Genomic DNA, 57,615 nt, shown 5'->3' with positions numbered 1-57,615 from the left:
CTTATTTAACCCTTTCAGTATTGACGGTACTTTAAAGTAATACCGACTTTTTAACCCCCGTAACATCCCTTACATACGTTGTCGAGTATTGGTATTTTTTGAAGTATAAAGGCTGTATAACTACTTTACGATTATCAGATGACAGCACAAATGCGGGACAACCAGTTTTTTAAATATGTTAATTGGCAGCATTCAGTTAAATTTTTCGCTTCCGTAAAAGTGTTAAAGCCGTGAGAGAAAAACACTACTACACCAAACAATCCCTAACGAATGTATAAAACACTAACTATGGCTTTCTTTGTGGTAAAATAAATATAAATTCGTTATAATGTATTATTCAACACGTTTGAATTTGTATTTTTATCTTTATTGTAAACGCATATAGAGCTGACAAACCTTTCAAGCACCAGGGTAACTAAATCGTTGTGTAATAAATAAATATTTTGAAAAAAAAAATTATTATTTTGTTTTTATAGGCATTAATTAGAACTAAGATTCCCACTAAAGTTTTCATGATGGTGATTATTTCATTTTTTCATAATGTGGTACTGAAAGAGTTAAAGTACGTTCATTGGCCATTATTTTTTAGGAAGTTATATATTTAAATAACCCTGTTTATGAGAAAGAAAAAGGGTTAACGTATCGTAGATTTTAAGATGCAAAAATTGTTCGCAATATGTAAAATGTAAAAATAGTAGATTGTTCTATCGCCATATTTTCCAATGTATTCCTGAAAATTTCAATATTTACTTAGAAATCAGAAGATGAAAACCTACAGGATATAGAGAGAGAAACACTGCAAGATTGTTTCTTCAACACGCAGAAACTTTTATTAACATTCAAATAGCAATTACACACGCGATATTACATCAAGAACTTGCATGCTACAAGTTTATTTGTGTTTTTATTTTTTCTACGAATCTATGAGTCACGGAATCTTTAATGCACATAAATTATTTGGAACGTTTCTTTAAAACGTCGATCAAAACTCAAGTGATTTCTCATGGTAGTATTCAATCTAAACCTAACAGCCAGTAGTGGAAAAATGAAATGAAAAATTTGAGTGATTCATCAAAAGGAATCTTTTTATGAGCTTAATTACACAGGATGTTGCCTTGACGTGGTGACAAACTCAGAGGAGTGATATTAGGCACCAAGAGAAAAAAAATTGTCATAGAACATGGTATCTCAAACCACGTTTAGTCGGTGAAAATCGCAAAAATACTTATGAAGGGTGTGACGTCGAGTGGGACAAAAAAATCCAGTAATAAGTAGAAAAAACATTTATTTGACAGCATGATTACAACACAGTCTGTGGTGTCAACAACTCCTGTAATCATTTCTCTTCGTCTACTTTCTGACATTGAACTGTGCTGCACAGGCTGTATTGTAATCATGCCGTCAAGTAAATGTGACTGTACTTATTTATTTTACTTTTTTGTACTTATTTTGTACTCATTGTTGTACATTATTTTGTACACCACAGGCTGTGTTGTAATCATTCTGTCAAATAAATGTTTTTTCTACTTATTATTGGCCTTTCGTCCATTTTAAACAAGAAAAATAGTATACCACATCTCGCCTTGAGATAATTCCCCAATAAATATATTTTAAACTGTTTTTCTCTTTAGGGGTCTCATACCTTCTAACATGGTGTAAAACTAGTTAGAAGTTTTCTAACTCTAATAGAAATATCATTAAAAATACTATTTAACCATTAATTTATTTTCAAATTTTTTACGCATATTTTTGATTGTATATGCTATTCTATGCCAGTATAAAGTTTTACATATCTTTAACGCTTCATGTTCTGCCAAAAAAAAAAAAATGCGTTAAAAACAGCTTGTGCACATGATAAAATAGCATGACATCAATGTAAGTAATTGAATGTGAGACCCCTTAAATAAAAAAATAAAATAAAATCCATACAAAATGACACTAAAGAAACAGAGATGAAATTTCTTGCTCAGTTGGGTGGTTAAAGGCGATTTGTTAAAAATATTAGTGTCAAAATTAACCGCTTTCCTTGCGAGGACGATTTAACTCATTTGAAAAAATTGTATATATTCCGTACTTCCCAAACAATAGAGTGAAGTTGCGATAAAAGAGACTTTTCCATTCACCTGAGTAATCGTTTCTCCCTCCCCCTCCCCATTTTCGTTTCGATTGAAAAATAGTAAGAAAATGTTTTTTGTCAAGTGTTCAGAAAAGAGATAAAGGAAGGACGCTGGATGCTAAAAGAAAGAAAGAAAGAGGAGGCGTTAGTCGATAACAAAAGCACAATCAAATTCAATCATCTGTTTACCCTCTTTAATTCGTCAAAATAAAGATTCAGGTTTTGAAGACTTTTTGCTGTTACTTTTTCCAACTACATACCATCGTTAAAGTTTGTTGCCGAAGATCTGCAAGTTAAAGGATTAAGTATTCATGAAACATTTGGTGAACGATATCAAAGAGTCCTTTCAACATTTCTTAAATGAAGCTGTAGGATATATGATAGAGATCTGACAAAAATGATGCGATACTTATCTATTGCTAGCCATTTTTTCAACCTCATACATCCGTGACAGTTATTCTATATTAAGGCAAAGAAATATATAACAGAAAAAAAAAAATTAGGGTAGGCTGTGTCGTAGACACGGCCGCAAGTTTGGACGTGAATGCGTTCTTCGTGCCTACCTTTTCGTGGTAGGTACTTACATGTAATGAAATTGATATCATCGGATTTGTCTTTGGGATAGCTAACAGAGACGATATCATTCTTTTATAAATTTTCAAATTTCAGTAATTATTTATCATTTAATAATTAATTATTTCACTAAGGGCAATAACATGCCTATCAAGTGTATTATGTCAGCAGCTTTTTAGCCATTTTGAACCCCCCCCCCCGTCAGCAAAATTGCGTCAGCTCTGCCCCCTACGTCCTAACGTATATCGGGATCAGAGTCGTACACGCACCCCCACCCAGGCAATCAATTTTTTTGTGCAAAAAATATTTTGAAATAGTTATATAATATCGGAAGAAAATACCTTTATATATATATTCGGAGACGAAGGCCCACTCGTGTACCCTTGATGACTGCACGACACAAAGCTTTACGCCTCGCCTGGGCCCGACAACACCGACATTGGGCTGTTGAGGACTGGAAACACGTTGCCTGGTCTGACGAGCCTCGGTTCCAATTGCTTCGAGCTGATGGACGTGTACGGGTATGGAGACAACCTCATGAATCCATGGACCCTACATGTCAACAGGGGACTGTTCAAGCTGGTGGAGGCTCTGTGATGGTATGGGGCGTGTGCAGTTGGCGTGATATGGGACCCCTGATACGTCTAGATACGACTCGGACAGGTGACAGGTACGTAAGCATCCTGTCTGATCACCTGCACCCATTCATGTCCATTGTGCATTCCGACGGACTTGGACAATTTCAACAGGACAATGCGACACCCCACCCGTCCAGAATTGCTACAAAGTGGCTCCAGGAACACTCTTCTGACTTTAGACACTTCCGCTGGCCACCTAAATCCCCAGACATGAACATTATTGAACATATCTGGGATGTCTTGCAACGTGCTGTTCAGAAGAGATCTCCACCCCCTCTTACTCCTACGGATTTATGGACAGCCCTGCAGGATTCATGGTGTCAATTACCTCCAGCACTACTTCAGACATTAGTCGAGTCCATGCCACGTCGTGTTGCGGCACTTCTGCGTGCTCGCGGGGGCCCTACACGATATTAGGCAGGTTGTACCAGTTTTTTTGGCTCTTCAGTGTATATATATATATATAATTTAATGCTAGTTAATTTCAATGTTATTTGAATGCTAAGAACTCAAAATTTTTTCTAAGAAATCCATTGCGACCCACCCTTTTAGCCATATATGCTAAACCGGACCAAATGCGGCCGTCGGGATTATCTGCTGTGCCCCCCCCCAAACCTCAATTTGTAAAAATGAGCTAAGCGGCACATTTACTGATCGCTTAAGTGTGGCCCGTAACATATCTCCAGAGCATTTAAGCGGCCTGTCGCACATTTTCGGATCAATCAACTAGGCCCGTGGCACATTCACATGTCACTTAACTGACTCGCGGCACAGTTCCAGAACACTTAAGCGGTCTGCGACACATTTAGAGATCCTTTGAATAACATGTGGTGCAGTTTTAGAGCATTTAAGTGGAATCCCAGTGCAGTTTTACATCACTCACGTTACCCGCGGCATATTCTCAGATAACGTGATCCGAAGCTTAATTACGGATCACTTGAGCGGCCCGCGACACAATTCCAAAGCACTTGAAGGATCCGCGGAACATTTAGAAATCATTAAAGCGGCTCCGTGGAGGACTTAACAATAGGGAGAACGTTAGTTCAAGTGCTCACACACTAGCGAAAGGTTTTTCTCGTTTTCGATACATCTCGAGTAAGATGCCATTAAGAATATTTCAAATTTTTATAAAAGGTAGTTGATCACGTAAGCATCATTCAAATCCCCCCTCTCCACTCCACCCCCATCATCAAAAGTCAGCAAACCCGAAACTCCTCCCCTTCCCCATCGATACCGACGTAATACTTGAATGAACCCTTTTACTCCATTTGAAGGACATTTTTATTTACTTATGGAATGAAAACGATTCCATTCTGCAAGGACAAATGAAAACAAAAGTAAATCCCTTTAAATAATAACCAGTGAACTATAGAGACAGAGACAGAGTTGATTTTTAACTCATTGGTGTGTAGCCAACCTTTCTAATACCAAAAACAGAAATTTTAAGCGTGTCACTCATTTTTCTTGTCATTGTTCTCATTTAGTGCAGTTAATTCAGGCGTGTCACGTACTTTGAAGAAATCTCCTATAGTTTCAAAGAGTTTAATTAAATTTGAGAAATTTTAACCTTTTTTTTTTCTGTTTTTCCCCTCCGATAGTTATTTTTTATAGAGCTCTTATTTTTTGAAACTTTTCACATCGTCACTCATTCATTCTATGTCATTGGTTCTCAAACTTTTGTCACTCTCTACTTTGTACAAACTCTCTTTACAAACTTTTGCCTTCTCTACTCTGGCTCTCTTGCCTTAGTCAACGTCTATCCGTGGCTTTCCAAAATAGCCTAACCGAGAATTTCTCAAAGCACTAAGCAGGCACACATCAATATCGGCAGCTAACCGCAACTGCCCTAGGAGCCACGACGCATGCTTTGCGAACCCCTGTTCTATGGCCCCCTTTCACACACACCGGTTTTGTCCGGATAAGAAAAATACCGACCGTTTTCATTCTGTGGGTGGAGAGCAGTAAACTGAAGAAAGAATAGGGCCCTTTTACAAAGTACGGAGGACGGATTTTTTCCGTCCGGTGGGCGGTGGCGCTTCTGCAGGGCGGCCCAACAACTAACCAGGGCTCGATTTCGGCATGGGTAACATGGGCATTTGACCAGGGCCACAAATTTATATATATATGTGTGTATAAATAATCTTGTACATGTTTTACTCAAGCTGAAACAATGACTTGCGGAATACTTAACAAGATAATCTTCGGGCTAGACATGTCATACTAACAGCAGTTGCTGACACATTCCTTCACACATTCCTTAATATTATGCAATGGAAACTTTATGCATCTCGTCTTGCAAACACTTTTTCAGACAAACTGAAATAATATTCATCCTTGATTCAGGTTGGAGACACAAGCCACAAATGTTAAACAACGCTACAGGTTTAGAAGAGACGTTTCTAAATGTTCTAAATTATTCATATATGCTTTGCGAGAGAAAGGGAACAAGAAAAAATTATACTCTACGTTCAGTTCAAAACCCGTTGAGCACGTTTCGTTTATTTATTCATTTGTTTGCAGTTTAAACAAGTCTTTCCCGAAAGCAAGGCACGTTGCTGGGATATATGCTTCATTACTATTGAATATCTAAGCTTTGAAAATTAGGTGTAAAGTAGTAAGGGCCCGATTTCCGCATGGACAACGTGGGCATTTGACCGAGGCCCCAAATTTATAATATAGTATATATTCTATTCAAATTTTTTTAATTTTAATTGGTAAAGTTTTAGAAAATCAAAAATTTTTCCCTAAATCACATCATTATGTTTTCCAAGTGCCCATCATTAGCAAACCCTGTTAACTATTAATTTTAATATTATACCAATCAGTAATAGACTTAACACAGCACGTACAATGCACCTTCTGTAATATTAACTCCAGAACAAAAATATATGTTTCAATGTGTCACTGTCTTTTGTTCGATTCCTCAATTTCACATCTTTTTGACCATAAAATGATTTATGAAATGATGACAAGAAAGTTTGCATGTAGGTCAACGTTAAATGCTCAAACCTCCATGAAGATTCTGTATATTTGCAATGGAAACTTTATGCATCTCGTCTTGCAAACACTTTTTCAGACAAACTGAAATAATATTCATCCTTGATTCAGGTTGGAGACACAAGCCACAAATGTTAAACAACGCTACAGGTTTAGAAGAGACGTTTCTAAATGTTGAAACAGTCAGCATTGAATCATTATTGACAACATAATCAATGTCTAACTGCTCTAGAGAAAGATCATTCTTAAAAAAGTATTAAATAATCAGTTCGCTCAAGTATTTTACAAGGAGAAACTGCCATCTTTATTGTGCATTGAAGCTGAGATAAAACTAAAAAATTAGATTTCGATGACATTATCAATGATTTTGCTCATATGAAAGTGGGAAAAAAGCATTTATATTGTAAGATATTTGATGGAGAACTTTACATATTACATTTCTCATATAAAATATTGCATATCCTTTTTTTATGTGTTTACAAACATGTACTGTATTGTCTGTATTTTCTGCCGTACCAAACTTCTTTGACCAAAGTCGAAGGGGAACCCCCAATATCTCTTTTGCCTAGTGCCCCTGATGGGGCGCACCGACAAAGTCGGGCCCTGCGAGTAACAAAAGACAACGACCGGAGAGTAAACCAGGACGGCATCTTTCCGTCCGGACGAAAACGGTGTATGTTAAAGGGGCTATATGGGTTTGAAAATTGTCAAACAAGAGAAACACAGAAAGGATTTACAGTAAACTGGATGTTATGTAGAGATGAGAACTTTTCGAAAGAAAAATTCCCCGAAGAAGCAAGTGAATTTTTCTTTCCAAAAATCATCATCTCTACATAACATCGTTTTCTGTAAAACATGTATAAACAGTTGTAGGTAGAGGCACATTTACGGAAGGGGAGCATAGGCTGAATAGCTTTTTTTTTTTCAAACCGATCACAACTCAGGTCTATCACCATAGGCAATTTACTACCTAGTGAGTTGTGCCGGAAGTGTAAGTGTGTGTACCTAACAGTCTGAGTGCGTACCTAGTGTTGTGTATGATTTTTCAGTGCTGCCATCTATATCTCAGAAGTGAAGTGAGTAAAGTGTAATGACTCAATATTTGTACTGTTTGTAGGACTGTTGCTCTCTGTGGCGAGACTTTTTAACGGGGAGATCGGCCCACATTTGCGCCTTGAAGTTGGGAACCATAGAAAACCAACTTCAGCCGAACACCACTGTGGGGCTCGAACCCGGGTCCCCGTGATGCGAGTCCTTCACTTTGACCACTCGACCACCACAGCGGCAAAAAACTGAATGGCTGGTGGGAATAGGTGGAGATAGAATCGAAAGGGGGCACGATGATGATGATGTCAATTCATATATATATGCATGACATTAGATCAGTTGGCTCTTCTGTCATTGACACTGCGAAAGGGGAGAAGCATTGTCCCCATACCGGCCCCCGTATCTCTACCCGGGGGGTGTGGTAAGCGTGATATAGCCCAGGGTATCAAGTTCGGATGGCTGGTGAATTTGGAAAATTGATGGTGAAGAAAGTTAGACTAGAACGAGATGAGGACGCCAAAACTTTAAATTCGCATCAGGTTGTAGGCTTCATTTGAAGTTTAAATGATATCATTTTAAATAAAATTATAATATGATATCATTTTAAATAAAATTATAATATGATATCATTTTAAATAAAATTATAATATGATATCATTTTAAATAAAATTATAATATGATATCATTTTAAATAAAATTATAATATGATATCATTTTAAATAAAATTTAAAATAGATAGATAGATAATTGATAGACCCAAAGGAGACATGTCAACCTTTCCCCATGCGAGGAGCCATGGTCTTACCAGCGCCATGAGCCCTCGGGAAACGTTTTTCGAAAAATCCGTCATAGAAACGTTGAAAGCCAGAAAACGCTTTAAATGGGAAATCTCAATGAGTAGGCCTATTAGTAGTTGGGACCATAATAAGTCATACTAAGAGGGAAAACGTTTTAATTTGGAACGTTGTAAGCGGGATCCACTGTATTAGATATTATTTTGTTTTACGTTTGTTTCGTTGTATAAGGCAGTGTTTCTCAAAGTGTGCGTCGCAGCTCTTAGGAGCGTCGTGGTGACAGTACTGTCTTAACGCATGAGCCCACCTGGGCACGGCCCGGGGGCCTCGTGAAAATGAGATCTGGTTCAAATTCTCGAGAGCAAGAAGCATGTTAGTTGGTGGACAGTCATTTCTAGCCAGGTGTGGGGGGCCTCAGAAAGATCACTTTGCCATTTGGCTCATGATGGCCCGTCGTGATGAGCTGGAGATATTGATTTGCGTGCCTCTATTTATGCTTTGAAGTAGTTCTTATAAGTATTCTTATAAGGAAAATATTTACTACACTATTCGGGAGAGCCGCAGATGAACCATGAATTGGGCAAGGGAACCGCGATTGACAAAAGTTTGAGAACCATCGCATTAAGGCGACACCAGCTAGATTAAGGGGAGGCTCTTTATCCACAGTCCCTATTCATGTGCTCATGCGTTCATTATGACGGTTCTGCTTTCTGAACATCCTTGGAAAGGTGTGGGGTTTTTATTTTATTTTTTTTGGATGGATCCGAATTCCAAGATTTTTAGCGGGCATCCTAAATTGAATTTCGGTGGCTGTAAAGAGAAAAAAATGAATAAATCACAAGGACTTAATCCCTATCACATCGTTATCGTAACATTGAAGAGGACCGCAAAACTCTTCTCGTACTTGGCTATTAAATGACCAAGTCTGACCCTGGTCGTGTGTCAAGTGGTGTAGGCTATATGATAGCGCAAATGCACGGTTTGCTGGACCACGGACCTGGTTTAGTTTCTCACCGGAGAACAGACGACTTTTCTTCCCGATGAGTTCACTTCAGCATAATAATCAGAAAATATATATTATCTTTATCTATTAGGCTGAGAAAAAGCCGTCTATCTCTTTCTCTACCGCCCACCTAGAGGGGAGGCATTTGCTGAAGGGAGGCTACTAATCTCTCTACTTCAGCTCCTCACGCCACAGTGCGTGAAATAAGAACATATCTAATGATAATAATAAGAACATATCTAATGATAATAATAAGAACATATCTAATGATAATAATAAGAACATATCTAATAAACATATCTCCAGTGGTGTACATGGTAGCGCACTTGCCCCCATGGCCCCCGCATTCTAGAGCAAGGCTCCTAGGCCGAGATATTTTGCAGGCTCCCGGACCAGACTTTTACGGACCCCTTTATGATGAATTTATAGCGTGAAAAAACAAAAAATTATGAGGATCATCTCGTGGGCCCTGTCAGCCCTACCTTTGTGGGGGCCATGCTTGCCCCGTTTACAAGACGAACTGGATTCGATTCTCGGCGGAAACTAGATGACTTTTCTTTCCGAGTTCACCTCTGCATAATATCCAAATAATGTCTATTTCCTTGAAAAACGCATCTTTCACCCTGACGGAGTCCCTTTCGCGAGACGAATGTTTCCGAAATGTATATTTTACTATTTGCGGAATGTGGAATGCAAGGAGTGTTGTGCCGAGTCTTGCCCTCAGGGCGATAACAGCAGCTTACAAAAGGCCTTGGCAGGCTGAAAGATTTTATTATTTTCTTAGTTGAACCTCGACACTTTCTTTTTACTTAATAAAAAAATTAATTGATATGCATTTTTTTCATTACTATTACCAAAACGCGTGGCGCGGTGCGACCGCACCTGTAGCACACCCCCCTCCCCTCCAAAGGGCGGCTCTTGCATAACACGACAAAACAATGTTAATCTTTCACGACTACTTAAAAGCTACACCATATTTTATTCTCAGTCATAAAACATCAGATGGCAGCACAACATCTATTGACATATAGTGTTTATTTTTTGCACTAAACAGCTGTGTAGGAGTTATTAGTTATAGCCGTAACGACCTGTTGCTGTGTTTTGATCATAAGTTTCGTTCCGAGAGGAGTTATGCTAAGTCGGACACAAATTGCCTATTGAAAACTTATGAAGTTGAGGAGAATGTTAATTTATTTAAAAATCTGGTCATAACTTATAAAATTCAATGATTTCTACTGAAAGCACCGAGATCATAGCTGTTGTATGTAAGTAACTGAGACTAGTTCCGATATAGCAATACTTATACATATTTATTCTAATTAGCTGGTGTCAGCAAAATAAGAATTATTGTGTTGAAACTACATAGGAATTTCAAAGAAATAAATTGGGAAATATGCTAATCAAGTTCAATACATTTAAAAGACTGTAAAAATAAAATATAGGTTTGCATATTTTTTGGGGGCTTTTAAATGTTTTTCCCTCAACGTGTTTGTGTTATTAATTAAATGAAATTTAATTTAATGAACTTATTTATTAATTTCATAAATATCAAATTTTGCTACATTCAACAAAATTTATTTGGTGTTTCAGAACTGAATCCATTGGCAAGATGTTACTTATTTTAATTGCTCTATGAAATTAAATTGCTCTTCATATTTTAAATTCTCTTTCTGCGTTCATCACTGATGTGAATAAATGTTGGTGTTCTAACTAAACTGGCAAAAAAAAAGGCTAAAGCTCATCATAAAGCTTAGTATCTTTACACAATAAATAATACTGATAGTGTAGGTAAAAGAATAATAACGTTGTTTAATGTTAAAAGTAAATAGATATTTCTTTTTCTCTGTATTCTATTGGGTGAAATCTCATGATATCATATGTATGTATATGTTCAAGAATAACTGAGAATGAGTTCTTATTTTTATTTTATTTTTCATTCCTTCCTTGTACTGTTGTAATAATCTTAATGGAAAATACTAATGTTAAGCATGAAAGTAAGTTAAAGTAATGACAAACATATTTTGAACCTCATAAAGATCTTCATAAAATGTAGAGTTTTAATACTTTTGAGCGATCTTCATGTACTTTTATCAAGATTGATTTTTTTAAATGAATTTTAACCTGCTGCAAAATTTTATTAATCTAAATTTCTTTAATGGTCTTGATTGATTGATTAATTTTTTTTTTGCTCATAGCTGAACATAGGCCTCGGAAAAAAAGGAAATGGAGAGATTTACTTGGGTTTTGGTAAGTCTGTGTTTGCAATGATTTGAAACAATTAAAATTATTTGTATACAGCAGTGTTCTTCAACCGCTAGTCGGTGAAATATTCCACCCAATTCATGTAGCAGCTACATAATTTTAGATTTAATGAACATTATTTGTTTCTTTATGTTTCTTTATTGCCTTAGCCGTCTGCAAATTATTTTTCTCATTTACTGTATTTTTTGCCAACATTTAAATTATTTCTCCTATTTACTGTAACTATTTTTTGCCAATCTACAAATTGTTTTTTTTTTCCTTTATTTTTTGATGTTCTGCAAATTACTTTTCCCATTTACTGTGATGTGTAATGGAAATGTAGTCAAAAAATAGTTTTTTCTGCCATTGTGCTCTATGAATGAGTACATGGGAAGTGTGTGACACATATTCATAGTTGTTTACAGAGCATCTGTTGTGACGACGTCATGTCACATAGTGTAGTTGGGACATCAATGGCAGGACTTGATAGGTCAAAAAAAAATTTTTAGGCACCAGTCAAATTTCTTAGGAGCCAAAACAGATTTTAATCTCAAGAAAAACGGTCCTAAATAATGTTTTTCCAATTTTTTCCGGGATGTTATATTTTTCCTGTGTTTAAAGACACACTGTCATGAAATCGGGAAACCAGTCATAGACTTCAATTTAGCAATGACAAACAGAAAATTTTAGGTACCAATACAGGTTTTCTAGTCGCCATGGCGACCTGGTACATAGGATTTATCAATCCCTGGTCAATGGTCAGCACTGCTGAACTGTCGGTCTGGACGCATTGCAAAGGTTCAACAGACTGTTAAAGAATCTATTAAGTTGCAAGGCACAGAGTTTCAGCCAGAAGGTGTCTTCGAATTGCACGATAGGCCTACTACAAATCTATCAATGATGATAGCGACTAAGTCAAAAAGCAGCCGTAACATTGCAATGTGTTCTGAAATTTTATGTTTCTATTTGCTATAAAACTTGTCTCTAAAAAACAAAGATGAATCTTGCTTTCAGAATGTCCAGTGTTTTTATCAAGAAAGATTCATTTGAAAATTATTGAATATTTAAAAACTATGTTGGTTTAAATACAAATACAAATACCACGCCACAACAGGCAAACTGCTCAACGAGGTGGCTGACTTAAGAACATCATGGATCCCAGAGCCATTTTTTGGAGGCCCTACCTACTACTGCTACACCCCCCCCCCCCCGCGGAACACCCCCAACATATCGGTACATGCGGGAATGTGCCTGTACGTGTAGTGCAACCTGACGTAAAGTTTGTTTCTGTGTAATGCTTGTTATGTGTAGTGCTGCCATCTGCCACCAGTTTTTCTAACCATGAGTGAAGTGCTATGATTGAATGATTTATCGTTGTAGGACTGTTACTCTCTGTGGCGAGACTTTTTAACGGGGAGATCGGCTCGCATTTGCGCCTTGAAGTTGGGAACCACAGAAAACCAACTTCAGCCGACCACCACTGTGGGGTTCGAACCCGGATCCTCGCATCGCGAGTCCGTCACTATAATTCTTATTTTTATATTCTAGTTTCTTATATTTATTTTCCAATTTGTAAAACCCAAGGAATTTTTTTTGTTTTTTTTTTTTGCAGCACATACAAAAAATTTATGAGCAATTAACATCCCTTGATGCTTATCAAATGTTACATATAATATCTAGTGTGCTAATTGCACACTCAGGGGCGTCGGAAGTGTTTCGAACCTGTGGGTGCCGGTCTTGAGATTCATGTAGGAAATTTCGATTTTTGAATCAATTCTGTGGGTGCTCGGACCCCTTCTACAAACTTCCGTGGGTGCTCAAGCACCCACAGCACCCCCGGCTCCGACGCCACTGAGCACACTAGATATTGGTGTGTATTGAATGTTGGGGCCAGTCGCACAGATATACAGGACTAGTGTTGCTGAGGGTATCGTCCCAAGGGATTGGAAACTTGCTAATGTTGTTCCGATATTTAAGAAGGGTAGTAGAGAAGCTGTGTCCAATTATCGTCCAGTGAGTTTGACGAGCTCCCTCTCGAAAATTTTGGAGATTATCATCAAAAGGCAGTTTGTGAAGTGGATAGACGTGAATAATATATTGGCGGATAATCAGCATAGGTTCAGGAAGGGGAAGTCATGTGTAACTAACCTCCTTTGCTTCTATGATCACGTGACGAAGGCTTTGGGTAATGGCAAGAATGTAGATGTTGTTTTGATCAGGCATTCGATTGGGTCCAACATGGTAAACACTTGAAGTGTTTATACGAGATTGGGATAGGAGGCAACTTGCTGAATTGGATGGAATTGTGGTTAAGAGATAGGTCGCAACGAGTAATGGTAAACGGGAAATTCTCTGGTTGGACAGGTGTCATAAGTGGAGTTCCTCAATTAAGTGTCCTTGGCCCCATACTTTTTCACTTTTTATCGATAAACTCGATCAGGGTATCGATGGGATTGCTAGCAAATTCGCAGATGACGTGAAGCTAATGGAGGGTAATCGGAAATCAAAGCGATAGGGAGTTGCTCCAGAGCAACTTAAACAGGATGCAGCATGGGCAAATGAATGGAGCATGACATTTAGCATTGACAAGTGCATGGTTGCTCACTTTGGTTCGAACAACCCACGGCTCTCTTACGAGTTGAATGGTGTCGCTATTCCGGATGCAACTAGATTAACCGATTTGGGAATTCTCACTGACGAGCGGCTTAGGTTTTCTGAACATTGTTCAGCGGCGGTCAAAAAAGCAAATAGAATGCTTGGTTTGATTTTCAAAAAGGTCTCTTCGTGTTCCCCTAAAGTCATTCTTTCGCTTTTTTGAGACTTAGTTCGCCCTGGACTGGAGTATGCTGTAAGGTTTTGGAGACCATACCTACAGAGGGACATAGACTTGGTTGAAGGGGTACAGAGAAGAGCTATGCGTGTCCTTATTGGCACACAGGGATTGAGTTATGAAGAGAGACTTCATTTTTTAAATATGTTTACATTGGATGAGCGCAGGTATCGGGGAGATATGATCGAAGTGTTCAAAAAATTTTCAACGGGATGGATAGGATGGACCATGAACTTTTAGTACACCGCCAATTGACTGCTTTTACAAGGGGACACCAGTATCGATTGGTAAGGGACAATGCAAGGTTATGGTGTCGCAGGGAATTTTTCTGTAAGGGGCCGTTCAAGTATTACGTAAGCAAATTTTTAGCCATTTTTGACCCCCTCCCCTTGTCAGCAAAATTTCGTCATCAGCTCTGCCCCTCTGAATCCTAACTTATATTTTCATAAAGGGTGGTTGATGACGTAAGCATTATCCAAACCCCCCCCTCCCCCCTTGTCATCAAAAGTCAGCAAATCGGAAACCCCCCCCCCCCCCTCGATGGTGACGTAATACTTGAACGCCCCTAATAGGGTTGTTAATAAATGGAATAGCTTACCCCCGGAGGTAGTAAATTGTAACACAATTGACACATTTAAAAAGAAATATGATAAACATGTTGGGGTAAATCGAGAAGCTATCCATACTTAGAATAAGACAACCATAATATTCTTTATGGGCATTGTATCATGTGTATATATTGTTTATAATTTTTGTGATTGTGTTTTTAATTGGGTTGCTGTATTTTTGAAATATATGACATTCATATTTGTTATGGGCATCTTTTTCTCAGCCACCTCGTTGGGTATTTTGCCTGTTGTGGCGTACTATTTGTATTTGTATTTTTCAATCAGTTTCAGAAATTCACTCAATTGCAAATTCAACTTTCTGACTAAAAATTTGGAATAATCACCACTGTCTATTGTTTTTTTCTTTCCAGGATATTAGGGCTCTGTAATAATTATGCATATGTGATAATGCTCAGTGGAGCATTCGACTTACTACGAAGTCCTGTGAGTGTATTATTATTTTTGTTAATATGTAGTCAAAGTAATTAAAATCATTTTATGAAATGAATTTACATCACTTAAATATTTTTTATTCTAACATAAAAACTATGATTGTCACATTATTTTACATGTGCTGCATTAATTATAATATTAATTGATTTTATAGGCTCAGACTAATCAAACAGAGACAGAAAATAACTGTACTTCCAAGTGCAATGATATCTCTACTGGTGTAAGTCTCTTTCTTTTTGGTACTTATTTCTTGGTAAATACAGCTAACGTTCATTTTTATGAACTTGAACAATTAAATTGGTTAATAAAATCAAAAGTTTGTTATGGGAAAAGCATTTTGAGAGATGGCATATTATTTGGGACCAGGGGCGGTCTTAGGGCAGTGAGCCCGGTGCAATTGCACCGGTCGCAGAAACATGAGAAGGGAGAAAAATGGGAAAATTATTTCTACCCGCTCTAGGAGGAGCACAAAATCCAAGGTAAAAGGGCAGAAAAAAATTTGACATGATATCTTATGGCATAAAATATCGCTGTTCGTTTGAACGCATCAAAACGAAAAGATTGAAACAAAAGTTTTTTTAATTAGGGGAAGTCAGGGACATAAAAATAGGTCCCACTCGGGTAGAGATTTTGTCTCGAGCCGCTCCTAAGTGCAACATGTGTGTGTGTGTGTGGACTTGAAAATTGTAACAAACTGTACATACACAACTGAACATATTTTCGGAGTTTCGTGGATCTTGTTCCAGATACCCGGTGAGTAACGGTAAAGCTTTCTATGAGGCTCCTAGACAGTATCTCTGGTAAGGTGTGACCACAATGGGACTTTAAAAGGACATCTTTTTGCTTTCAAGAAGCTAATGGGGGAACGTATGTTGGACGTTCAATTTGATTTTTTTAAACAGTTTTGTAAACCATATTCCACAATCACGGACTTCCCCCCACCCCCCCAATTCTGTTTTTTAAACTAAAAAAAGTGAGGTTCAAAATATATATTGCTTTATTCCATTGGGATCGTTGTCCCTAAAATATGCTTCATGGCATTGTTTTACACCTTGGTAAGGTACTAGGTGGAAGAGCAATGATACGTCTCACCAAATGGATTTATTAATTAGTGTGCCAGTTTATTTAAACATGTAATTTTTCCACTATGTTATATATTATTTGGGAATACGAATCATTGTGTGAACTTAATCAATCTAGCTGCCTGTAACTGTAAGGTAAGCTTATATATTATGATTTGAGGCACAGTGGGATTTTGAGGCACACGAGATTGGAAAGATATTGGATACAAAACATATTTGAAAACATTTGGATTGGCACCGCGAAACAAGAAAAAAAGAAGTTCAGGAGCTAAAGTAATTTTTATGACCATGTTTTAGGAAATGGGAAGATAAAATCTGAAAGAGAGAAATGCAAGATTTTCCAGAAGCAGATTGAGTGGTCTTTTGTTGTCATTAAAAGGAGATGTAGAAAGAACAGTTGGAAGTTATGATTAGCTGAGCAAATTCGAAATAATAGAACCATAGATCGAACTCCTTTTTCAGAACAGTTCGCTCTGCATAAGTGGAGAAGTCGACAGTAAGAGTTTTCTTTCTTTCAAAAGTGGAGGAGGTTGATAATCATCGATTTAGAACCAATACTATAGGAAGCTGGACACAGCTATGTCTGTCGAGTCAGAAGATAGGAATGTAACACGATTATTTTCCCGTTTTTTATGACTTTTCATGCGGGGTTGGACCATTGATTGCTGTTCAAATCTAAAAAAACAATAGTGTATATACGTATCGTGAGAGACTGTTGACACTTCAAAATCTTGAGTCGGGATGGGGATAGCATTTTCAAGGGGATATTTTGGTGGCAGCCCTGCTTTGGAGTGGTTGGTCAACCAATCAAGGATGCAGGAAGGCTCATAATCACAAATCAATGTCGAGATTGGTCGACAAGATATGCCAACTGACTTTCAAGGGCCAGAAAGCTCAATATAAATTCGATCGTAATGAAAACCTGGTGATCTTAGTAAAATTTTTGATTCTGATTTTTGTTATATTAGTTTTCTATAAGTTGTAAGACTTTTAATCATCTTAAAGAAAGTCGTTTTGAAGGTAAGTCATTTCTTTGTTTTCCCCAGTCTTCGACGTTAATCTTGAATAAGAATTAAACAAAACCTATCGAATTTTGCTGCTTATAATCCACAGATACAAACTTTGCTAGTGTGAGGAAAAAAGGCACCATGCAGTGGTATATAACCCACATGAGAAAATTTCATTTATCAATATAAAATCGCTCTCAAGGAAGAGGAGAGGGTTGTTTAACACGGTTTTGTACAGAAAATGTCAATTTTGGTACTGGCATCTACCCATCTATAAATATTTAAAAAATATGTTTTTGTAAATAAATTTTTAACTTTTTTTTTCTGAGAGAAAAAAAAGTTGTAAATAAGATGTGCAGTGGTTTATCCACACTCTAAAGCCGCTTCAAAGTTAAAACTCTGCATGCAGTTTTGATCCACACTAAGAAATTCATTTCCAACGTTTTGGTTTTATTTCAACGTAATTTTTTTTTAACGTATAATCCGCAGGGTATAAGCAGCAGAATAGGGTAGGTTAATTGGGACTTCCATGGAAATATAGAAATAAAGTAGTATCTCACATATCTGAAATAAAGACGGGGGGCAGCGGCAAATCCATTTCGAATAAGAGAAATTTCGGATATGTATTTATGTATATTTGAAATGAGGTTTTTTGAAGCTGATGAAATATAAGAAATGTTACGGTAAATGCGTTAAATTGGTAAAGTATATCAGTAATGCATAATCACCAATCGTCTCGGTAAGTTCGATAAATTTCTCAAGATTTATCACTTTTACCTGCAATTATACATAATCCTTTTAGACCCTGTATGCACAAACGTGCGGGTTGCTACTTTTTACTTTAGATATTTTTTTAACCTCAGGGATGTTCAGCCCAAACTTCAAGAATTGCGTGTTATCGTTGATATTAAAGCCGAAGTCCCTGAGGTTAAAAAAATCTAGAGATAAAAATAACCCCTTCTCAGTGCCATTTTAACGCATGGGGTCACCCGGGCGCGGCGCGGGATCCTCAAAAGTAGAGGGGCCTCACGAAAATGAGATCTAGTTAAAATTTTCTGGAATTTACTAGGCGGGGCCTCCAAAAAACCACTTGGCCAGGGGGCCCATGATGCTCTTAAGATGGCCCTGTTCCTTCCTCAGGTCCGTAGCGTGCTTTCTCGGGGTCAGACTTTTCTTGAAATGGTTATGCTCAGAAAAAGGAGTTACAAGTGTCGCCCCCCCTCCCATTCCGCTTGGGTCACAGTTGCTTCGGAATAGTTACGGGCCTGCCCAAGTTGCAGAGCCCAGTGCTTTGGCTGGTGTTTGCCTGCTCCTTCCGTTTCTTAGTACTGGGTCTGAAAGGGATAATTTTAAATGAAGTTCATGAGTTTCATAAATATGAAAGTAATCATACGAAAATATCACTTTCATTTAACCACTTTTATTGTCAGTTTAACCCTTACGTGAAACTATACTTATTTACCATAAAATTCAGTTAAAATAAGTATGAAGAAGATAGATCCTTGGTGATGAGAACCCTGCATAAATGTGTGACGTTTTTTTAATGTTTTTAAATCTCTGAATTAAGTCAAACAAGTTGGGTTTTTATGCTTGTTTACAAGTTAAATGGTGGTAACCCCATTTTAGGAAGAAAGCTTTTCAGACTTCTTCGTCCCTTAATATAAAACCAAGAGGGGGGGGGCGATGGGGATGATCATCACACACAGAGTCTGATAATATGGTAAAATGAATCTGTCCCATATTTTATGAGCAAAATTGCCTCCTCCGACACATCACTCTGTATCCGCATCTAGGGGGCGCTGACTACTGTTTTTGCACCGGGCGCAACTAGGTCTAAGACCAGCCCTGTTTGGGATGAGAGGGCTAGTAAATGTGGTTTATAAAATTAAGCGCTGACTTTATTTGTTTTTTAATTAATATGCTTATTCTACACCCCCTGCAATTTTGACAATTTGATTTTTCTTTATTTCTATTAGGCAATACTCCTAGCTGATATTTTGCCTTCTCTCAGTATAAAAATTATTGCCCCTTTCATTTCAATTGGATTTAAGTAAGTTACCCGTGTATTAAATTTATGTGAAAGCTTATTTGCCAATATAGACTTGTACAAAACTAAAAATTTCATAATAGATATGTAAATGAGTATCTTTAAGAAACAGTTTGTTGCATACCCAGAGTAATAGTTTTTCATTTTTAAATTAATCAGAAACCATTGGTTTTTGTCATAAATTATAGTTTTTCCATTTTGCATAATTGTTTTTACATAGCATACAAGAAAAGCCAAGTCCACTAATTTTTTGTTTTGTTTTTGAAATTGTAATATACTACATTTTGTCATTGTAGTCAGTTTTTTTATTATTATTATATAACATAATAATTTTATCCGGCCCCTGTGGTGGTCAAGTGGTCATTGTGATGGACTCGCGTCGCGAGGTCCCTGGTTTGAACCCCACCGTCACCACAGTTAGCTGAAGTTGGTTTTCTGTGGTACCCAACTTCAAGGCGCGAATGCGAACCGATCTCCCCTTTAAAAAGTCTCGCCACAGAGAACAACAGACCTACAAACAGCACAAATTCAATCATAACACATCACTCACTTCACTTCTGAAATATAGATGGCAGCACTGAAAAATCAAACACTACACTACATACGTATTCAGACTGTTAGGTACACACACAGTTACACTTCTGGCACAATTCACTAGGTAGTAAATCGCCCATAGATGGTGATATACCTGAGTTGTGCTCGGTTTGAAAGAAAAAAGAAAAATAATTTTATCCAATGACTTGTTTTGCTCAGTTTGACTTTAAAGGTCCTTGTACCATTAAAAGCCAAAATCCTATACAATCCTTTTTGTTTTTTAATTTTCACGTATTAATGCAATTTTCAGCAGGTGAGGTTAATCGTGGAGTTCTTAATTCAAACAAAAGATAGTTCAGCTTGTGGTTGAAACTGAACTGTCAGAAAAGTGGTGAATATTCAGTCCTGAATGTATCGTAACTTTTTCCCTTATACACACGAAGTGCATAATATCTTGTATAGGCCGATGTGTTTTGTGATGTAATGATAAGTAAATACAATAATTAGCAACCTTGCAAGCATATCAACTTTCAGTGCAAGATATTTGGATCTGAATTTAAGTTTATTTGTTCCTAACAATTAAAAACACATTTCAAATGGCATGCCTTGGTTTGATTATTTATTAACACATTCGCTGCCCATCTCTCCCCAGCCCATGATATGGTGTTATCTCTGAAGAGCCAATCACACGCTGGTGCAGGAAAACTTTTATGCATCAGGATTCTATCTTGAACAAATATCTTAGTTGTTCAATTTAACATCATAAATGTGTTATGGCCACACATATACACTATTTCTAGCATGCATCAATTTACTAGAAATTCTGTAAAGAAATTTTTATGAGGTGTGTATACAATTTAATAGTAGTATGGACTTGAATATGACAACTATTCTTATTTCTAAAGAAGTCCACCAAAAGTATATTCTTTTTTGTCCCTAAAACATTTGTACCATTATTTTTATTTGAGATCTTTTGTAATAATTCTTACCTTTACACATAGCTTATATGAGTGTGTGATGTGCATTAGGCCTATCATTTAAAATTCCTTAAGCATTTTTCTCTTTTTCAGTTACCGTGTCTTCATTGCCATAACATTGTCTGCATCCAGTTTCATTATTACTTCTCTCTCAGTTACCCATTGGATGACATTTCTTGGTCAGTGCCAAGTAAAAAATTATTCCTCCTTTTTTTTCCTTCCAATTCAAATATTTTTACCTTTGTCTTGGCAAATACAAAATGTTTTTATGTTTTCATGTTTTTTAGGTGTTATATGTGCAGCTTTATCCAGTGGACTTGGAGAAGTAACATTCTTATCATTATCTTCTCATTTTCACAAGTAAGTTCTTTTCATGAGAAAGCATTTTAATGAAATAAATAAATTTGTGTATATTACAATCTTTAAACGGCCATTGCATAAAATTTCTCTTTTGTGACATGGTGCCCTTTACCTCCAGCAAACAGATATATATATATTTGTGTAATTTTTGTATATTTGTACACTTTCTACATTGCTTATTTTTGCTTATTTCATTCATCATTTTATTATGGTTTGACCTAATTTCTTAGTTCTGTGTTGTGTCTTTTAGGGATGTTGTTTCAGCATGGTCATCTGGAACCGGTAAGAATATTTTTATGTGTTCCATATGAAGAATTTCTTTCAAGATTTTTTTTTTTTGCAAATTAATCATTATTAATTTTTTATTATTATTTTGAATGGGTATATAGGCTCTATAGCGTACTAGCTGTCTACAACCCTGGTCTATTGCCATGGAGATAATTTTCTGTTATTTCACCTCCTGGAAGTGAAATTAGAAACCTTTGTCAGAATTATTGTGGAACTGTAATTATCTAACTGTTTGCATTCATAAATTTATAGCGCATATTATGCCACATATATATTCACACATTAATTTCAGATGATTTCACATACGTCAATGTAAACAGCTACACACACACACAAGTATATTACAGGGTCATGCCTTACATTCAGAGTAGAAAGATTATATAGGTGACAAATTTTAGGAATAGGAGAAGGACAGCAAAATATGTATATCCACAGGCAGCAACACTATAAATCTGCCTCTGGCTACACAACTCAGTTGATGGTATCAAATAAGCCCAACAATCTAACATGCTGAAAGAATATTACATGCCTATACCATTCAATAACAAAAACACAGGGGTACAACAGAAACGGTGGTGTGACCGCAGAAAAAATTGGTACCGCAGGGAGTCCCCATCGAGGGGTTAGCGCACCAACCTCTCGATGAGTATAAAAACAAGCCTGCCGTTAAGAACCGAAAATAAATTATAGGTCCCAGTCTAATTAGCCCTCGTGTGCAGAAAATGATCGTGGTGCGACAAAAATGATCAATAACAAAATGAGACCGCTTAAATTTATTACTGACAAACACAAGAACCCATCCTGGATTAATGGGAAGTGCAGGTTCCTCATTGAATATAAGGGCCAATTTATGAAGAGAGTCAATATAAAAAAGACAGAGTTCCATCTGTACAGCTCCAGAATAAATATTAACTACTGCATCTACTGATTGATGTTCCATATAAATCACAATCATCATGCAAATATCGAGGTATTTTCTTGTTTGTATGTATTATATCTGTAAATAAGTTTTTATAATACTTTCAGCCATGGCCGGATTAACCCATATGAAGGCCCAAAGCAGTCATGATTTTGTTACCCCCACCCCCTTTACTGCATGGCCTTGGTCCTCATGACAATTATTTAAAATTTGACAATGTTTAAAATTTTTGAGTAGTCATTATCAGTTCGATTGTCATTTTTCGTATGTGAAATGATAAGCAGGTATTTTTTTTAGGGGGGTTCAGAAAAATAATTTTTCCCTTGGCCTATGATGCTACGGGTCAGTAAGTGCCATAGAAGCCTTATGACAATTTGATCTGGTTGAAATTTTGGAGAGAGAGGGAGAGTAAGTGTGCAAATTGGTAGAGGGTGGGTCTCACAAAAATTTGTTTTTCCCGGTGGGGGCCTATAATGCTTCTGAGATGGCTCTGGGCTTAGTTTATGGAAATTGAGTGAAATCTCAATCCAAAAAAAACTGAGCATTAACGTAAGTTCTTGTTCACAATTAAATTAGTTTCTCTGCTTTTGTGTCATCCTTAATAATGCAACTAGAAACAACGATTTACTTAGTCACTTGGGGGTCTATATCTATTTTAGCACCCCTTCCCCATAATTTTTAACAGAAATAGAGTAAGCCCAGTGCTCGGAGCACCACACCCCACACCCTCCCTTGATTATGGGGCCCTAGCCAACCTTTTGATAAAGATTTTCAACTTTACAATTAAGTACTCTTAAAATTTTGGGTTTTTCTACCGGTTGATTGATGCTGGGGGAAAAATGTGTATTAAAAAATATATACACTCATCATTTTACGTGGTGCCCCTTTCCTCCTGATGCCCTAAGCACGTACTTATTTTGCTTAATAGCTAATCCGGCCCTGTTTTCAGCCATGAGTGATAGCACAGCAATGTTCCTTCTACAAAATCAAAACATGGTTGCCTGGTTGTTAATGTAAGTAAAAACCTCATAGAAGAACCACCATTCTACAGAGTCAATTTTGTTTCCAATATTTATTTGCAACTGAATTTTACAAACCTCCAATTTACAAATACTGTAGTTACTCCTATTTATAAATAATCATTTGCTCTTCTTTTTTTTTCTAGGTGGTGCTGGTGTAGTTGGTGCTTTGTCCTATGCTGCCCTTGCTGCATGGTTACCTCTTAGTTCAGCATTGCAATTAATGTTGATCTTTCCATTAATAATGGCTGGAACGTAAGGGCTTTTCTGGCTGAAGCATTGTTATTGTGCTTTATAATACTCATATAAATAAATAAATAGTTTATTAAGACAGAAAGAAAAAAATACATTATTCTACTCAAGGGATCGCTTAATCCGTCCAGAGTATACAAACAAATTTTTCTGTGCTGGCAAACACTTTCATGTACTAACAAGTACTAAACAAAATACAAGTATACAAATATTGCAGAGGCCTTGGTGTGACAACACTGTATACTGGGGGCAGAGAAATACTTTCCTATTGTAGTAAAATATTAATATAATTTATAATTAGTTTTTTGAAAGCTCTTAATCCATTTTCATATTTTATTTCATTTGGCAGGTTATTAAAATATAATGGAGCCAAATATATGAATAGCTTTTGGGTTAATGTTTTTTTTAGGTTGTATAATATTATATTGAAAACCTCGATGGAGACGTGTTTGTCATGGGCATTGCTTGATTTCAAACCAAGTAGGATTTTTATAAATAAACATTATACTTCGGTATATATAGTTTTTCAATATTAAATCTATAGTCTGATTTATAATTATAGACAGATTGTGTAGGGTCACGAGAGGAAATAATATTTATAGTTTTTTTCAGAGCACTTATTAAAACATTTAAATTGGGCTCATAATCACCTCCCCAAACACATATAGCATACTGAATAAGTGAGTAAAATCAAGCAAAATAAAATGTATGAATAAATTGAGGAGATATAATATTTTTTAAGCAATATAAACGAACATTCATGTATTTTATTTTGTTACTTAGTACAGTTCCATGAGAGTTCCATTTCAAATTTTTGTTTATAGTGACTCCTAAATATTTAAACTCTTCAGTTTCTGAGACAAATGGACAAAAACATTGGTCATCAGAACATCCCAACTCATGGTATCGAATTATAAGTGTTTCAATATTTCTATTATATAATTGAAAATTTATATATTTAGTTTTGTTGAGATTCAAGGTTAACTTATTATGCCTCAACCAAGTGTTAATTTTTGTTCAATAATCTTCAGTATCAGATTTCAGCATGGTATACGTTTGTTCTGACAAAACGATAGCTGTGTCATCGGCATAGCTAATCAAATCACCATGTAGATCCAGATTATTGATATCATTAACAAAGATTAGAAATAAAATTGGTCCATGAACAGATCCCTGTGGGATGCCATTTTTAATAATCCTGTATGTACCTATTGTGTCATTTATTTTAACTTCTGCATTCTATCTGACAGATAAGTTTTAAACCAGTGATAAGCATTGCATCTTAGACCTGAACAATATAACTTATGCATAAGAATTGGATGATTGACACTATCAAAGGCTTTTTTTAAGTCTAAAAACATAACAATGGTTCTATTTCTGTCATTAATACTTTCATATACTTTTTCTGAAAATTTCAAAATTGCCATCTCAGTATTCTTATTTTCAAGAAAAACGAACTGATTTTTCGAAAAAAAATTTAATTGATGTAGAAAATTTATAATTTTGTGTTTCATTATTTTTTCCAAAATTTTCAAAAAAACAGGCAAAATAGAGATTGGACGATAGTTTTTCAAATCATTGACATTACCTGATTTATGAATGGGTATGACAAGAGCACATTTTAATTTATCAATAAAAACTCCACTGAGAATTGAAGAGTTTATAATGTGGGTTATAAACTTTGAATGGTATTTACTGACAATTTTTAGCATTTTTGGCGTGATTTCATCATAACCAGCCGCTTTATTATTTTCAAGTTTGTTTATTATAAATTCTTTACATTCCTTTCCTCTATCTCAGTAACGACTAGAATTATACTGGTTTGGTACTAAAAGCTATATTTCATCTATTAATTTAGAATCTTCAGTTATTGTAGAATTAATGAAAAATTCATTCATTTCATTCACTAATGTTTTAGAATCAGTATTTACTGGAAGTACTATTTTATTTATTTTTTGATTTATGATATCATTAGTAACTTTCCATTGTTTCTTGATGTTGTTACCACATTTTATAAATTTATAATGGTAAAAAGCATCCTTTGCAACTTTTAGTTTCTTTTTTAACTATTTGTTATAGCTTCTGTAATTATTTTCCTTATCACAATCTGAAGGATTTCGTTTAAAAACTTTATGAAGTCTTTCTTTAGTATCGACCATGCATTTCAATTCATATGTAATCCATTCACTTTTCAAATTATTTCCTGTTTTGCATTTAGACTGTTTTGTCCAGAAATTACAATGCCTGAACACAATTTCAAGAAATTTGTCATATAATACATTTGCATCAGTCTCATTGAAAATGTTTTCATCAAATTCATAATTTTTTACACATATTTCAAACTTTTCATAATCCACATTTTGACAAACCCGATTACTATTATTTTGATTGTTATTTAAAACTTGTGTATCAATTCCAAGATTACATTTAATAACCGGTAAATGATCCGTCATCTGTAATTTTGATACTGCTGTTTCATATCGATAATTTAGCTTTGCGTTTCGAATGAAAATGTGATCTAAACACGCTAACTTTCTTGTTGGTGTATTTATGTATGACAAAAAACCAAATTCAGACATGAGACTCATGTACTCATCACTGTCAGTGTCCGACTTCAATATATACATATTAATGTTTCCAATATAGATAATATTTTTATACCTTAAATTGCTGATAATTTATCTGAACTCATTGATATAATCCATTCGAGAAAAATCATGGGATCTGTAAATTAAAAGTATGCATAGATCTAACATTTCACTATACAAATATAAGCCTTCAGCTGTATTCATATTCAAGGCAGTACTTAAAAATGAATATTTGTTATTTACGTATGCAATAACGCCTCTGATCTATTTCTATTTTGACATTCAAAAAAGCTATTATAACCAGAAATATTGTACAGATCAGTTTCATGATCTTTGATCCAAATTTCAGACAGTAATACAACATCAAATGGAACTACTAACCTTTCTAAATGCAATAATAAATTGTTAAAATTTTCACGGGCGCTTCTAATATTTACGTGCAGTATATTGAAAGTTTCAGGACTGTTTGAAAAACTCACTAAATCATCGAATGTTTCAAGGCAAGGTGAATTGATAATTACATTATTTATTCCTGGGAATTGTGCTGTTGATTAATTTTATCCAAGTCATTCATGTTACGCTTATGATAAAGTTTTTCACCCTGCCTTTTCCTTGGTAAGACCTTGCCGTCTCTCACCCACGCAAAGTCAAAATCGTTATCCTTCTTGAACTTCTGAATGTGATAAAAAAGGTCTTTGAGTAAGATAAGAGAGTCTTAGTAAGATGTTCATTTATGAATAGCTTTGAATCACCATAATGTTCATCGATTTCACTTGTATTTAGTCATCCTTTCTTGCTTCGGCTAACTTCTGTCCATTCATCTCGCACCGCGGAGTCTCTAAATCGGACAATAATTTTCCTAATCTTATTTTTGTTTACCAAATTTACCCTGTATAGCTTCATTATATCCTTCGGTTTATACATGTGTAAAGTTTTACCGATTTCAGTCATTATTTTCATCACATCCTTCCCCCTTTTCCTCCGGCATTCCTTGTATCTCTACGTTGCTTGATTTCGATCATAACTCTATTTTATCCAGTTCATCGTAAATGTTCTTGATTTTTTCTTTCAAAACATTATTTTCACTTCACAACTTTTCATTAGATCTCTTCAAAAAATTGCCTGTAATTCTTTCTTTACCTCCGATAGTTCAGCTTTCATGTCCTTGAGTGTTTCATCATTGAGCTCGGTTGATTTTCTCAATTCCATCATTTTGGATTTCAACACACTGCATTCTTCAGATAATTTTTTTTCCATCTGTTTAGTCATAATTCGATATTCTTCACGAATAATATCATGTATTTTTTCAAGCCCCAATTTTCCCCGTTTTTCGATCTTTGCTGATATTATGCAGTCAGTACACTGCCATTTCTGTTTCATTTCAGCAAACATTTTTTTTAAATTTGAGTCTGTGGTTCCAACACATTTCTGACAGATAAGTGATTCACAACTAGAACATGAAAATACCTCCTTCCCTTCCAGTACTTTGCCTTCACAAATTAAACATGTATCCACCATTGTTATGATTGATCAAAACAGATATACAGTAAAACCTCGTTAAGTTGTCAGCCTGATAAGTCGTCACTCCGGTTAAGTCGTCATTTTTCTTCAGACCTTTCTAGCCACAATGTTATTAAACCCTCGTTTACTCGTCGCTAATTTCGGTTAAGTCGTCACTATGAAAATGTTTGAGAAAGAGGAACAGACTATTTTTATGGCTCCCATTAAAAAAAGAGCTTGTTAACAGCATTGCCATGTGCTTAAAAGTCACCATAAAATCCTATACAGGGGTCTGTCCAGCCGGAATTTGGGTCCGGAAAACGGACCCTTCACAAAATTCTGGGGCTAAAAAACGGACCCTTCACAAAATTCCGGGGCTAAAAAACGGACCCTTCACAAAATTCCGGGGCTAAAAAAAAGGATGTTTCACAAAATTTGGAGGATAATAAACGGATCCATCACAAAATTCCAGAAAACGAACCCTTCATGAAAATTACGTCGTAAAAAACGAACTTTTGCGACTGCTGTGCGACAAAATTCTTATCAGTTATGACCCTAGTTGTAATAGAAAGCCATTGATCTTTTTTTTTAAGCATGTATTGTTGGCCCAACAACACCACCCCCTCCCCCATAGATGAGTAATCTTATCTATAGAAGTTGTTGGTTGGATACCGGAAAACATGACCTTGAAAAGGCGATCGGAGAAAGAGCGTGACCTTGAGAGGGCTTTCCTTGTTTCTAGTCTTCTGGTTAGGACATCCCGCTGGTTGACCACGGATTGACCGCGTCCGATATTTTATCGCGCAACCTATGCCATTATACAAACGCTTTAGCCCCGCACTTCTCCTCAAATGTTCTTTGAATCACAACAACAATCATCAACAATTGTAGAATTGGATTTTTTGTGCACGTTTTTTTTCCTGTATTGCGCTTTCATTTTTGAAAATTTAATATGAAGCGTGGTCGACCACCAACAGGTGGAAATTCAAGGAATAGTGATTACTACATTAAAAAAATACGGCCAACTGACGTTAGGGGATGCAGCTCCATAACATCGTTTTTTAAACGAGGATCTGAAAACGTCACCAAAAAGACGTCAGATACAGATAATTCCAATTGTGCTAACCCGGAAAAAATTACTGAAACATTGCTTCCTTCATCGGTTTCGAACCACGCTGTCGAAACCCTGGAAACGGCGCGATACATTACCGATTTATCGGAGGCGCCTAAAGACATTACCGATTTATCAGAAGCGCTGAAAGACATTTCGGATTCTTCGAAAGACATTGCCGATTCGTCGGAAGCGGCGGAAGACAATTCCGTTTCTTCGAAAGACATTACCGATTCGTCGAAAGCGGTGGAAGACATTGCTGATTTATCGGAAGCGCTGAAAGATGCTACGAATTCGTCGGTAGAGCCGGATTTTAAGAAAATTTCATCTACAGAAGCTAGAAAAATGGGTCTAAAAGTACCGAATTTGTTGAACATCGCACGTTTTGAGAAGCTTCACAGTTGGCTATGTTACAGCATTTCTGCATCTGGCTTTCTTTGCAAAATATGTTCTACATTTTTTGATAAGGGACCCTGGATTGACCAAGGGGGTGCAATTTGATGATCACCCAACACGATGTGTCAACAAGCATATATATAGCCAGAAACACAAACAAGCTGTGAGTGCATCAAAAACTAGGAAAATGATAATAAAAATGAAATAAAATAGGAAAATGAGGTTGCTGTTTAATTAGTATTACTTTCACTGCTATTTTGAACGTTTTCACAAAAATAAGGTACATTTTCACAAAAATAAGGTACATTTTCACAAAAATAAGGTACATTTTCACAAAAACAGGACCCTGTGCAAAAAGTCTGGACAGACCCCTGCTATATACCCAAACAGAACAGTTTAAGTAACGAAAGTTACGCTGGGGAAGTTCATTTGCTGACTAAGGTTTTTGGAACGTTAGGGACTGTTCAAACTAGATCTCATTTCTGCCTGGGCTCCAGTGGAGAAACTGGACAAACCACGAGACACCCAAGCTCTGTCAGAAGAAGCAACGTGGGCAGGGCATCTCCGGCAAAACCAAAATTTACTGATGTGTCAAAGATTACATATAGTGCAATGAAATCAAAAATTATGTAAATCAAAGAATCCAATTAATCAAGTTAAAGTCAAAGTGCAACAGGCACGGATAATAAATAATCATAGAAAGCATGGGCTCTACTAATTTAGGGCTTCAAATTTAAACAAAATATCTTTATTGAAAAAAATCAGACATTCTTTCAAAGGTCTTCTGTTTACTTTTCCCTGCAAAGGGTCTCCCCCCCACGTCAAAAATGTTAGGGATTACCCTGTAGTTGTATTATGAACTACTGATGAAGAATTCAAACACATGTACATGTAACATTAATGTGCAATATAGAGCTATGTTAAGAAAAGCTACCTATTCTAACAGTTGCTCTGTTAGTCTAAATTAAAAATTACTAGTATAAATGCAAGTGTACCAGTACATTTTACCACAATAAGTAATGAGAGATAAAAAAAAAGGTAAAAAGTGCTATTATTTTTCTTTTGCAATCTATAAATTTTATTAATATTGTTATTTTGATTCATACTTTAATAAATGTCATTACTTTCAATTTATACGATTTTCATAACATCGCACATTAAAACTGATGGAACTCCGCTTAAGTCGTCACTTCGCTTAACCCGTCATAATTTTTCGATAACTTGAGGTGACGACTTATCGAGGTTTTACTGTATTAACATAAATATCAAGTACTTGGTGGACGTCAATCGCAAAGAGATCACATATATCTATGGATTAATTTTACTTCGACATACTTAGAAATAAATACTTTTCTATCACACAAACAACTTAAATATTTTTAAAAAATGATTAATAAATAAATAGGAAATTGAATAAATTTCTGGAGCATAGCAACATGTGTGCGTCCTCCCTGCTGTCGTGTTGCCACCGTCGAGTCATATCATTTAAATATGACTACAGTTTCTTATGTTATGTTATTTCTATCCATTGGCATACACAAAAGGGGGGTTTGGGGTTCTAACCCCCCTTGAGCCAAGATTATAGTGTTATTTTGCAGGGAAAAAGTAAACCCCCCCCCCTCAGAAGGAAAAAAATACCTGAAACCCCCCCCCCTCGAGAAAATTCTGCATACGCCTATGTTTCTATCTATGTATTAAATTTAACTTTAAGTTGCTACAAAATGGAAATAAATGTTCATCAGTTTTTCTTTGTGTTATGCCACATTATATTTTCTCTGGTAACTTGTGAAAGCCATTGTGAGAGTTTGATGCAGTGTGTGAACACAGAAACTAGCATTTATGTAGTTTATGAAAAAAAAATTTCTGCGCAGTTATTAATTTATTTTTCCCACCATAATTTTCATTATTATTGTCACTTATTTTTCTTATGATTTTTAAAAAGATATATGCCACTTTGAAATTTATTCATATTATAAAACATGTGTGAAATATCTTTTCTCCATGCTTACTTAATACTGAAAGCTATCTAATGACACAAAAAAAAATCTATGAAAATCATATGATTCAGTATTCTTATCTAAAAGTTAGTCATGTTAAAAAAAACTTGAATAATATCTCAAAACATTAACCAAGCTTCTTATTTTATCATTTTATTGTAACATTTGTTTCATCTGTAGATTTTGGCTGCTAATTGAACTTCCAGATTATATTAGGCCAAAGTGTAATTGTAAAGTACATGAGCAATCAATGGTAGCAGATTCTGTAGATTTGTCAAATGTATATGTTGAAAAGAAAAAAGTTTATTCCATGAGGCAGAAAATAAACCTTATAAAGGTATTTACCACATTTGTATTATCTAATATAGTTCCTCTTCCCCCATTTAGCTTCCATAAACAGATTACTTATATGTAATTTTTGTATTTTTCTGGCCTACAACACATCAAAGAAAGAGACTTTCTGAATATTAATTCATTCAGGTCAGCAAGAGATTTCGTGGACTGCAAGAGGACCTTAGTTCAATTCCCGGTGGAGACAAAGAACTTCTCCCCCCCCCCCCCCAAGTTCATCTCAACACTGATACCTAGAAAGTCTTTGTCTTTGATGTAGTTTGTTTCTTCTGATAAAAAAGATGCTGGTACAATGAGTAGATGTAATTAAAGCAACTTCCTCATTTAAACTATGCTCCAATAGTATTAGAGATTGATGTTTTGATTTCTTCATAAACAAATTTTTTTAATAACGTTTGTTATCCCCTTCATTGATTTGGGTTATATATAAAGTTCTTATTTCACCCTTTTTATTTCATTCTTAGCCACTGTTGAAGTACATGATCCCATTAGGTTTGGTTTATTTTGCTGAATATTTTATCAATCAAGGTTTGGTAAGTTCTTGTTATATTTTTAATTATTTTCTTCTGAAATAGAAGAAAAATCTATTCAATATAAGACAAAAAATTGAATTTTACATTTAGTTAATTATGGGCATTGTTATAACAGACAGCCGAGAAGAAACCTCTAATTTCTTCTTCTGTTCATGAATAATAATTTAAGCAGTCCCATTTTGTTAACAGGATATATTTACTTTCAAATGACTTCTATATATTTGAATGTCTATGCATGTTAATAAGCATGTTCTTATTTGTGAAAAAACTGCCAAATGTTATACAGTACATGTGCACAATACAGTAAAAAAAGACATACTCGTATCCAAACTTGTGGTCTTGTTTTCAACATGGCCCATCTCACTTTATCTTTTGTTTATAATTTCATTTTCTAATTATGAGCTGAGCTTTCCCTACACGCTTCATAAAGGAAGACTCAAAATCATCAATTCTCGGAAATAGATTTTTCTGTTTATATTGATGATTTCCATTTATTTTTCTAACCTGTTTCAAGTTTCTAATTTTTGACACTGCCAAAATTGCTTCGGAATGCTCCAATATGACAAATTTGAAATGACACCTTGAGAAAAAGATAGCTTGTTGTGATTCAAATAAGCACACAAAAACATTTTTTTTTCAGTTGATATTTGTAAAACGTGGCTGTGGAATGTAAGTAGTTTTAGCATTATGTCTAGGAAGCTTTTTTATTCATTCCAAGAAAAGCTGGCCTTGAAGGGATCATAATTTTAACTTCAATTCGACCAAAATTAAACAAAAAGTAAAAACTCCAGTGTTGTTGGATTATTGAGAGGAAATTTACAATCACCCTTTTAAAAAAAGAATTGGTAAGTGACAATAAATCTATGCCAGCAATTCCAAGACCATGGCTTTGATACATTTTAAAGGATAACCTTTGAAATTACCTATCCAGTCAATTGCACTCACCATCACCACAGTGGTGGTCAACTGAAGTTGGTTTTCTTGGGTTCCCAACTTCAAGGTAGAAATTTGAGCCAATCTTCCTGTTAAAAAGTCTTGCCACAGGAGAACAACAGGCCTACAACGGTATATTATTCAATCATTACACTTCACACATAGTTAGAAAAATGTATAGCAGATGGCAGCACTACACATAACAAACATTACACAGAAACAAACTTCATGGAAGGTTCACTACATGTACACACACATTTCAACATGTACCAATTCGTCAGAAGTTCCACAGAGGAATATGGATGAGGTACACGTTTGGTTTAGTAATAGTAGTCAATTGCACTATTGTAGCAGCTCTCAACCAATAATACCCTAAGAATGACTGCCAAACAATTAATCACAGTAAATGACTGAGTAGTACACAAAAGCGAAAACAAACAAGAACTCACCTTTATTTATACCTTAGCATCTATCTGACTACTATCATTCTATCCATTGAGCAACCTGTGGAAAAGTCTCAGGCTAGTCCTGACAAAGATTCAGGTCAGTGAGATCACATGGTCAATTTCCAACTATTTCTTTTTGTCACAGACCGCATCCATTGTGCATTGAAATTTATGTAAGAGTTATAAATGTTTTATTGGCCATTTTCATTGTTTATTAGTTCTAAATACCTAGTAATTCACATCCCTATCACTAATTTTTATATAATTTTGCCCCCAAAATATCTTGTGGCACCCATGGCCAATTTAGGGCACCATAGTGTGCTGCAAGATTCAGTTTAGGTGCCACTTTTCTGTAGCCATTGGCCAACACCGCTTTCACCCCACTGCCCTCTTTATAAGTTTCTTTTCAATCAGGCCTGTGTGTAAATCTTTCAAATCATTTTCAACTTCTGTATCTCGACCGATTATGTTCATTGCTTAGTAAATTTTTCATTATAAATACATATTTATAATTTCCACCCCTTTCAGTGAAGCAGCAAAATTAATGGCGATGGATTTAATTGTATCCATGCATATTGCAGCACCCAGATTCCTTTACAGTGAAACCTATGCATAATGATACTGTCTATAATGATAAACTTGCCTCTAATGATATTTTCTTTAGTCCAGGCGAAATTCATATTTATTCAATGTGTTTTGAACCTGCCTACAATTATAATCACTTTTTAGATACACCTGTCTATAAAGATAATTTTTCCTCTTTAGAATACTGGTAGTATATTGTATTGGTAGTATAGTAACAAGATAAACAGTTATATTATATATATGTAACTTTTATTTTCTACAGAAATGTTCTCTGATGCAACCCTGACCTCAAATCCCTCTCGAATGTATATATATCAGTGTGTGGGTATACGGAAAACCCCTGTATCCCCTCCATTTTTATCTTGGAAAATGACACCCCCATGGTCAAGAATGTGAGATAAAAAAAGATTGCAGCTCATGTGGGAGTGATAAGAAATGATTGCAGGGGAATCAGGGGTAAGGGGCTATAGAGCGATTGGAATGTGTACAGGTGATTGTTGTCAAACGAGTTGTAGCAGGGGAATCAAAGGGGGTTGTTTCTGTCTCTGGGTGGGCACTGTCAGACCCAAAGCTGGTTGAATGATAAAGCATTCTCACTTCTATGGAGAAACGTACCACAAACTTGTGCACCAAAGCAGTAGGGGTTAGAACTACAATTGTCAGCATATTTTTGTGGCTACCCCCATTACTTTTTTTTTACTCTTCTCAGTCACATGGGTGTGCTTGTGGGTGCTTTTTTGTCATCATTTCATCTTAAATTTTATCGGATTCTTAATGAGTTAAATTAATTTTTTTTATATTTGTACATAATTTTTTCAAGTTTATTTTATGTTGATGTGTCAAAGCCTTGAATCTATGATGGCGCAGTGTAAAACATTGGCCTTTAAAGAAAAGCTAAAAATAATTTCAGTAATTAATCAAGGAGTAAAGCAAGTTGATGCTGCTAAGAAGTATGGGATTTCTCAGTTGACAGCAGCTGTTTTTTGTTTTTTTCTTGAAAAGAAAAGATAAAACACATAACATTAAACTTAATAAAACATTTGTTTAGGATGTTATTTGAAAAATTTTGTGAGTTAAATCCAAAGCCCTTCTAATCAAGACTTGTTAGAAGGTTTGCTATACTTGTATGTGCCAAGTTGTCAGTTTCTTTGAACTGAGCATGGAGTTCTGTTTTTTTAAGAAATGGTCATTGGGGGGAAAACCCTCACCATACAAAATAAAAATTTGTTTTGTTACAATGTTTATCGTACCTTGCACATCTGCTGTTTATCATATATTGTTTCCTCCTTTTAATTAGATGGAGCTTCTATATTTCCCAAGTGCATGTTCATGGTTATCTCATAAGGATCAGTATAGATGGTAGGCATTTGATTCTGATGTTTTTACGAAACTTTTTTTTTGCATTATGCAATAATGCAGATAAATATTCCAGTAAGCATTTAAGATTTTAAACATGATGTCAATAAAATAATGTGAAAAAATTCTCTGTTTCTAGACATTTTCTCCCCTTTTTAAAGAAATCTCATTATCTCACTTATTACATTGATTTCATCACAAATAAAAGATAAATCATGATATTATATGGAAAACATTATCCACAATGCATTCAATGATATCAGGTTTTCAAAATATGATTTATATTTGAGTTTCAAAATTTTCAAGTTGAAAAAAAAAAAAATTTCCTTCGTTTTGAAAATTGCCCACCACTATGCACAAATAATAAGTATTTTGACATGCTGTGCTTTTTCATTCTTCTTCGAGATAATTTGGAAAAATTTAATCAAAAACTGCAGATAATTTTTTTTAATTTATAGATGATTGAATAGAGTTGTTAAACTATATATAAGTACGTATGTAAATTTTATTTAAATACTGCAAAAGCAAGATTAAACGAAACCTTACTAACTTGACATCTGCTTAATTCTACTGTAATTACATAGACTTCTCTTTAGCCCCACCTCGTCTTTTAATGACATAAAAGTGATCTTAGCCAATGAGCCTAACCCCATGTTAAAATCCTATTTATAGGATGGAATAACACTTGCTCGGAACACACACAGGAACTAATGCTTCCTCATACTTGCACAGTTCTCATAATAGTACGTAAAAACACAGATCATTGACATGAACTAAAAAGAAGTAACATTGTGTTGTGTGATGCAAAATGCATTCAGCATCAAAATTCATGAACAGCAAAAACAAGCTCCATTTCGTGAGCTTTATCCCGCATGCTTTGGAAAGATGTCTGTGTAACATATATCTTCTCAGATAAGAAAAAGTTTAACTTGGATTGTCCAGATGGTTGAAACTATTATAGCATGATTTGAGATCTGAACCTCCTCCTATCTTTAGTATGAGGAGCATCTTTCACGGTATACATAGGTTTTCTATTCAATGACTATCAGTATTGCTTTTCTAAACAAAGACAGCAGTCCTCACTCTACTTCAGTGGAATATCTGTGGGAAATCTTAGCACAATGGATAACAGTTTTCATGTGGCTCAGAATTGAAAGTTCAAATCTAATGAAATTGATCCGAAATCGACCCAAGAACATTTACATAAGTTAACTGACAGTATGCTTGATAGAATTTAAAAAAATTATTTGTAAAAACTGGTCAACTATTCAATCACAATACTGTACTGTTGCCAAAAAGTGCTTTATACTTTTAAGCAAGCATTTTTTTAAAAAACTAGTTAAAAATTTTGTTATGCATGTCAACTTTTTGCACAGACATAATTATGTTAGTTAGGTCTATAATTGTGTGCTAAAACTTCTGTGACTGCTGCTTTTGTTTATATATTATTCGAAAAATACTTTATACATGTGTATGTACTTATGATATGCCCTATATTTAAATTTCATAGATGTTACAATATCGTAAAACTACCACAATCTACTACCACTACAAGAAGATAAATTAATAAATTTGCACAGAAGTGAAAATGTTAAAGTATTTTTTATTGAAAAGTGTTTTTGATACAAATAAAAATACAAAGGCCACAACCAGAAGTTGATTAAGGTTGGTTGAGGCCTCAAACACAAAAGAAAATATTGGGCCCTTAAATTGGAAAAAAAAGTGTAAAGTTGGATTTTTTGGGGATGTTCTGAAGTTTAGGCCCAGGGCATGTGCCTGGTGCACCCGCCGTTAAATCTGCCTCTGGCCACAACCAACAAAATGCCTAACAAGGTGGCTGAGATAAGATGCCCATAAAAATATGGATGTTGAATGTTTATCTAAACTATATCAAAAATACAGCAACCCAATAAGAACAAAAAAAAACAAAAACAAACAATAATCATAATAAAATATAAATATACCACCCATAAAAAAGTTATGATTGTTTCATCTAAGTATAGCTTCTCGATTTATCCCAATATGTTTATTGTATTTCTTTTTAAATGTGTCAATCATGTTAGAATTCATGACCCTCTTATGTGAGCTATTCCATTTATTCACAACCATTATTAGAAAAAAAATCCCATTGAAGTATTGAACTATATCTTATATAAGCTATATAGGTTTCTGTTAGACATTTAAAATCATGGTTGCTGGAAAGAACCAAATTTTTTAAAGATGATAATTTAGTTTTAAGGCCTCGTACATTTTGGTAATGAACAGATATCTTCCCTAGTAAATTATTATCATTTGATCTCTGTTCTAAGTCTAAATTAGTGTCCATATCACTTTGACTTTGCGATTTGAGATACATGTAGTCTCTCATTAAAGGGAGAAGTGATGGAACCTTCAGGCCAGAGCTCACCATTCACTAAAATGTTAACGTCATCATCATTATCTTCAATATGGAAGGAGGCATATGATTTATATTTTGTTTTCATCTTGTTGCATGTGTAATTGTTAAGGTTATTAAAATCCATGAATTGAACAATATCCTCGGTTGCAATATCAGGACTTGATCTGGATAAAAACACAGAATCTCTTAGGACAATTAACCACTCCTTTAAAAATCGAACTTTTACTGTTACCATTTAAAATTTTCTTGTGAGCTCGAGGTGTATTCTTAACATCAGAAACTACATTAGGCTGAGTTGAATTGTTTCGATGAAATTTCATGCCATCAGCTTGTCTATTTTGTAGAGTGTGACTAGAGTTAGTATAACCAGGTACAGAAAGAGGTTATATCTTGAAACAATACTGACGCCACTTTCTCTGAAAAAGTCTTAGAGAGAGTCAGACCAGAGGAAGATCCACCAGTTACTTCAGTATTGGATGACAATTTAGCAACCTCCATTTGAACTGTTGGAATGATTTGAATGCCTCACAATTTGACAGTAATCCCAGTGCTGTCTTAATACACAAGACCATCGGGGAGCCTCATGATAATAAGATCTGGTTACAGTTTTAGAGCATAAATACTGGTGGGCAGATGTTTCTAGACACGAGAGGCTCAGAGAAATCCTCTTGCCCTGGGAAAAGATTATGATGCTCTCAGGATGGCTCTGACTAATTCATCACCAAATTAATGTTGAATTGCTGGACAATATTTTCCCTAAAAAGTATTTTTAGAATTTCATACATGTTCAGTCCCAAAAAAGTCAAGCAACAAATTTTAAGACTGACAAATTGCAAGACGTCACAGTACACTTTCTACGGCCACAGCAAGTAATTTTTTCATTGGGAGACTAAACTGGTAGTATGCAGGCCCGTCATTTATGAGGGTCAGCTTTAGAAAATTCACTAGAAATGGTATATATATACATTGAGTACATGTTCCCCCCCCCCCTGAAAAAGTTGAAATGATGGCTCTGGTAGTATGGTAAACTTAAATATCATAACTTAACGTAAATATCATAAACTTAATATACCATGCATGTCTCAATGTACATGACTTAGAAATTTACAAATGGCATACTTCAGACTTTTTGAGTTACAAACCAAAGTATTTGGTGCTCTTGGTGAATCACAGATTCAACTTAGACACATTTGGCTAAAATATTTTAACCAAACCCTTCCTGCTCTCTACCTGTCTTGGTTATAGAAATATGTGTTTTCAAGGTGTATATGCTGTATAAAATTCAATTATGTACTATATGTGTCCATAGCAGTGGTCTCGGCCTAAAATTCTCTGAATGGCCATAGGCAAAAATATCAAATGAAAGAAAGACCACACAAGAAATCAATTTAATTAGAAAAACATGCTTGCTCTTGGAGGAGAGGGGGCAGAGACATGAAACATTGTCAAGGGAAACTGCAGTGGGAAAAGAATGAAATCACTGATTTATATAATACGCATTGCAGTGTCCTATATATTGTGCAAATTATATATGTGTATTCATGTATAAAATTTGAAAGCATGCAATCTTTAAAATATGTACTACAGCCACAGAAAATACTAAAATTAGGGGAAAATTGTGAGGAGATTATAATATACTGCAGGGAATTCAAATTGGTGATTCATGAGAGCATTTTATTTGGCCATGCTGCCGTAATTGAAAACTCAATTTTTAATTATTACTTTTTTAAGTTTCAAACATAAATTTTGAATTTTACATAATGTTTATACCCGTTTCCATAAAGAATCAACAATTAAAGGGTCCCTTACATAGTATTTTTTTCCTATTCTTGTTTTGGTTCACAAAATGCATCCAGTATCTGATATAGGCTAATTCTAGGTTGACTGGTCCTTTTATTCATTTGATTTTGCATGTCATTCATGACATACCATATTTAGAAAATACTCAGAAAATCTGTAAACCATTTTGTGGAGGATAGTTAGTTTGAATACATAAGTGGAAAACTCATGAAATGGTGGATTCTCATCAAATTAGCATGATTCCAATGTATGAAACCGCTTTGACTTTAAGTACAATGCTCAAAAAGGAAGCTATTTGTAATTTGGGGAGTGACAGATATCATTCATTTTTTGCATTTTGGGGACAAATGAATGAATTAAGGTGATGAATGAATGAATTATTAATTAATGAAGCCCTTATTCAGTTCCCACCCCCTTCAGGTAGTGTGTTTATTTTCATCTTAGTAGAACCTCATCTGTGCTGAAAGTTATTCATGAAAAATATAATTAGTTCTCAAATTAGTTTCGGTATTTGTTGCATTGTGCAAGACGTGGTATTCTATTTTTGGTCAATCAAGCATAATTATTTGTTTATTTATAGGTACCAAGTGGATTATCAAGTTGGTGTACTTATTTCCAGATCTTCTGTCAATTTATTACCAATCAAAAAACTGTGGATCTTACCTATTCTGCAGGTTTGTAATTTTTGCTTGCATTATTTTTCCATGTTTTTATTCATAAATTGTCACTTTACTGTGTTCTTTTAATACACTTGTTTTCATAGTTTATCAGAAAAATTGAATGAATAAGGTGTTGAACAAATAATTGATTGATACAAAATTTGACTATGTTAAGAAAATTGTGCTGAAAAAAAATTGCAATATGCAATGAAATTGGATTGTGTTATAGGCAAGTAACATAAAAATGCATGTTTGAGAGTAAAGTTGTATTTTTCACAGTGATTGTAAATAGAAAATCTAGGATAGCCAATTTGTTAGAAATACTTCTGGGCAGGATTTGTGGGTGGAGGACCATGTGCAGAGAGAGAGATTAGAGGCAGGTCAAAATCACTCATAGGTGGCAACAGGGTCACAACTGGGGAGAGCAGGTGGGTCTGGTGCTCCGGGCGCTGAACCAGAAGGGGACACCAAATTCACCCTTTCACTACTACTTCTGCATTGCAAGGGGTGCCAAAATACCGGCTTGCCCTGGATGACGAAGTATCTAGTTGTGGCCCTGGGTGGCAATGTCATTTTAATGCATGGGATCACCCGGCACAGCCTGGGGCCTCTGATGACCTTGCATAGCATTTGATATCAATTTTGTCAGACTTATAGGGAGTCTCAGTGCATTGCTTGGCCCGGGGACTATGAGACTGTCAAGATGACCTTGCTAAGTGGCTGAGTGGTGGATTGTGAGTCCTTCTTTGAATCATAGACTTGGCAATAATGTCTAACTGCATATTCTGCTATAAGAGGACTCAGCCAAATATAGTGATGCACTAGAACTAGCACTAAGACTATTTGCTGAATTGGACTTATGATTTGTATGTAATTTTCTACTTCAAAATTATTAATTTGCGTAAGCTTGCATGAGTTAATTTTTTATTAACAAATTATAACTGTCTCATATTAATGTGAAGAAAGTTCAACTGTTTTACCTCAAAATATTTTTTTTATTTTGATTAAACAATTTGTATATTATTGTATAGTATCTAAAAATTTCAAATGTTAATTCTTTTATTTTCTAGTTTCTGAATCTGATTTTCCTGTTATTTGAAGCTTACTATCACTTTTTGGGTTCTGTATGGATAGTTTTGGCTATTGTATTTTATGAAGGTCTCCTAGGGGGATGTGCCTATGTTAACACTTTTTATAAAATCAGTCAAGAGGTAATATACAAAGAAGTTATGCTACATAGCTCTGATTTCTTTTGCTCAGAAAATTTGTGTAAAACTTTGGGACTTGCAATAAGTGTGATTAAATGTATATTTTTGTGTTGAATGTATATTTTTGTGTTGAATGTATATTTTTGTGTTGAATGTATATTTTTGTGTTGAATGTATATTTTTGTGTCGAATGTATATTTTTGTGTTGAATGTTATTGTGTTAAATGGAATGTAATTGTTTTTTCCATCAGTAGTCTTCAAACAGAGTATTGTAGAAGTGGCTCAAAATAAATCTAAATTATCATTATTCTTATTGGTAAAGCTTTATATGAAAACTGCAGTGAGAAAAAATAATTCAAACCTTTTTAATTTCCCTTAAAATAGATACCTTTTTTGTAAAAAAAATTAGATGCATTAGTATATTTCATAACAAACAAATTTATTAGCTTCAAATGTTCTACAAATAGTCTCAAGCTTTTACTTTTTTCCTTTAAAAACAAAAGCTTGCAGTTTGATTTTTAAGAAAAAATTGCTGAATCTGTATATTTTGGTGGTCAGATTTTGTATAAAAATATCTCATTTGGTGGTAACATCTACAGAGGGAAAGAAAAAAATTGATTTTTAAACTATTTTATTTAACGGCACAAATTAATTATCAGCTCTGTGCTACACCTGAAAAAGCTGGGCAGAATCTGTAATAGCATAAATATCAAAAGCTCATATACTAGTACCGCATTCCCCTGCAATAGCCAGCACGGCGTCAAACTTGAGGGTCATCAGATTTTTGAATGTTGGGGGTCTGGTCTGTTCCTGGCATGCTGGGAAAAACAAGGTTTAATAAGTATCACAGTATGTATTGAGCCAATTCAATGGATTTTTATAACAAAGATATTTAAGAATTTTCCAGAATCAGTGATATGAATTTTCTGGCATCGGCATGCTGGTCTCCCTTGATGTTTTCCCGACATGTCAGCTAATGCGGTATCAATTTTTTATATCAAAAATTAACTAATTAGATACAGACTTATTGTACTATATTTCCTGTAAAATGTAATTCTATCGTATGGCCTAAAGAACATCCATTTTTTAATTTTATTTATTCATTTTTTAAACATTATTGTAGTGAAATTTTCATTACTTGCATCACCTTAAAAAAGGGTGACATTGTTTAATGTAATAGCACATTCCTTTCATGGCAAGTCAAATTAAAATGAATAAATTTATTTGGTTTCACCCATTAAATGAAATATAGTAATGTTTATGCATAGGAAGAATGGTTTATTTGGGATTGGTGCAAAAAAGTTGTAATAGTATATGCTCAAATTAATACAGAACAATCCATCAACAAAACATCCACTGGAAAAGACACTTTTGTCTTATTCAGAGGTATGTTTCAAAATATGTTCCAAGATACGATTCATATATGGTTATTCATTCTACACATTTAAGCATAGTTCATATACAGGGTGGTTTAGAAAAAATGGAGAAAACTTTAAAAGGTGATAGTACACATAAATACAAACAATTGCCATCAAAGAATGCATGGTCTAACATGAAATGCAAAAACACTAGCATGTTTTGAAATGGCCGTTCCGCTAACATTAAAACAGCATTCCTGTTGAAATTTATTGGGAGAAAAAGAACACCATGCATGCAAATGTAACCTGGGCAAGAAGAAGAAACCATATGCAAATCTGCATCACATTGAATAAAGCGTGCAGATACCAGCCCTGTGAAATTATTCCAGCGTGCAACCGTTCTAACAGTTGTAGCGCATGGGATAATGGCACACTTTACTAATACTGAGTCTGCGCCTTTTATTCACTGTGATGCAGATTTGCATATGGTTTCTTCTTCTTTCCCAGGTTGCATTTGCATGCACAGTGTTCTTTTTCTCCCGATAAATTTCAACAGGAATGTCGTTTTAACGTTTGCGAAGCCGCCGTTTTGAAACATGCTAGCGCATTTTCGTTTCATGTTAGACCATGCATTCTTTGACAATTGTTTGTATTGGTGTGTACTATCATCTCTTAAAGCTTTTCCCATCTTTTCTGAATCACTCTGTATATATTATACTTAATTGGGAATGCATATATATAGCTTTACACCAAGACGTATATATATTATTAACCTGTGAAGTTAATTTATTTGTAATATTCTCATTATACAAAGGTTTTCTCATTATATTCTGTTATATTTTTATAATAGGTTCCTGAAGAGGATAAAGAATTTTCAATGGGAGTTGCTTCACTTGCTGATTCAACTGGCATCACACTTGCCGGTGCATTAGCCTTGCCAGTTCATAGCAGTCTCTGTAAAATGAGCTGATATCTCATATATTATTTTGGAAATTAAAATATTAGGTAAATATATATATGGCTATGATTCTACGAGTGAGGTGAATGCTAACTTGGTGACTTGCCACAGCAACAACTGTTTTTTCATATTACTATGAACAACATCATTGAGGAATATAAAGATTAAAGGTGGCAAACAAAAAAAGAAATAACAAAAATTAAGAAACGTAATCAAAAAAATCAAAACATAATGAAATATTTGTATTTATCATATTATAATGCAAATATTACATTATTTTGTAATATTTGTATGAAAAAAGTGAGTTTATAAATACAGGGTGATTAAAGTTCCTGTACTCTGAGTAGTTATTCTCAAAAACTGTTTATCTACATACAGCCAAATTTTAAGGATGTCTTAATGATACCATGGGAAAGAGATTTATGAAGTTAAAAAAATGGTTCAATTTTTTACCACCAGGTCAAAAAACGGTGCTTTTTATTGCCTCATGGTCCGTATAACGTATATACCAAGTTTCAATATAATACATCTACCAGAACGGGTGCTATATAGGTTTGAGTAGTTTCAGTATGCTAACACTACTCAGACCTATGTAGCGTCCGTTCTAGTGGATGTATTCCATTGAAACTTGGTATATATGTTATATAGTCCATGGGGAAATGGAGAATTCAATTAAAAAGCTTAAATTTTTCACGTGGTAGTCGAAAATTGAACTTTTTCGTAAATTTTGGTCCCATGGTCTCATTAAGATATCCTAAAAATTTGGCTGTATTCAGATAAGCAGTTGAGAAAAACTATTCAAAGTATGGGAACTTTAATTATAATCACCCTGTACATGGAAAAATGACAAAATCTCTCAAAAATTACTAAAAATGATATATTTACATTAAAAAAAAAATTCAAATATAATACAGCCACCAATTAAGAATCTAAAAACAGCCAAGCTGTGAATTACAACTTTTGGCATTGAAAAAAGTCGCTAAATTGGCATTCAATAGCAGCCTAAATATATTTTATTTAAAAAAAAATTGAAAGTGTCCTTAGATTTAATACAGCATATGTATGTACAGTATATGTATCACTTTATGCTTTGAAAATACACATTGTTGCATAAAATATTTTTTTTTACAAGATGGCTTTAAAAATTTTCAAATTTTTGTGAAAAAACTCATAATTTATACAAAAATACAGAAATTCAAAAATATTATATTGACGTATTTTCTAATCCTATATGAATCATTGCAAAAAGCCAGGTGCATTCAAATTTTGACAATGTTTTATGGAATATGCAATGTACTATGGAACATTGTAATTATGAAAAAAATGGTTTTAAAACAGAGGGACCATAATGAGTTTTTTTTTTTAAGTTTCCTTTTAAAAAAAGTTTTGTGTTCTGATGCATTCACACCTATCTATGCAGAGTCCAGTAACAATATATTATGACCAACTACGAACGCAGGGCTCTTCTTTGGAGGAGCACACTGATGGATCTGAGGCTTGGGCAAAGGTGGCACAGGGGAATCTCCATTAGAGAAATTTGAAGTATGCACTCAAAGATCATGTCGAAAGAATTAAAAAAACACTCACAGTTCACAGTGAACTAAATCGAAAAAAAAAAAACCAATGTGGCTACAATTTTCTTTTAATATCACAATGCAGCACTTGTAAAAAGTTTGCATTTTTCTTTTATTTTCAAACAATCATGCAGGATAAACAAGGTGTTTGCTGCAAAATAAATAAGAATGACAGCTAGAAATCAAAAAATACCTTTATTAAGTAATTCTCATTGTGGGTGCCTTTGCTCGAGATGACATATTTGCCCACGAGATATCGTGGGGGAAGCATGTAACATAGAAGTATGAATGCAAGGAACTTTTAAAAAAGCCATCAATCATGTTTTCAGTTTCATTCATTCTTGTTTTAAAAAATAAACCATCTCCTGAATGATTGTGTTTGGAAGTGAACGGAAGATTTTAATATTTTTATAGGTTTTAAATACTACCAATAAAATTGCAATACAAAAGCAGAGTGTTTCCATTTAAATTTTTTTTTTTTTTGGAATCCTTCTCACTATTATGTGAGTGCTTTTCTATTCCATTGCAACAATCTTTGAGTGCATATTTTAAATAAGTATGTATGAAATTCGATTCACTTAACTCAAATGCTGTGGCCTCTTGATTATTGTGATTATTTGGGAAAGTTATTTATCAATATCCTGTATTTATATAAATATACAATGTTTGGGCCTTGTTGTATGTGCATAAAATCGTCTGAGTGATACAATTTGCTATTTCGATTGAATAAAACGTTTGATCAGCACCCATGATGAAAACAATGATCAGCATTTCTGAAATATTTGTGATATTCAAGGTGTGATCAAAAAGTACATTAAATGTTGCTGCAGGATCCCAAAGAACTTCAAGTATATAACACTCCTACTGTAGTAGAAGTGTCTGACATTTTTGGATTTGTTTGGTTTAGTCAGCCTGTTGTGAGCTACTGTTCAGAGGAGATGTTTTTTAAAGTGTGTCATAAATCATGGATCATTGAACAGCATTTTAACACAAGTGCAAAGATTTCTGTCATGGCCACTATTGTCCAGAATTGAAATTCAAACATTTTAAATAGTTCAAGACATTGAAAAGGACCCAATAGTGCAGCTTAAAACACTCACAAAAGAGAACTTCTGATGCTATGCTGAGAAGAAGAAAGAGCAATGAGATAAGTACATTTAATGCAATAGAGACTAACTGTATAACAAAAATTTCTTTTGAATATATATGTTTTATTCACCATGTTTTTGATCACACCTTGAAAATATAAAGTCATCATTTATATTTTCAGTTTCAGTTTCCAAATTCAATAAATTTTCAAGCTGTAAGGCAGTCCAGCCTATAATTGAACAGCCCTGGATTTGAATTCCAGTAATTTTCAACAAAACAGAGTTAATCAGAATTAGCTTTGAACAGCCAGTTCTAGTTAAATAGCTCTCATGTACATTAAAAAGATTGTGATATGACAACATGGATCGAATATTTAATAAATGTATGAAGACTGGGTATGAAAATCCACTTTTGAATTTATTTATTAATACAACTTGGTAGATCCCATGTAAAACATCGTGGTTAGGAACTTTGTAATAAAACATATCAGAGAATAAAATGTCTTAAACTGGAAACTTTTTTGAAATATATGCATATAAGAGTGTTTATTTATTAACGTATATCGGAATTGCGGGTATTATGGAATACAATATAGGGAATATACCAGGTTCTCTCTGCCTTTAGGTATGCCCCCCAAGTAGAATAGTGATAAACAACTCTTCTCAAAATGCCCGTGATGCTGTAGAGTCAGTGTTGTTCAGTTGTTACCCATCATCGGGGCTGCTATAGGAGAATACTATCAACCCTTGGTTCACGAACATATCAGTTTGCAAATGATTTGTTTTACGAGCAACAAAAATGACTCAGTTTATGAACAAATCTTGTCTTACAAACACGCAAAATGATCTAAATCTTGCAGGAAGCATAAGTTTCAGAAGTCTGATATTACAATTTTTTCCCCAGACAGAAATTTGGTTAAAGAATTTCATCAGAGTGCAGTTCCCACCACCAAATATGCTCTTCTTATCCAGCCCATCAATCAGCAGGTCATTTCAAAATTTATGAAGCTCTGAATAAAATTTTTCAAAGATGTTTTGCAGTAACTTAATATCTAACGTATAGAACTAACAGTCAGTAACTTCTGGAAACATTATTTTATCACCCTACATTGCATAGTTCTTGTTTACAAAGCTTGGCAGCAAGTGTCTTACAGAACCATCAATTTGGCTTGATTATATTTTGTGGCCAGATAGTGTTGCGAGTGGAGATTTTGAGTGGTTTTTGACACTGATTAAAGTTTTATACATGTATAATGTATTTATGAAACCCAATTTTGCCCTGGCATCATTTTTATTCTTTTTGCACGTTGTCTCTCGAATTATGGTGATTTTTTAGTGTGATCCCACCTTGATTTGTTTTAAAGCAGAATAGAAAGAAAGATTGCATTTGTGACACCACTGCATCATCAAAATAAATGGTGGAAGTTTCAGTTTTCATTGTCATAAATTCATTACATCTTGTTTTTGATCAATTCAAGATAGTTTTTTTCATTTTGAACCTCAATTCCATGTTACCCGATGAAAATTATTTTTTACTGTCTTTTTTATCTTCTGCTTAATATTTATTTTCAAATACCATACATGAGTCAATACAAAGACAAGAATCCAAATGTTAGAAATGCAAGTTTCCGGTTTCTATCGTGCTTTAAATTAGAAGAATAAAAAAAATGAAAGTAGTATTCAATATTACCTGAACTCCCTATATGTGCTTAAACAGTGTGTAATGTTTTGTTTCTCTAGAATTTTTTTCACAAAAAAAATGTGTGTTGTTATCAAAATTCTTGCCCTGAATTTCCATAAAAGCATTTATGAATGCATTATTATTAAAATAGTAGAACCAAATTCAACAGCCCTATGGTAGATAGCCCAATGCTTGGAATTGAATTGAAATTGTAAATAACATGACCCTGCAGAAACAAAAATGATTATGCGGCTGAACTAGTCACGTAAGAGCTTGTTTTTTATCAAATTTTAAAAAGAAAGCGTCAATTTGTGTGTTTTTGAATTTTATGTTTTAAATTTCCCTTATGTATGTTTTTCTGCTGTAAAAAAAACTGAAATGTCAAAAAAGAAAAGAAAATTTTTTCTCATAAAAAAAAATTTGAGTAATAGAATTGGGGCCATCTCTACAACATTATGAGCCTTCTGGCAAAGTAACTTTTCTAAGTCCCAAACCTGGCTATAAATTTGTCTTTTCCAATTTACATACTTGCACTAAAAAATTTTAACTAGATCTCATTTTCATGAGCCCCCCAGCCATGCCAGGGTGAACCCCCATGCTTTAAGGAGACACTGAGTGGAAGGTGTCCGAATGGAAGCGATCACTACAATCATTCCGTGTTTTGCCCCTCTCACCACCAGTCGTATCTAGAAATTTGGTTTCCTTGTCATTTTTGACCGACATAAATCAAAAGTGTGTCAACTTTATTGATAACTTTTTTTTCCTCATCAGAAAAATAAATTTTCTTTTCGTGCATTCAAAAAATAAATACACAGTACCACCATTTATGCAATTGCAAATAGAGCAAGTTAATCAGTCATCAAACATTTAATGTATTCTGCAAATTATGAAGATAAATAAATTTTTGTGCGGAATCAACATATATCTTCGAAAATATATTTCTCATCTTGCATATTTGCACTCAAAAAATTTAAAATTCAGGTTTTTAACCAACCCGTAAAGCATGGGTGGAGATACGGGGTGTGGCATTTCCCCCCAGCGTCAAAGGTGAAGTTGACTGATCTAATGTATTTATGCATATATGAATTGACATCATCATCGTGCCCCCTAGACTTCCAAGTCTATCTCCGCCTATGCCTCAAAGGCGCTGACTTGTAGAATCGGAAACCAGCGTTTTCTATGTTTGTATCCTAACATGCCTTTTACAAGTTTTGACCACATGTTCCATCGAAATTCAAAAGCCTGAAAGCTTTTCAAGTTTGAAGCAAAATTGGGACTCCGGAAATAGAATTTCAAACGGGATCCACTGTATAAACTTTCAATATGTTTTACTCATTTATTATATTTTGGCAGAGAGTGTGTGTGAATATATATATATATATATGTATAGTTTATATATTTGTATTATTTTAAATGGAAATAAATATTTTTGGTGTACTGGTGTTTATTTTTTGGCATATGCAGGTTGAACGCGACATGTTCTGCCAAACGAAAGGGGAGGTGATAGACGAGCCCAAATGGGACATGAAACACCCTACCAACCCTGTCTTATCTCGAACCGTTTTCGAGTTATGGTTTATAATCGATTATGGGAAAAAAATTGTGCAGTTTCTAAAAGAAGCACACTCAAACTAAGCACATATTTGGAAAGGGCACAAAACATCCTATAAAGTGACACCAATTTCATCGCAATATCTGGATTTATTGGGGAGCTACAAGCGCAGAAAGATTGGCGAAGTTCAAAATCGAATTGTCACCAAAATTTGTAATCACGAATTCTGCCAATATCCTTCTAGCTGCAATCTGTCAAGTTTATCAAAAACTTGTCGATTGCATCAGCTTTCGAGAGAAAGAGACCACAATAAACCATATCGGTGTTTTGGTTCAGGAAAAATTTAGCCTTTTGTTTGTGACACATCACAGAAATCAGCGTTTGTTGAAAATTCGGAACTGGCGATTATACAGATTTTTCCGAAAATTTGATTTTGCAGAAAAAATCCTATAAGGTGACACCACCTCTATCAGGATATCTTTATTTAATGGCGAGCTATAAGCACTGTCAGATTGGTGAAGTACAAAATTGAATTATTGCCAAAATCTAAAATGTCTACTTCGACAAATGCTTATTTCAGTGACGCATTGTGAACAAAAGGCTAAATTTCTCCTGAACCAGAATATCGATGTGGTTTATTGTAGGCTCTTTTCGAAAGCTGGTCCAATGGACAAGTTCTTGATAAATTTGACCGATTGTAGCTAGAAGGGTATTTGCAAGATTGGCGATTAAAAAATTTTCCGAGAATTCGATTTTTCAAATTCGCCAATCTTTCAACGCTTGTAGCTCGCCAATAAATCCAGATATTTTGATGAAATGAGTATTTTTGAATTATCCACCGTAACTCGAAAACGGTTCCTGATGGAACAGGGTTGGTTGGGTGTTTCATGTTCTGTTTGAGTTCGTTATCAACCCCTCCCCCTTTATTTGGCAGAGTATGTCACGTTAACCATGTATAATTGACACATTTTTGAAATATTTATTAACATCGAATGAGATTTAATGAAGCTAAAGTAATTATTGTGCTTGCAGGCGTGCTTTTGTAGGGTGATAAAATAATGTTTCCAGAAGTTACTGACTGTTAGTTCTATACGTTAGATATTAAGTTACTGCAAAACATCTTTGAAAAATTTTATTCAGAGCTTCATAAATTTTGAAATGACCTGCTGATTGATGGGCTGGATAAGAAGAGCATATTTGGTGGTGGGAACTGCACTCTGATGAAATTCTTTAACCAAATTTCTGTCTGGGGAAAAAATTGTAATATCAGACTTCTGAAACTTATGCTTCCTGCAAGATTTAGATCATTTTGCGTGTTTGTAAGACAAGATTTGTTCATAAACTGAGTCATTTTTGTTGCTCGTAAAACAAATCATTTGCAAACTGATATGTTCGTGAACCAAGGGTTGATAGTATTCTCCTATAGCAGCCCCGATGATGGGTAACAACTGAACAACACTGACTCTACAGCATCACGGGCATTTTGAGAAGAGTTGTTTATCACTATTCTACTTGGGGGGCATACCTAAAGGCAGAGAGAACCTGGTATATTCCCTATATTATATTCCATAATACCCGCAAACTGGAGAAATTAAAACATTCGTTCCATCAAATGCAGAGGCGCCGAAGTGAAGAAAACATTGGAGAGGGGCTGAAAGTTGCTGGTCGTCCCGTATATACGGGACTCGAGCGCGTACGCAGGAGGAGGAAGGAGCATTGTATTGTTTTTTCAGAAATTATATTGGAGGGGCTCCTAGAGAGGGTGTCCTGTAAGTGCTAATGTGGCCTTCATCTCATGAACCGTCCGTCGTAGAGGTATAGTTTCAGTTGAAAAAATGCTCAAAAGGCGTTCCAAAATTATCCTGTGCCATTTTTGAAAGTGAAAATACAATGTGTCACAAAAAAAAATTAAATTTTTATAAGGTCTCCCTTTTTCCTAACTTCCAATTAGAAAATTGTTTTCCTTTCTCTCCGGAGGCCAACAAAGAATCTAAGCTTCTAAGTGCAATAGTCGCATATTCGCTGAGATATTCGAATTGAAAAACCTGAGAAAAGTTTAGAAAAGACAGTGTAAATGAGGGAAAGGAGTGTTGTCTGTTAGTTTTTTCCGTTCTTTCATAACTTTTCTTTTATATAACTTTCGTTTTTCAATATTCGAATTCAATATCGTAGCCAATATTACACTTAGAAACATGGATTTTTTTCTGTTGGCCTCAGGATACAGGGCAAAAACTTTCTAATTGGAAGTCACTGGACAAGGGGACCGTATAAACTGTATAAGGGGACACACTGCATTTTCACTCTCAAAACTGGTACAGTGTAATTTTTGAGACTTTTGAGCTTTTGGAAATAATTCCAAAATTTAAATTGGAATCATACCTCTACGACGGATGGTTGATGAGATAAAGGCCGCATTAGCACTTACAGGGCACCCTGTATATACATATATTGGAGTATAAGTTCTTTGCCCCCCCCCCCCCTCCGCCGGAAAAAGTTGAAATGACGGGCCTGAGATTAAAACTAATATAACATTTATTAAAATATGAGTTGATATCGCAATATTAACAAAATTTATAAATTTGAAAAAAACAAAAACGGATTTTTTTTTTGAGCTTTTAGCATTTAACTTGTTATGGTAAAATGCACTGGTGATGTAAAATATACTGATGGTGAGAGTGTTAAAATCCACCTATGATTTTGGCCTCCTAGAGAGAGTATCTAGGAGGCTTTGACTCAGCCCCATTACAAAATTTATTGGTGGGGCTCAAATGGCCTCAGCCCCTAGGTTCCAATGCCTATGGTCCAATGTTTCGCGAACAAGGAAGTGAACATCCAAGTTCTTGAAAATCTTGCACCCACACAACGTTCTTCGCGTGATTTTCCTGGAAATCTCTTTTTCGTTCCATTGTAGCCCGCTGTCGGTTACCTAATCACTTGAGTGGTACGTGGCCGAGTGCCACTTTTGCACGTGCTTCACATATTGTCTATTAGCTTGCTCTGATCTAGATTGGATGCATGGCTCCCACATCCTAGAGCAGGGCCCCTAGGCGGATCCCCAGATCAGATTTTTCACGGGCTTTCTTTACAGTGAATTTATAGCTTAAAAAAGATGAGAATCGTCCCGGGCCCCAGGACTGGAATCCTGTCTGCCCCACCTTTGGGGGGGGGCATGACTGGATGCTGTATTTTATCAGCGCCGTCTTAACGCAAAGGTCCACGCGGGGGGCTCGAGTGAAGAAGAGCCTCACAAAAATTAAATCTACTTGAAATTTCCAAGAGTGGGCGTGTATATTTGCCTGTGGGGCTTAGAAAAATTCCTTGGCCCGGGGGGCCCATGATGCTCTTAAGACGGCCCTGTATTTTAGACCAGTGATTCTCATCTTGGAGCCATATGCGGCACTGGGATATTTTAAGTGATCAACGAATAAAAAGTGAACCACAGCAAGCTGTGCATATGCTGTACACCAGGCACCTTCAACCCGTTGCTAGCGAACACCACGGTGCTCCCGAAGCACCCAGCGTGCTCGATGCTCATGTCCGTCTGATTTCGTGCTCGCGAGCACTTGATCAACTTGACAATCACCCTGTACAAATTGCATTCAAGGAATGAAATCACCATGATTTCATGCATTCGTATGCCGAACTTGCCGTGAGGGGGGTGCTCTTCTTTCGATGATGGGTACAAGCAGTGCTCGCGAGTAGAAAAAGGTTGAAGACCTCTGCTGTACACTGTAAAAAAAAGTGAAAATATATATGGGGGGGGGGGGGAGAGGGAAAAAGTTTGAAATTTATTAAAGTTTTAAAACAGAATAAAATAGAAGGATTCTTCTTGACAGTGATGAGCTCAATGTTATTTAGATGCTGGCCAACTTTGATAATAATTAATTAGACATATTGAAATGCAATAACAGTGCAAGCATACATACATACATACATATATGTATATATATATATCACTTCATATTACATAGCAGAACATCATTAAACTCGCCATGATACGCAATGAACAAAATTAAGAGTATTCATATAATTTTTCACTTGCAACACCCCAAATAACCGTGTTTCGGGTTATCCAAGACACTTTTCATAGTGATTTTTGAATTGCGTGCAGTAAAACGCCTTGCGTCGTGACAAACTGATTCACAGAGTATAATGAGAGCTCTACGCTCTACGTGAAGGTAGATAGTTAGACCAGTGTTTCTCAAAATGAGCGATAGAACGGCCAGGGATAGGAATCTGTTTTTTCTGAGGATGCGGCGATGATAAAAATAAGTTCGTTAGACTTCGTACTAGACAAGCATCTCTCAAACCTTGTTGTTCCTTGAAGCATTTAATAATTCTAGAATGCTCGAAGCAGGGCCGCGTAACTAGGTTGGGACAACCGGGGCTGCAAGCCGAATAGGGGGCCCAAAAATAATTTACACTAATTTTTGATAACACTTTCAAGAAGGGCCCCCAAGGAAAAGTCTGCCCCGGTGCACCGAAAAGGCACACTACGGCCCTGGCTCGAAGACAAACAAATTGAAAGACAATTTTTCAAAGTGCTAAGTAAAATAACCTTCGAAAATGTTGCAAACTGTAAATACGTAAAAGTACTTCATGGAACTTTTTATTTATTCTTTTTATTGTTTTTTTTAGAGTAATGTGATCGTCACGTATTCTCAAGGGATCAGCACATGCCCCCATTCTGGAACAGGGCCCCTAGGCTGGAACCTTTGGCGAACCCCCACACCTTCCATGGGGTTCTTCTCCAGTGAATTCATGGCGTGAAAAAACAAAAATGATGAGAATCGTCCCTGATGACAGTGCTGGAGCCCCGTCAGCCCCACCCTTGTGAGGCCATGTATCACCATGATCCGTCGAGGGAATTTGTTAGTGTTAGTAGACATCCATGCCCGAACCGGGATTCGAACCCAGACCTGCACAGTCTGGGTAGTAAATTGCCCATGGTGGATAAAAGACCTGAGTTGTGCTCGGTTTGAAAGAAAGAAAGAAAGTCAGATGCTATAGCTCCCTAACCCACTCGACTGCCAGATGGCAAAGGATTTTTACAAAAAAAAAATTTACATCAAAAAATTGGAAATAAATTTTATGCATCCGTTATTTTTACCACTTATGGCTTTATTTCATTTTAACTTGAAATTATGTAAGGTCAGAGGTAGGTCCGGTCCATATTGCTTGGATAATCGGGTAACTCGGTCCAGGGCCCTTACTAGAAACGAAGTCGTCCGGAACTAGTATCCGTTTTTTGCTCCCCGCCCCGTAATTTTCAACGGAAAAAAATAAACCAAGTGTTCAAGACACCAAAACCTCCTGCTCTTCCCTAATTGCGGCCGCTCGGTTTCGGGTCTGATGGTGTCTAAAAAACTCAGCAGCCCTATGACAGTATTACATTATTATGATATTATACTGTATATACCCGACGAGTATGATTCCTCCACTTTTATCCTATACGCATTACGAAAATCTGAAAATCCTAAATTTTATACACTAAACAGAATTAACATAAGATGCAGGGCCGGTGCTAGAAATTCTTCTGTCTGAGGCGACTAATATTTTGCTGCCCTTAAGATAAGACTATCTGAAAAGAGTTTTCTCTTTTTTCACCTCTATTACCTTGATACAGTTGTTCCCAAAGTGTTGGTCACGACTCCCCTTGGGGGTGGGGTAATGTTTATGATTTAAGATGTCACGAGAGAATTTCCTAAATAAAAACGTTGTTGATAAAGAGTGAAAAGATCCTTAACAAAAAAAAAAGAACCTATTTTTTTTTCAGAAACCAGGGGTTGTGTACAACCTTCTGATTCTTAATAAGAATTCGATTCTTAACTACGGATTTGCTTCTCTGGAGATAGGTGACACTTCTTGGAAGTTCAAGAAAGGAGGTGTGTAGAGATGAATTAGAAGCATTGAATAGCAAAGAGTTAAATAGCATTTCAACTCTAAAAAGTGTTTTATTTACCTTCCCTTATTTATTCACTCGCGCTTTCCCTTCAAAATTATTTGGATGAGTAAAAATTTGCGAGAGTGAAAACACCAAAACACCGTCATAAAAAATTCCGCCCGTGTAATCATGCCGCCCTCGTCGCCTCATGCCTGGCGCGCGGCCCTGCTAAGATGGCATAACTAGCTTATTCTGAGCATTTCAAATCCATATTATTAAATATTGGCACAACTACTGTCTTTATTAGTAATAGAATCTCGCTCGTACTCTTGGGATATACCAAAACTTGCAAGAATCTGGATGGCTTTCAGTTAGAAACCGAAGCTTTAATTGTCATATGAATTTCTTTTTTTTGGTTGATCTTTAAGATGGGATGAGAAAGCTTCGATCCATTCATAAAATTTCCGTTGTGTAACGTTACATAAGTACTACTGGAAAACCAGAAAATTCTTCCAGGGCCGTCTCAAGAGCATCCTGGGCCCCGGGTAAAGGGGTTTTTCTGAGCCCCCCCCCCTTTAAAACATGTTTAGTTTCGAAAATTTTAACCATTTATAATTTTCACGAGGCCCCTCTGCATATATAGTAGCCCACAAGGGCGTAACCAGGGGGGGGACTTGGGGGTCTGGTCCCCCCCCCCCCCGAAATGTGAGAAAATGACCGAAAAAAGGGAAAAAGATGGCCAAATCTATTGTTCTGTCACTTTGGTCCCCCCCCCGAAATGAAAGTGGTCCCCCCCCCCGAACGAAATTTCTGGCTACGCCCCTGGTAGCCCATATACTTAATAGCCACGCGTTATGTTGGTACTGAACTCTTCTACCAACTAAACTCTCAAACTAAAAAATTGCTGTAAAGGAATCAGTTGATAACGGGAATAACTATCGCTGTTTTGAAATTTTGGCTTTTAAATGATAGAGGTTATAATAATAAAAATAGCTTCCTGGAAGAAAAACGGGACCAATGCAAACAAGGTGGGCATAATACGAGTATAAGCTATACGCGGTGAAACCTCGTTAAATCGTCACCATAATAATAAGTCTTCACCGCCGTTAAGTCGTCGTCTTTCTTCGGTCCTGTCCAACTTTCATAGATAACAATGTTCATAAATCCTCGTTTACTCGTCGCTGATTTCGGTTAACTCATCGCTATGGAAAAGTTTGAGAGAGAGGAATATATATATTATTTCTGTGGTTCCCCTGAGAGATGGCTCCCTTCTATGGCTCCCAAGACAGCTTGATAGCAGCATTGCCGTATGTTCAAAAATGACCATAAAAGCCTTATGTACCAAACGGAACAGCTCAAGTAACGAAAGATACGCTGAGGAAGTTAATTTGCCGATTAGAAAACAAAAGTTCTTGAAACGTTAGGGATTGTTCGAGCTGGACCTGATTTCTGCCTGGAGCCCCCCTAATCTGGGAGCCTCAAATTCAAATAAAATATCTTTATTGAAAACCAGACATTTTTTCACAAGTTGAGGCATTACATTGCCTGTTAGGACCCAGCTTTTCTCCGCCTAGGGTCCCCTCAAGTCAAAAGTGGGCTCCCGTATTCAAGATTACCTTAAAGTAGTATCATGAAATACTGACGAAGAATTCAAAGCACTGAAATTAAATGGTATATATATATATGTAATAGTTCTGTTGTAGAGAAAAGCTATGTTCTAACAGTTGCTCTGATTAGTCTAAATTATAAATTACTACTACAAATCATAGGTGGATTTTAACACTCTCACCATCAGTATATTTTACATCACCAGTGCATTTTACCATAACAAGTTAAATGCTAAAAGCTCAAAAAAAAAATCCGTTTTTGTTTTT

The 57,615-nt window shown here is 35.4% G+C and overlaps 1 protein-coding gene across 1 annotated transcript; it reads left to right on the top strand.

The window, feature by feature from the left end:
• Window positions 1-10,224: 10,224 nt before the first annotated feature.
• Cln3 (CLN3 lysosomal/endosomal transmembrane protein, battenin) lies at window positions 10,225-47,140 on the top strand. The gene is made up of 15 exons (XM_089232756.1): window positions 10,225-10,433; window positions 11,364-11,415; window positions 15,219-15,291; window positions 15,455-15,520; window positions 19,366-19,439; window positions 21,041-21,126; window positions 21,235-21,307; window positions 21,558-21,589; window positions 23,680-23,788; window positions 31,558-31,714; window positions 32,193-32,261; window positions 35,523-35,584; window positions 40,360-40,453; window positions 41,509-41,649; window positions 43,855-47,140. The coding sequence occupies exons 1-15, from the start codon at window positions 10,394-10,396 to the stop codon at window positions 43,972-43,974; spliced, it is 1,248 nt and encodes a 415-aa protein (XP_089088882.1). The 5' UTR covers window positions 10,225-10,393; the 3' UTR covers window positions 43,975-47,140.
• The last annotated feature ends 10,475 nt before the right edge of the window (window positions 47,141-57,615 follow it).

The sequence above is a fragment of the Pholcus phalangioides genome, unplaced genomic scaffold (genome assembly GCF_987345545.1).
Source record: "Pholcus phalangioides strain wild (caught in Gottingen) unplaced genomic scaffold, Ppha-v1.0 ptg000007l_1, whole genome shotgun sequence".
NCBI lineage: Eukaryota > Metazoa > Arthropoda > Arachnida > Araneae > Pholcidae > Pholcus > Pholcus phalangioides.
This window is presented reverse-complemented; position numbering and strand designations above follow the sequence as displayed.

Bases quoted from the DNA above. Each gene is read 5' to 3' on its own strand.
- Cln3 (XM_089232756.1), top strand. From the start codon at position 10,394: ATGATTTCTACTGAAAGCACCGAGATCATAGCTGTTGTAT. The intron at 31,715-32,192 runs GTATTTACCACA...TTTCATTCTTAG, and splicing joins AGAAAATAAACCTTATAAAG to CCACTGTTGAAGTACATGAT. The intron at 41,650-43,854 runs GTAATATACAAA...TTTTTATAATAG, and splicing joins TTTATAAAATCAGTCAAGAG to GTTCCTGAAGAGGATAAAGA.